The 72,089-nt window shown below is 40.3% G+C and overlaps 5 protein-coding genes and 1 long non-coding RNA gene across 28 annotated transcripts in view; 1 reads left to right on the top strand and 5 right to left on the bottom strand.

Annotated features, from left to right (window-relative positions):
- Positions 1-14,103, bottom strand: part of LOC105039697 (uncharacterized) — an 18,883-nt gene extending 4,780 nt beyond the window's left edge. For 2 of the 23 annotated variants that reach the window (XM_073249253.1, XM_073249244.1), the window contains exons 1-4: positions 13,666-14,103; positions 12,983-13,552; positions 5,557-5,588; positions 5,356-5,442 (exon numbers count right to left, since the gene is read on the bottom strand). In XM_073249253.1, coding sequence (XP_073105354.1) covers positions 13,042-13,552; positions 13,666-14,090 — 936 coding nt within the window. In that variant the 5' untranslated portion in view covers positions 14,091-14,103 and the 3' untranslated portion in view covers positions 5,356-5,442; positions 5,557-5,588; positions 12,983-13,041. Of the gene's footprint in view, positions 1-2,201; positions 2,462-5,355; positions 5,443-5,468; positions 5,661-12,982; positions 13,553-13,665 lie in introns of those variants that run through there. The other 21 variants (XM_073249229.1, XM_073249218.1, XM_073249238.1 and 18 more) reach the window with 18 other exon arrangements.
- Positions 14,104-30,364: 16,261 nt separating this feature from the next.
- On the bottom strand, positions 30,365-31,142 carry LOC140854856 (uncharacterized). Its single transcript, XR_012137968.1, has 3 exons — positions 31,058-31,142; positions 30,795-30,896; positions 30,365-30,701 (listed from the first exon to the last, which is right to left on the bottom strand). It is a non-coding gene; the product is annotated as an uncharacterized lncRNA (long non-coding RNA).
- An 11,401-nt stretch (positions 31,143-42,543) lies between these two features.
- Positions 42,544-43,663, bottom strand: LOC105039696 (RING-H2 finger protein ATL78). The gene has a single exon (XM_010915948.4). It carries the CDS (start codon positions 43,339-43,341, stop codon positions 42,796-42,798), a length of 546 nt encoding a protein of 181 aa, XP_010914250.1. The 5' UTR covers positions 43,342-43,663; the 3' UTR covers positions 42,544-42,795.
- A 1,897-nt stretch (positions 43,664-45,560) lies between these two features.
- Positions 45,561-56,536, bottom strand: LOC105039695 (choline-phosphate cytidylyltransferase 2). The gene is made up of 8 exons (XM_010915947.4): positions 56,262-56,536; positions 54,947-55,060; positions 48,105-48,200; positions 47,832-47,874; positions 47,543-47,698; positions 47,278-47,358; positions 46,024-46,134; positions 45,561-45,939 (listed from the first exon to the last, which is right to left on the bottom strand). The coding sequence occupies exons 1-8, from the start codon at positions 56,399-56,401 to the stop codon at positions 45,847-45,849; spliced, it is 834 nt and encodes a 277-aa protein (XP_010914249.1). The 5' UTR covers positions 56,402-56,536; the 3' UTR covers positions 45,561-45,846.
- A 2,252-nt stretch (positions 56,537-58,788) lies between these two features.
- LOC105039694 (small RNA-binding protein 11, chloroplastic) lies at positions 58,789-64,923 on the bottom strand. Its single transcript, XM_010915946.3, has 4 exons — positions 64,685-64,923; positions 60,071-60,139; positions 59,870-59,976; positions 58,789-59,352 (listed from the first exon to the last, which is right to left on the bottom strand). The coding sequence occupies exons 1-4, from the start codon at positions 64,920-64,922 to the stop codon at positions 59,203-59,205; spliced, it is 564 nt and encodes a 187-aa protein (XP_010914248.2). The 5' UTR covers position 64,923; the 3' UTR covers positions 58,789-59,202.
- A 654-nt stretch (positions 64,924-65,577) lies between these two features.
- On the top strand, positions 65,578-70,661 carry LOC105039692 (small ribosomal subunit protein uS17). The gene is made up of 6 exons (XM_010915944.4): positions 65,578-65,718; positions 67,174-67,214; positions 67,300-67,400; positions 69,754-69,898; positions 70,007-70,096; positions 70,326-70,661. Exons 1-6 carry the CDS (start codon positions 65,707-65,709, stop codon positions 70,414-70,416), a joined length of 480 nt encoding a protein of 159 aa, XP_010914246.1. The 5' UTR covers positions 65,578-65,706; the 3' UTR covers positions 70,417-70,661.
- Positions 70,662-72,089: the final 1,428 nt, after the last annotated feature.

Raw genomic sequence — 72,089 nt, 5'->3', positions numbered from 1 at the left:
TAATTCTTCTAACATAATTTCTCAGATCATATCAGGATCCCATGTCAACTCATTTCTGATAATGGTCCTGCCATCCAAAATTCTAAATTTGGAAGGTTTTCTAATCAACAAAAAATTGATAACCGATACCCATCCATTTATAATGCAAGGGAAAATAGCCTGGTTGATGCCTTCAACCTCAAAGCTCGATATGCAATGGTGACAAAAAACTGGTGGGATTGGCACCTAAGATTGTACAAAACATTTTAGGCTTATTGAACCACATATCAGACCTCAACTCAAACTATGCCTTATTCTTTGGTATTTGGGGTTAAGGAAGAGCTTTCACTGGAGACAGGAATTTCTTCTCTGCGCATCGCAGCACAATATGGGCAAACAACCGATAAAGATTCACAGTTATCTCTGATAAGCTTGATGCCCTTGATGAAGTCAACTTCGTAGTTCAGCAAATTCTAGAGCTATGTCAAGCCCAAATGGAAAAGCTTACAATAACTTGATCCGAACCTGAAACTTCGAATATGGTGGAATGGTTTTAGCCTTGGAGAGTCCTGTTATCACTAGTTGCTATGCAGATGGTACCAATTGTTTGAAGGCCACAAGCAACAGCCTGTTCTGCCTGCGCAGGGAGAATTCCTGAAGAAATATTTATGCACAGACAACCCTATGCCCCTAAAAGAGGAGGATATGAAACTTATTTAGTTGATGTAAGTAATACATGAACCACTAATGAACTTGATGAAAGTCATAGAAGATAAAAAAGGTTCAAATCCTTATGGTGATTTAACCTCACAAGCAAAAATATGAATGATGCTGTAATAAAATCTGAAAGGCACCAACAGGTAAAATTAAAAGGTTCAGATTTGGTGAAAACCAATTTTGGAGCCCAAACCTAGTAAATTGTTTTGCTTATGAAGCAACTATTTGAACCATACATTGGAGTACTGGGTCATCTACAAGAAACCAGTATGCCTCTCAAGATTAAAGAAATAAAAAGAACAGTCCAGTCCCAATGATGAGGCTATTTGGTAATCTACTGTGAAGTGCTATTGAGGCATGAAGGATAACCATCTACAGCAATATCTCAACAGTGCCATCATGAAGCTGGAGGATGTTAGGTTTTGAGCACCATGACTCACTAAGATCCTGTTTGGATGCTTTGCATCCAATATTCATGTAATAAGTTAAACATTGACAGAAAATTGGAGGGACAGCAGAAAGGCGAGGATGTGTTAGAGGTGGGAAGGAGAAGCTCACCTGATTTGGAAATGGACTTAACAGATACCTAAATTTTAGGGATAAGTTAAATCACTTCCATGAAGGAGCTTGTTATTCCTGAAATTTGAGGATCGCAGGATATCAGCATACCATTCAATCAACAATTTTCTCTCCCCACCTTCCTTCATCCCTTATTACTTTCTGGCAGACATTAAGACGTCCATGAACAGTGCAAGCAAAGCATCCAGACAGCCTGTAAAAGTTAATAATTTTGGGTTGCAAATGTACCTCCCATGGACAATAATAATTCTAGCCAAAACTCCAACAATTAGTAAAATGCATACATACTGAATTATACATCATCAGTCCAATTTTGAAGTCTATCCACATTCATGTCCTGATGGATCCTAAACTTCCTATTCCATCCTGGCTGACTTCAGAATTTTGATAACCAAGGTTTCTAATCCTTTCTTTGCTGTATTAACACATGGCAGATTGTTTACTGAACATTTTTAAAATATGTTATATTAAAATTTCATCTTCCTGAGCTTTTTATATTATATTACTAAAGCCATTTCTCTTGATTGCTAAATCATCAAATATCTGAATCAGATTTCTGCAGTAATCAAAGCTTAATCTGATGCAGACACCTTCTTTTCACTTCTAATCTCCTTGAACCTGTCTTGATCTCACGTTTACCTAGTTAGACATTCCTGAGCCCAAGAAACTCTTGCCAATGTTTTGAAGCCTCCCAGAACTCCTTTTTCCTTCTTAAATTGGGATCTAATTCAGATCTGCCCTGTTTCTCTTTCCAGATAGCACACACCTAAATGTCCCAAGAAACTCCTATTGCTTTATTTCCCATTGCTTGTGGAGACCCTTAACCCCATCATCCTGCATCAAATTTAGTGTTAGAGCATCAAAAGATCCGGTTATTTCTTCTTGGTATTGCTTCTTACTTTCACCATGGTCTCAAACACAGACAATTGTCAATTGAAAGCCTTTATTCATGAATATGAGAATGGCAAACAATCTTTCAGGCAACTAAATGATAGGGTTGCGTCATTGAAAACAGCAGTAACTTATGTCCTTGGATGCAACTGCAGGAGCAGGCCTTGGTGGAAAAGGCAATGGAGCAGAAACGACATGGATGTGGCATAATCTTCATCAGCTTTCGATCGTCAACAGGTATAAGAAAATATCCCTCCTGAACAAACTCAGATTTGGCAGCCTGATGAGCAGTGATCTGTTGATGCGGAAGAAGCAAAGATCAAAGTTGCTTTTTCACCAGAATTGAATAATTGCAGTCTATCACCATAGCTCTTCCTTCAACTAAATTTGTTGAGTTATATAAATATAGAACTTGGCCTTTTTCTTGTGGTTCTAGTTGCCTTTTAGTTAAGTGCTAACAGTTCATCTTGTGGTGCTGGCCTACATTTAAGTCTTAATATCTACTCATGCCCTTCAATTTTTTTTCCTTTACTTTTTGCAAGATGAAAATAGAAATAGACTTTGAGTGAGAAACAAAAAAATATGTAGCTCATCTTAATTGGAACATTAAAGAGATTGAAGAAAAAATTTCTACTCGGTCTTAGGAAACTTCGGTAGATAAACAAAAATAATTTAACCTTCATTTGACTTAGCAACAATCTATGATTACATTAGAAGTGTCCAATTTATCAAAAAACAGTTCTTTAAATAAACCATGATTGTCTATACGTAACCAACAACACAGGATTTTCCTAAGGCGAGTTTTGCAAACTTCTTTATCCCATTATTCACTTCCACATTCATAGAATCAAATTTCTGGGTGATTATCAAATCTGATATATCTAATATGATATATGTCACCTGTTAGATTTTATGAAGATAAATTCTTAAAATAATCTAGACCGTTTGTATAATTGAAACATATATGAGCCATCTAAACTATACAAACAGAATAAAGCTTATGTTTCTCCTCTAGGCATGGAATTTTTCAGGCCTAATAAGTAAAAACTAGACGACATTGAACATGTTGTGTTACCAAGCACTTCAACATTCATGTCATATGCTACAACCTACCAAAACTATCCCCACCTTCCACCTACTTCTCTATTCTCTCTAAATTACAAACACATGAACAAGGAAACAAACTGCATAAATATGGTTATACGGCTAATACTTATCACCAATAAATTTAGACGCTAGTAAGGTAAAAAATGATGCTTCTAAATAAGTCTAATCTTACACTTTAAGGCTCCTAATATAATAAATATTAATTATTAAATAGAAAGAACAAAGAATAAAGAAAAATGATAAAGCTTAAGATAGAAAGAGCCTGATATCTATGTCCAATGAGTACCAATTGGAATAGAAAATTTTAAATTTCTTTCAATGAAGCTGGTTGAAATGAATAAAATTGGTATGTTTATTTTCAGGCAAAATTTGATCCAAACAAAAGGGCATCATTTCATGCAAAACATAAGTTACTTCAGCTCTTAAAACCAGTTTTAACTGAGACAATTCAATACCAGTATTTGGAGTCATGATGGAGTTAAGGGCCTAAATCACGAGACAGATGACTCAGGCCCACATCAGCGCTAGGACTGATGCATCAAAAAAAATCAGACAGTCCAAATTTTTTCATGTATTAAGCCTGTATCTCTTTCCTGTTTGGTTAAAGTCTTTTTGTGCCATCACTTGGCTTTTAAGGAACTTCAGATTTAGTTACCTAACATTCTCTGGAGCCTTGCAAATTTATTTGCAGGTTTAGAAACTCCCCAGATTCACACTCATCAGAACACCTTTTTCTACCCTATTTGTGTGATAGGACAGTGAGGCAACATATTTGCTAGTACTTAATTCCGCTCGCCACCTTGGCCAATCCATGCTCTAGTAGGCAACCCCAAGTGGTCTTGCATCAGATCAATTTCTTTTCGGCTACTAAAAACCAAAAAAAGCTTTAGACACCTAAGAAAGCACTCTAATCTCCTAATAATGAACCTATTCTGTTCCAAGTTTAGCACTTCACAAATCTTCACAATTAACTAAGAGAACACTTCACTGAACAAAGAAACGTTATTCCTCCCCACACTCCTACCCTGAATCACTTCAGTTGCTCTTCAGTTTATCAGAAAAAGAGTTGGAAACTTCCAAAATCAGTATATACTAAAAAGTTAGATAAACCATGTTCCAATAGTATACTATCCTTGCTATGACAAGAGTGAACAAGTTTTACAAGTTAAATGTTAATTGAAAAAAGGGTCCAAATCATACTGTCAGTCTCCAAGATCACCATAGGTAAAGCATTTAAAAAAGAGATCCACTAAATTGAATGTAAGCTCCAGCAGATTTCTCGAAAAATATCATGAGACCCTAATGCAACAGCAACATAGAAAATCAGTCCACACCTTTCCAACTTTAAATAATTGTGGAATCCTTCCTATGTGGCCTTAAAACGCTTCCAAATATCCTAGCAAAAATCAGTTAACTAATGCCAAAACCCACAAGGGAATACTAAATACTCATCCAATTATGCCATCAAATTCAACACCCCTTGTCTCCATTATCAATCAGAAGGTAAACCTTCGGTTTGCATTAATTTACCATTAAACACATTCGCAACCTCTTAGACAAGATTTTCATAATTATCTCGTAGGACCTTATATCATGGGCCTAGTTCTTAACAATGAGGGTTAACCTACATGTATAAGTTTCATTATGATAGAATATCTCAAGGATATATTTAGCATCATCCTTAAAGATATGTGAAAACTAAAATGCTCTAAGAAAAAAGAAAAACTTTGTGGCTGAAAGCTCCTCTTCTGTAAATACTTAAATTTCTACACACACTTCTTCAGAGTCGTCTCCCTTCCTAATCAGTTTCTTTAACTGCTAAATCTGCATTTACATATCACCTTCATTTTTCAAAATTATAGTGCAACAGGAGATTAGAAGCCCTTAACCTTCCTACTACTGTTTTCCTGCTGAATATTCTAAGCCAAATTACAGATTCAACATTAGTGGGAAAAAAAAAGAAAAATGAGATCTCAATCAAAGATGATAGTAGAAAATTCCCAACAATGACTATTTCATATATTTATTTAATTGGAAAAATAAGATCAGCAAATTTACTTAATAAAGTTAAAATGCACACACATTGTCACCTCTTGCCAGAAATACTTTCACCGCTCACAAGATATGGGAGAAGACTAGTCCTTCCACCCCATGGGATATCATGACTATCTGCAACAACATGAAAGAGTACTCACTTTGCTATAGAAGAGTATATCAAATGGAGTGGTGCTGTCAAGAAATATCACCCTCTACAAATGTATTTCCTCAGGCAAGTTCACTGACCTTCTTAATTCTATCCTAAGCCATTAGAACATCTGTTTCCACATCCAGAGTCAAAGTTTTGAGCTCTTATAGAACATTTCACTATAATGTTTTACAAGATAATTCTGACAGAAAAAGCGAATACTGACTTGAATGAGACAACCATTAAGCATCTAACACAACTAAGCAAAGATAAGTAGGAGGACAATATATTTTCCTATTCGAATCACAGATTTTGTCAGGACCGATATTGATTGCAAAAATTTTGGCCAATATATGTATGTGCATGGTAGTAAAGAACTACAAAACATCATCCCATATGCAAAGGCTCTAATACAAATATTCTTTTTATTAAAAAATGAGAAAACAAAAGCAGTTATTCAAATTCAGTGAGGCAAGAATCCATTATTTGATGCATCAAGGGTACACATTGTATTAAATGCCCTAATCAAGCACAATCTAAACCCTCATTCACTTGATTGGTTACTCAATATCTCTAACTTATCAAATATCAAGAAAAAGTTCCTGTTTCAATTTTGGCTGCAATGTTGGCCATAATATCGATAGCTCTTCTCTTACAAACATTTTTTGTTTCAAAGTCACTTAATGCTTACACTGGCTGTACACTAAAATCTTTAATTTGTTTTGAGTGGTGTCAAATCTAGCCAAATTACTGAGACTGGTCGAATGCTATATGTTCATGTAGGTTGCAATTTGCTGAAATGTAATGAGCTTCATCATTCTGTATAGATTTGAAACCATTCAAACCACCAAATCTAAAAAAAATTGAAATTTATTAGGTCCAGACAAAACCAAATTAAATTTCTGAATCTTCCTTCCACATTTAGTGACTTACAATTCTACCCAGTTCAATTCTATATGTGATCAATTAGGTTGAAAGATAACAACATAAACCAATCCTACATCTATGACCTCTAATGGTCTACTATAGGATTATTTGTGACTTAGCAAAACAAAAAAAAAAAAGAAAAAGGACCAATAATCTAGTCTTAGAATATTCGCATAAGTCTTATGCAATATGGAGACAATTTAGCCTCCTTTAACAGCTACTGTGCTTGCACATTATGAAGATTTCTCCATAATCAACTTTTCATATGTAAAGATCCTTCCTTGAGGTAAATTATAGTAGTCACTGCTTTTCTCACACTTCAGCATAGTCTTCCTAACAAGTTGCAATAAAGAGATAAATCAAAAACCTTTTTTTTTATTTTGTAACTTCCACCTTCCAATGTCATTTAGATTATGAAAGCATGATAACAATTTTCAAATGGAAATATGAGAAGTCTGCTGATTCTGAAAAATTTACTAGCTCTAGTCAAATGGATTCATGTTGTTGATTTACAATTTTTAATAAAGAGGCATACTCATCCAACACCATTGGACGAGAGATAGTAAAATATTCATAGATTACTTTTTGAGATTGTTATATATATTGCTCCAAAATTACTCTTTCCTTGTTTATCTTCCGTGACAGTTTGGAATTCTTATTCAGGTGAATCTCTATTTTGAGGAGATTGGTTTTTTTTTTCTTTAAAAGGAGGCCGCGGCATCCTTCTTTGAGGTGCGGGTTCGAGTGTGCGGTGGAGGTTCCAGGGTTTCTTGTGCTCTTGTGCGGGTTTGCTTCCTGGTTTTCTCCCACTTGTGCTCTTGTGCGGGTTTGCTCCCTGGCTTTCTCCCACTTATGCTCTTGTGCGGGTTTGCTCCTTGGTTTTCTCCCGCTGGTGCTCTTGTGCGGGTTGCTTCCTGGCTTTCTCCCGTTAGTGTTCTGTTGGTGTTCTACCTGTCTTCTTCCTTCTCGGTTTCACGGATGCCCTGTGCTGATTCGGTTGGTAAGGAGGTATTCATCTTGATTTTTTGCCGAGGATTGAGAAAGGTATCTTCACCTCAAGTATTATCTTACCTTGACCTATTGCCGAGGCTGAGATTGGTAGATCCGATTGAATCTTGGTTGCCTTCTATTCGATACTCTGTTGCCTTCTTGTTGGTTTCGGTTAAAGGTATCTTATACCTCATATTGTACTTATTTTTCGGGATGGATTTATAGTGGATTGCTCCTCCCCGTGGATGTAGGCCTCTTGTGCCGAACCACGTAAATCTTGGTTTCTTTGTCATTGTTTATTTATGCCTGCAATGTGTTTGGTGAATTGTCTCAAAGAGATTAGATTTTAGATCAAAAGCCTAGGTCGATCCAATCCGGTGCGCGTGACCTCAACAATTGGTATCAGAGCTCTTGGATGGCTGGTGACAAGAAACAAAGTTTTTCAATGGCTAATGATCCGGCGTCTGTCTCTCACTCCACCACCATCAGGCATGAAGTGGCCGTCTTTGATGGCACAGGAGATTTTTCACTATAAAAGGTAAGGATGAAATATTTGTTGGTTAAAGAAAGTGTTGCAAAAGTCCTTAAGGGTATGGATTCAATCCCGAGAGATAATAAAGTTGCTAAAGAAGAAATTAACGAGAGAGCCCTAGGAACCTTGTTTTCAGGTTTAAGTGATAAAGTCCTACGCAATGTTGTGGAACTAGATACAGCCAAAAGTGTATGGGAAAAACTAGACAGTTTATATATGGCAAAATTCCTGACTAATAGATTATATTTGAGGAAAAAATTACACACATTTCGTATGACAGAAGGAACTTCACTTAAGGATCACTTGGATGAGTATAATAAGCTCCTGCTTAATCTAGTAAATGTTGGTGTCGATGTAGATGAAGAAAATAAGGCTTTGATTCTAATTTACTCTTTGCCTAAGTCCTTTAAGCATATTACCACTACCATGCTTTATGGAAGAGAAACAATAAATCTTGAAGAAGTAGAAGCTACTTTGTTATCCAATGAACTTAGATTAAAAGTACAGCTTCAGCATCAGGCTCAGACTCCAGCTCAAGGTCTTACTGTTAGAGGTAGAGATGAACAGAAAAAGGGGGGACATGGTAGAAGTAAGTCCAAAAATAGATCAAAGTCTAGGCCCAAAAGACCAGGTATTTGTCACTATTGCAAAAAGCCAGGCCACTGGAAATCTGAATGTAGACTTCTACAATCTAAAAGGAAAAAGGAACAAAAGGATAAAGGAACAATCTCTGATACAGCATCAATTGCAGTTTCTTCAGGAAGTCATAGCAGTATACCAGATGATGCAGTATTTACAGTTGCCTGCAGTGTTAGTCATGCTGATACTTAGATCGTGAATTCTGGAGCATCCTTCCACATGACACCTCACAAGAAATGGTTCTCTTCCTTTAGATCTTGTGAAGGTGGTACTGTTCTTCTTGAAGATAATGGTATCTGTAATATAGAAGGTATTGGAACGATACAAATTAAATCTAATTCAAATACCATGGTGATATTGGATGATGTCAGATATGTTCCTAAATTAAAAAAGAACCTTCTCTCAATACATGCCTTTGACAGAGCAGGATATGAGGGCAGATGGGGTAGAGGATCTATAACTATCAATAAAGGGGTATTACCTTTATTGAGAGGTAAATTAAGTTGCACCCTTTACTACCTGGATGGCAGTACAGTTGTTGGTCAGGCATCAGCAGTACAATCTTCTCTTGAGCAGTTGACACATTTATGGCACCAGAGACTAGGACACATTTCAGACAGAGGTCTACAGGAGCTGAGCAGACGTGGTCTGCTGAGTGGTCAGAAGATTGGTGCACTTGGATTCTATGAGCACTGCATATTTGGAAAACAACACAGAGTCAGCTTCACTACAGGCGTGCTGGTATATTAGACTATATTCATTCTGACCTATGGGGACCTGCCCCAATTACATCCAAGGGTGGATCAAGATATATACTTACTTTCATTGATGATTACTCCCGAAAAGTCTGGATATACACCATTAAAAATAAGAGCGATGTATTTGAAACATTCAAATGGTAGAAGTCTATGGTCGAGAAGCAAACTGAAATGAAGGTGAAAACTTTTCGGACTGATAATGGTTTAGAATTTTGTTCTACAGAATTTGATAACTTTTGCAAGTCAGAAGGCATTATTAGACATAGAACAACAGTAGGTACACCTCAACAGAATGGTGTGACAGAACGCATGAACCGCACACTATTAGAGAGAGTCAGATCTATGCTATCTAGTTCTGGATTAAGTAGAGATTTTTTGACAGAGACCGCTCACACAGCCTGCTATATTATAAACCAATCTCCAGCATTAGCATTAAGCATGAAGACTCCGGAAGAGATATGGATAGAAAGACCTGCAGACTATTCAATACTTAGAATCTTTGGGTGTCCAGCTTATGCACATGTAAGAGATAGGAAGTTGGACCCCCGGGCTAAAAAGTGCATATTTATTGGATATGCATATGGGGTAAAGGGCTATAGATTATGGTGCATAGAGCCTGGATCTCCAGGATTTCTAGTCAGCAGGGATGTGACATTTCATGAGACAACCACTGCTTCAAGGCAGCTACAGCCTAATTCTTCTCAAAATGATCAGGATCGGGGTCAGCAGGATAGGACTGTTGTAGATGTTGATCAGACTGTTAAATCACAACAGCAGCAGTCAAGTGAAGATACTTACAATGAACAACAACAACAGACAGATGCACAGATTCAGACTCAGGAGGAGGTGACATTACAAGATCAGGATCAGATTGATAGTATTGCCACTCGAAGACCTAGACGTCAGATCAGAGCACCTCAAAGATATGGTTTTGAGGATTCTGCTTGTGCTGAGTTAGTCTATGATGTTCTGAGTGTTGCAGACACCATTGGTGATGAGCCGACCACATATCAGGAGGCTATTAGTAGTTCACGGGCTGATAAATGGACCATGACTATGGTTGAAGAACTTCAGTCTCTAGAAAAGAATCAGACTTGAGAGTTAGTCAAATTACCAAAAGGTGAGAAGGCAATTGGCTGCAAATGGATCTTCAAAAAGAAAGGAGCCACTCCTCAAGATTTTAGATATAAGGCCAAGTTGGTAGCAAAGGGATACAGTCAACGGGAGGGTATTGATTACAAGGAGGTATTTTCTCCTGTAGTCAAACACTCTTCTATCCGTGTGTTACTTGCTTTTGTTGTTTCTCAAAATTTGGAGCTGGAATAACTAGATGTTAAGACAGCTTTTCTTCACGGTGATTTAGAGGAACAGATCTATATGCAACAACCACCTGGATTTGAGGATCCAAATAAAGAAGATCATGTATGCTTACTCAAGAGATCATTATATGGTCTCAAACAGTCTTCAAGACAGTGATACCGCAAATTTGACAGATTTATGGTCGACCATGGATACAGTAGATCTCCATATGACAGTTGTGTGTATCACCAACAGCTTTCAGATGGGTCCTTTTGTTATTTGTTATTATACGTGGATGATATGTTAATTGCAGTCAAAGACATGTCAATCATCCAGAAACTGAAAGCCGAGCTCAGTACTGCATTTGATATGGACCTTGGACCGGCAAAGAAGATACTTGGGATGGAGATTATTCGTGACAGGCAGTCAGGTAGATTTTTCCTTACTCAGCATAGTTATATTGAAAAAGTCTTGGACAGATTTGGTATGTCTACAGTTAAGCCTGTCACTATCCCCTTTGCCAGTCATTTTAGACTTTCTGCCAGAGACTCTCCTCAGACTGAGGATGAGGAGAGATATATGTCTAGAGTGCCATATGCGAGCGCAGTTGACAGCATCATGTACGCGATGGTCTGCACTCGACCTGATATTTCACAGGCAGTAAGCATAGTAAGCAGATACATGGATAAGCCTGGAAAGGCTCACTGGTCAGCTGTGAAATGGATACTTAGATATCTAAAAGGCACTTCTAAATTGGGATTGATATTCACTGCACAGAGTAATTGCATAGTTACAGGATTTTGTGATTCAGATTATGCTTGTGACTTGGACAGGAGAAGATCTTTGATCGGATATGTGTTTACTCTTTCTGGATGTGCAGTCAGTTGGAAGGCTACTTTGCAGTCTACAGTTGCTTTATCTACCACTGAAGCAGAATATATGGCATTGACAGAGGCAGCAAAGGAAGCTATTTGGCTAAAAGGGTTGGTACAGGATTTGGATCTCGAACAGGATTGTTTAGACATTCATTGTGACAGTCAGAGTGCTTTGCATCTTGCCAGAAACCAGATGTATCACGAACGAACAAAACATGTACATATCAGGTATCACTTCATCAGAGATCTGGTAGAGAAAGGTGATGTCAGACTTCAGAAAATATACACTGCCCATAATCCAGCTGACATGTTCACTAAACCAATCCTTGCAATTAAGTTCAGGAATTTTCTGAACTTGATTGGTATAAGCATTTGATAATGCCCTGCGGGGCTTGTGGTGAGGAGGAGGTTATAAAAGTTTTTTTTTTTTATCCACATTTGATATAAAAGGTACAATATTTGTCGCAAGGAGGAGGATTGTTATATATATTGCTCCAAAATTACTCTTTCCTTGTTTATCTCCCGTGACAGTTTGGAATTCTTATTCGGGTGAATCTCTATTTTGAGGAGATTGATTTTTTTTTCTTTAAAAGGAGGCCGCGGCATCCTTCTTTGAGGTGCGGGTTCGAGTGTGCGGTGGAGGTTCCAGGGTTTCTTGTGCTCTTGTGCGGGTTTGCTTCCTGATTTTCTCCCGCTTGTGCTCTTGTGCGGGTTTGCTCCCTGGCTTTCTCCCACTTGTGCTCTTGTGCGAGTTTGCTCCTTGGTTTTCTCCCGCTGGTGCTCTTGTGCGGGTTGCTTCCTGGCTTTCTCCCGTTGGTGTTCTATTGGTGTTCTACCTGTCTTCTTCCTTCTCGATTTCACGGATGCCCTGTGCTGATTCGGTTGGTAAGGAGGTATTCATCTTGATTTTTTACCGAGGATTGAGAAAGGTATCTTCACCTCAGGTATTATCTTATCTTGATCTATTGTCGAGGCTGAGATTGGTAGATCCGATTAGATCTTGGTTGCCTTCTATTCGATACTCTGTTGCCTTCTTGTTGGTTTCGGTTAAAGATATCTTATACCTCATATTGTACCTATTTTTCGGGACGGATTTATAGTGGATTGCTCCTCCTCCCCGTGGATGTAGGCCTCTTGTGCCGAACTATGTAAATCTTGATTTCTTTGTCATTGTTTATTATGCCTGCAATGTGTTTGGTGAATTGTCTCAAAGAGATTAGATTTTAGATCAAAAACCTAGGTCGATCCAATCCGATGGGCGTGACCTCAACAGAGATTTTCATATTAGTCATAAAATTGAGCTAATAACAATATGATCACTACATAAAGTCTGAAACATGATAAAATGGGAAAGCACATCACACAGGAAACAATACTTTCCATGTAAATATGTAAGATTGCATTACTATGCTATTAAATCAGAAGAGTAAGTACACAACTCAGAGCTCTTATATCACATACAGTTGCCAATATCCAGATACGGTTTGCTATAATAAGAACTCACCTTAACATTGCCCTCCCACCCTTCTTATATACACTACCAGCTTCCTTCCAATGCCCAAGCTATGAACAAGTGACAAAATTCTCCATACCAATCCCCACCAGAACCTGTTCCTCTTGCTCCACAGTCCTCCTAACTGCCCGATAAAGCTCTACCCACGAACACGACCCTAGAACCCCAGAACCCTCAACAGCCACCCCCCGAAACGTCAAATTGGGGCTCGGCGGGCACGTGGCAGCCACCAAATCCATCACGGTCACTGGCCCGACCACCGTCCGGGGGAAGTTGAACGCCAAGTTATCAACTTTGTGCTCATATATCTTCCCATTCCGATCCAATCTATACCTCGACGTCCCCTGAAACCGTCCCCTCGCCTCCCACGGCACCCGCGGGACCCCCTGCAGCTCCCACCGGATCAAGATCATGTTCTCCGACGGCTGCCAGACCCGAAAAATCTCCAACCCAATCTCCCTAAACAATATCCGGCCATGGAATCGGAGCGCCCAGAAGATCAATTTATAGTTCTCGATTCCATGAAAGGTACTAAGCGGATCGACGAAGGTGATATCATCCCTAAAAAATCGCAAGAAGCCCAAAAAAATCAAGAAAATCCCGAAAACTAAGGTAAAAAGGATAAAGATCCCAACTTTAGGCTTAGTAGTGGGATCGGAGGCTAGGGTTTATACCGGTAGATGTCGTAATTGAGGTCTTTCGAGAAAAGGAAGGGGAGCTCGTCGCGGAGGGTGCGGACGGCGAGGCCGAGGTTGAGGTAGAAGTCGTCCTTGTTGCTGTTGTTCTTCTCGTTCTTCTTCTTGGTTTCTTGCAACGCGGCGGGGAACTTTCCGTGCAACGCGGGGTGCTTCTCGCGCGTGGCATCGCGCACGGGCTGGGGCTCGAGCTTGGTGAGAGCGGAAGAAGAGAGGAGGAGCCGAGAAGGGTTATTTTGGGAAGGGTTCGGATGGGGGAGGACTAGGAGGGGAGAAGAAGAGATTTTGGGAAAAAGGAAGGCCATTCTCTTCTCTCTCTCTCTCTGTAATATTTTTCCCTTCTTTCTCAGACTTCCATGGCTGAGAAAGGGAGAGAGAAGTGTTCGTGGCTTCGAACGTTGCATCGAGTGCCTTGGTTTTTTTGGATGGGATTTTGCAGAATAGTCCTGAACATACTTATTATTAAATTTTAATGCACGCATGTTTGGACTTTTCAGTCTTTTCTTACTCTTTAGACCTTGCATTTGGTTTAAATTTCCTAAAGGTTCTTCGTATCTTTTCGGAGCAAAACTGGACCGGGTCCAAGGCAATGTTGTCTTTGGACCCATTTTGTTGGTCTAGTTTACGGGCTGTGTCAAGGGTGGACCATGGTAGGTCATTTGGAGGCTAATTTAGGATCTTGGTTCACCAATTGTCTTGGTAGGTATAGTTAAGCTTGCATGGATTAGGCAAACATGGACTCAATCTAAACAAAGAATGGTTCGAGATTTGTCTTTTTATTTGCAAATCCTGACGTAGAATGAACCTATTTTGCCAAAATTGAATTCAATTCAGTTTAGGCCTGGATATTGGTGTAGATCAGTCTCCGGTTCAATCCTAGTAGGTTTTCGGCGTGTGGTCTCGTGGCTCGATTAGATTTAGGCTGGAACGAAAGCCGAAATTGGATCGAACCGGGTTTGGGAGCTTATCCGGTTTGCAAAAGAAAATGACTTGATCAAATGAAGTTTGTCATCTAGCTCAAAGGGGATCATGTTTTTGGGTGGGGTATTATTGATGCTGCTGTGGGTGTGGCTAATTTGCAAGTCCGGGGACGGGTTAGAAAAGGATGTGTTTGCAAATGAAATATCTAGAGGAGTGTGTTTGGACTGACATGTAATTGGAAAGTTGAATATAGAGGAAGATGCCTCTATGGAGGCAATAACAAGATGGATATTCTTCCCGAGCTCAGGATGGGGAGAATCATAGGAGGGCCAAAGGACTTTGTGTTTCCTTTGGTGTTTTTCATATGGCTCATTATTGCGTCTGGATTGTCATTTTATATTACCGTATTTCATCTTTTCGTAGAAAAATGTAAGAAATGATGGCCATGCGTATGACCCTTTTTCTGTTATTAACATAAAAATAAATTCATCTAGATTTTAGTTCATAATTAAATCATAGACCATAGATTATTTGATTTAGAATTTGGAATGTTCTTTGACATTAATAGACCATCTATTAGAAAATTTTAAGTCATAAAAAAGAAATGATTAACATATAGATACAGAGAATCATAATTATATAATTAAAACCTTTAATATATATAAAGTTTTTTTTTTTCTAGAGCTTGTGAAAAATACAACATACTGTAGATGTCAAGGCATTTTGCAAGCATGGCTTGCAACCATTTTCTAGGCCAAAGCTAAATTGAGATGCCTGTGGCAGCCGGCTGACCATTTTTATGGACTGGGATTGGCTGAAAACAGCAAACCCAACATATATCCCATGTCCAAGCCTAGCTAATCTGGAACAAGCCAGCTTAAGACTTGGCCAACTAAACTCAAACATAATCCAAATAAGTCCATTGTTTCTAACTCGAAATATAAATCTAGCTAGCTTGAAAGATTATTTTCTAATTTAACATGTCACATATGGTGTTGAACATCGAATTGACCTACACTTAAATATGGTTGGTTTTATCCAACTATACGATATATAGGCCCAATGTCCCCAAAGTACAGGTTGGGTCAGGTCGGTTTACCTGGCGTAAGTTAATGTACGGTTATTAATTATTATGATTGAGAGGTTAGATTAAGATAGGCTATTTAGGGCCTGTTTGGATATATTCCTTCATCCATGTCCTATCTCCTGTCTTAATTGTAAGTAATCCGGCCATAATTTTTCAATTGAAATGTTGATGACATCAACGAGGAGAAAGAACTCTTCATGTTATTTTAGGTTGAAAACTCAGCTGGCTTGTTAATTTGGAGGTGGAGAAAGGATGATGTAGTTGTAACAAACTAGTAAATCCGGCTGACTAAAATAATCCTTTCTTGTTTGTTCCAAATAACCACAATTTGAAGATCTTAGCGCCTCTTTGCAAATTTTTAACTACCATATATATATATATATATATATATATATATATATATATATATATATATATATATATATATATATATATATATATATATATATATATATATATATATATACCCCCTCATGTCACCAATTCATCAATCCACATTCAAAGGAAACAAGCCCTTCCTCTGTTTTCTTGTTCTCTCCCAATAGAAGCAATCAAGTTCTCGTGCCTTCTACCAACCTTGTTACCTGTCTACAAAAAACAAACGACTTTTAACTGCCAAAGCGCCCAATGGTAGAGTACCACAAGAGGTTCCGAGAGAGGGCCTTGAATTGTGGGAGCGATCGACAGGGCGGAGCCTATGTTAGTATCATGTTTAAAGCTTTGAGGCAATGTCTACAGATTAATTTTTTTGATTTTTTTTTTCTTTTTTGGTGCAATGTTGATTCTTGTTGTTGACGTTGTATTTTTGTTCCATGCAGCAAGGGAGAGTGTTGTCGGTCACTTAGTATGGTGCAGACCCCACTGGGGCTGCAGACAGCAGTGCTGCCTTTCAAAAGGCAGTGGAGAATGCTTCCCGAGCTCAAAATGGAAAGGAGTTATGCCGGGAGTCAATGACTTGGGTGGTGACCGCAAGCTTAGCCAGCCCATCCGTTTCTCTCCGAACGGTGGTGGAAATCTTATGGTCAGTCTCTTTTATATATATATATATATATATATATATATATATATATATATATATATATATATATATATATATATATATATATATATATATATATACATGCGCAATCAATATAATTTGATCATAAATTTTCTATAGTGCACTGCACGAGTATGATATATTACGTGCATCATCTGTTATATGATGGATGACCATGCACGGATGATGGATGTGCATCAATAGATGGCCATATGCAGATGCAAGTCATGCAACTCACGTCCCACATATGGTCATATGCAGCCATCCAGCGTATGATGAGTGCATCGTAGAGTACCACAGAGGTTCCGTGCCCATTTGTTCCTTTGGGTCATGGATAAGCTATAGCGTACGGTTGACTTCTGATTCCCTTATGTGTGCCTACCATCCATGTGGCTTGGACGTGATCATAGCTCCCACAGCATGCACGAGACGATTTGTGTCGTGATAACCTGCGGACTAAATCGCAACCCAAGTCCACATATGTTGTTGGAGTAACCTGGACACTACAGTATCGTTTGGTACCATCTGAATAAATGTCAATCCATCCGATTCATATATATATATATATATATATATATATATATATATATATTTACAAAAAAAATACCGTATATCCTATTTAGTAATATTGATGTGTAATTAGAGATGATAATCGAATCGGATCAAATCATAAATGGATCGAATCAATAAAGATCGGATCAGAAAATCATCAATCCAAACTCGATCTGTTTATTAAACAGGTCAAAAATTCAAATCTGAATCCGATCTGTTTATTAAACAGGTAATCTGACACAACCCATTTAATCCGTTTATTAAATAGATCAAATTAGGTTAAACGGATAAAATAGATTAAACAGATCGGATTAAACGGATCAGAAACAGATTAAACAGATCTTAAATGGATTAAACAAGTTAAACAGATCAGATTAAATGGATCAAAAATAAGTTAAATAAGTTAAACATGTTAAATGGGTTATCTGACTCAACCTAATCTGAATATTAAACGGATTAAATGGGTTAAACAGATCCAATATCTTAAACATAAATCTGACCCAATTATTAAACAGGTTAAACAGGTCGATCCGTTTATGACTCAAACCCATTTAGTCTAAACCCAAATCTGTTTACGGTGGCTCGAACACGGATCAGATTGACGGATCGGATCATATTTTGTCAGCTCTGTGTGTAACCTCAGAACAACTTTAAAATGAGTATAGGTCCTCTACGATATTCAAAAAGTATCATAAAATACTGTGTATGGTTGGGCATTGTTTATGTATACACAAAAATATATATCATAAAACATAAAATTCATCTCCCCGGTGAAATGAATTAAGCTCATGGCATGCGCACTTGTTCGGTATATCTTGAATCCGATTTACCAAAACAAAAAGAAAAGCGTAAACTTTCGGGACATCTGCATGCATTGAATGATCGATGTAGATAGTGTTTTCACTGGACTGTGCGTTTAAATGAATTTCCAAGTAGCTTTGTTTAAATAAGAGTTTAGATCCTCTCATACACATGCAACTAAACAAGTCTATTTATATCGATAACATGGTCACTTTGCTCAAATATTCCACCATATATGCTAAATCTTCTTCCTAATATTTCTGAAAGGAAGCACTCGTGAGTGCATATATGCACGTACAAAGTAATTCATGGTTCAACATTTCAATTTTTGTTGCAGACCCAGGGAGGAATATTTCGAGCAGCAGAAAATTTCCCTGGTGACGGATCTTGTGGAGCTCCGGTCTACCAAGTCCAGCTATAACCGGCCAGCCCAACATCTTCTACGAGGACATCACCTTCCGTGACATTCTCTTCGACTCGACCTTGCAGGGCAGCGGCATCCTCGCCGTCAACTCGTGGCCCGTGTCCAAATCGACAACTTGTTCTTCATCCACTTCACGACAAGCGGCATCCATGTCGAGGCAGGCCACGAGACCTTCATCTCTAGCTGCTTAATTCCTCGGTCTGACCATTGGCGGCAACTCCTGTTGCCGAGAGAACGAGACTTTAGTTTCATATTGATTGTTCAATCATATCATCTTATTTTATAAAGATTCTGCACCTTACAACCCATTACGAGGTGCTTTTTGACTCGCTCAATACGATTTCAAGAGATAAAATTATAGAGACTATTGGGGGATACCCACCGACCGATCGACCGACCGACTATTGGAGGGTCCGACCGGCTGGCGGCCCGACCGACTAAGTCCGACCGACTAACCAACGGCCCGACGGACGACTCTGACTGGCCGATCGTCGGTCGGGCGACAGGCCGACGGACGCCATCAGCGGCTAACTACGGCCATTCCACGGTCCATTCCCGACCGACTAAACCCAGAGGTCTGGTAGCCGACCCACATGAAGCTCGCCGACCGACGGAGGAGTCCGACGCCACTCTGCTGGCCACCGACCTGGGGTCGACCGACTCCACCAACCACTGTACGGTCGCCAGACGTTGTCAGCCCTGACACGGACATGCGGCACAATTACCTAGGGGCATTGTCCCGCCCGGGGCCGGGTCAACCCTGGCGATTAGACGGCTACACGGCGACATGACGTTTTCACGGCGGCTCTGACAGTCTACAGTGAGTTGACAGTTCCTCACTTGTCCGCGCCATTAATGACGGCGCCATACCATGCTCCACTATATATACCGGGGAGGGCAACAGTGCAAGGGGTCGATCCGCCCGTCTCTCCCACATACGCAGGCTCGCTCCTCTCTCTCTCTCCCTCTCTCTTTCTCAGAGCTCTCTGTCTGCATTTCACTGTTGCCCAGTCACCTCTCTAACTTGACCGTCGGAGGGTCCCCGCCGGAGCTGCCTCCGGTCAGTGCGGACTTCCTTTTGCAGGTGCACGCTTCCCGGCGATCGGGCGACGAGGCGATTGGCCGCAACAGATTGGCGCGTCAGGTAGGGGAGCAGCATGACAAAGACAAGAGCTCAACGATCGAGAGTCACTGGGTCGGCCAGGCGCTCTTCCCGCCGGGAAGAAGCCTCCCCGCCCCCACCGGCGGCGGAGCCTAGCTCTCCGCGCCCTGCAGTGACCACGGAGGCCCAGATTGCGGCCATCGTACGGCAGATGACCGTACTGACCGACGCAGTCAAAAGCCTCCAGCAACAACCGGCGGCCCGACCTATGCCTTCCAGGAGCAGCCGCCGACGGCCGCGCCGACCCCTGTCGCCTCCATGCGAGCGCTCCCTACAGCGCTCCCACGGAGGGGAGGAGGGGCGACCACGGCGCGACGACCGACGGTCCCAGCGGCCCTCTCCTTCCCCGTTGGAACGGGCGAGGAAGGAAAAGCGGCCGCGCACACCGTCGGCCTCTCTTTCAGAATCCTCCGGAGGCTCCACCCCTGGGGTCTCCCAGCATCGACGAGCGGACGACTACGAGCGACGGTTCGAGGAGATCGACCGCCGACTCGCCCAACTGCAGATGGACGGCCAGAAGTCTTCGAACGACGTCGACTTCCAGACCGCCCAGCCTCTCTCTCGACTGGTCCTCGATGAGCCGATTCCCAGTCGGTTCAAAATGCCGAACGTGGAGCCATACGACGGCTCCACCGACCCAGTCGACCACCTCGAGAGCTATAAAGCTCTCATGACGATTCAAGGGGCAACCGACGCTCTTTTTTGCATCGGCTTCCCCGCCACACTTCGCAAGGCTGCCAGGGCTTGGTACTCCGATCTTCGATCGGGCAGTATCCATTCCTTTGCGCAGCTCGAGCACTCGTTCGTGGCCCATTTCAGCACCAGCCGAAAGCCGCCGCGAACGTCGGATAGCCTTTTCTCCCTCAAGCAGGGGGAAAACGAGATGCTCCGATACTTCGTGGCGCGATTCAACGCGGCCACGCTCGAGGTCTGGGACCTCAACGAAGACATGGCGGTTTCAGCCATGAAGCGGGGCCTGAGGTCGTCCCGATTTACTTATTCTCTGGACAAGACTCTCCCCCGAACATACGCCGAGCTACTGGAGCGCGCATACAAGTATATGCGCGCGGATGAAGGAGCGTCCGACCGATGCTTGGTCGAGCCCAGAGGTCCGAAGGAGAAGCGAAGAAAAGGTCGGGAGCCCGCCGAACCAAGCAGGCCCCCGGCCAATAGTCGGCTTTCTCCACCCCGACAGATCCAAAAATCACCCCGCCGACAGACTCCGAGGCCGGTGCGTCCCAGGTATGACTCCTACCCTCCTCTCTCCGCTCCCCGTGCGCAGATCTTGATGGAGATCGAAGGGGAAGAATACCTGCGACGGCCTCCGCCTCTGAAGGCAAAGGGCCTCGACCATCGGAAGTACTGCCGGTTCCATCGGAGCCACGGCCACGACACCGAGCGATGCATCCAGTTGAAGGATGAGATCGAAAATCTCATCCGCCGGGGGTATCTCGGCAAATTTCGAAAGGGTCCGCCGACCCGACTGACTGCCGATCGACGCCCCCAGCCGACTGAAGAGGCGCCGACTAACCAGTCTACGGCTGGAGTCATCAACATGATCTCCAAGCGGCTGGGATCGGGGACGTCTACAGGGGGGAGCCGACGAAAAAGCCGCGCCCGGACGACGTGATTACCTTCTCAGAAGGCGACGTTCGGGGCATCCAGACTCCCCACGACGACGCTGTTGTTGTGTCGGCGACAATAGCCAATTATGATGTAAAACGAATTTTTGTTGATAATGGAAGTTCGACAAATGTTTTGTTTTACTCGACCTTCTCCCGAATGCGACTACCGACTGATCGACTTAGTAGGGTCTCCACGCCCTTGATCGGCTTTGCCGGAGACACCGTCACGACAGAAGGAGAAATCACCCTGCCCGTGACGGTCGGTACCGAACCACGGCAAAGCACAGTCTCCCTCATTTTCGCGGTCGTCCAAGTTCCTTCGGCCTACAACGCCATACTCGGGCGACCCGGATTGAACGCCCTCAGGGCGATCGTCTCGACGTACCATCTCCTTGTTCGATTCCCGACCAAAAACGGAGTCGGGGAGATGCGCGGAGATCAACAGCTCGCCCGACGATGCTTCCAAATCTCCGTCCAAAGCGACGAGATAAAGGATCCCCTGACAATCGACAAACTGGATCAACGGGAGGAGGAAGAGCGGGGTTCGCCGGCCGAGCAGCTCGAGGCGATCCCGATAGGAGAAAATCCCGACAGAAAAGTTTGGGTCGGGTCTCAATTGCCCGACACCGAATGCCACCGACTGGCGGAGCTGCTGACGGCCAACGCCGACATATTCGCATGGTCGGCAGCAGATATGTCGGGCATCCCTCCAGAAACAATTACTCACCGACTCAACATCGACCCGACAATGAAGCCGGTGAGGCAGAAGAAAAGGTCCTTTGCCCCAGAAAGGCAGAAGGCCATTGACGAAGAAGTGGACAAGCTGCTCGAAGCGGGCTTCATTCGGGAATCCACGTATCCCGATTGGCTCGCCAATGTCGTCATGGTCAAGAAAGCCAACGGAAAATGGAGGATCTGCATCGACTATACCGACCTCAACCGAGCATGCCCGAGGGATAGCTTTTCGCTCCCGAAGATCGACCAGCTGGTGGATGCGACGTCCGGATTTCGACTGCTCAGCTTCATGGACGCCTTCGCCGGGTACAATCAGATCCGGATGGCGCCTGAAGACGAGGAGCACACCGCGTTCGTGACCCCCAAGGGCCTCTACTGTTATCGGGTGATGCCCTTTAGATTGAAGAATGCCGGCGTCACCTACCAGCGACTCGTCAATAAGGTCTTCAAAGACCAGATCGGGCGTAACATGGAGGTATACGTGGACGACATGCTGGTAAAGAGCACGCAGATCCCGGACCATGTTCAAGATCTCGAGGAGACCTTCCGCACCCTTCGACGACACCGAATGAAGCTCAACCCGACCAAATGCGCTTTCGGGGTGACCTTAGGGAAGTTCCTCGGATTCCTCGTTTCTCAGAGAGGGATCGAGGCCAACCCTGAGAAGATAAAGGCAATCCTCGACATGCATCATCCGAACGTCAAGAAGGAGGTCCAACAGCTGAACGGAAGAATCGTCGCTCTTAGCCGATTCATTTCCCGATCAGCTGAAAGGTGCCTCCCGTTCTTCAAGACCCTGCGCCAGGCGAACGGTTTCTCTTGGTCGGATGAGTGCGAACAGGCCTTTGAAGACCTGAAAAGGTACTTGGCTTCCCCGCCGCTGCTCGTGAAGCCGCAGGTCGGGGAGACCTTGTATCTCTATTTGGCCACATCTCTCGAGGCGATTAGTTCGGTGCTCGTTCGGAAAAATGAGTGCCGAACCCATCAGCCCATCTACTACACCAGCAAAGTGCTCCACGGCGCCGAAGCCAGATACTCGGAGACGGAAAAGATGGTTTTCGCCCTGACCGTCTCCGCGCAACGGCTCCGACCATACTTCCAGGCCCACGCCATCGTGGTACTCACCAACCAGCCCCTGAGGGCCGTACTGCACCGACCCGACACATCCGGACGACTCGCTAAGTGGGCGATGAAGCTTAGCGAGTTCGACATTCAGTACCGACCGAGGCCTGCCTTGAAGGCTCAGGTCTTGGCCGACTTCATCGCTGAATGCCCGACGACCGACCGAAGGTCGGGAGCTGAAGGCCCGGGACGAGATTCGGTCTCTGAGCCAGACCCGATCTCCACCTGGGTACTCCACATCGACGGAGCCTCCAACGCTCAGGGAAGCGGGGCCGGGCTCCTACTCACGAATTCGGATGGGGTAGTCACCGAATACGCCCTCCGGTTCGACTTCAAGGCCTCCAACAATCAAGCCGAATATGAGGCACTCCTCGCAGGCTTGAGGATGGCGAAGGAACTGGGCGTCGACAGCCTCCGGGCATTCTCCGACTCTCAGCTGATCGTGGGGCAGGTCAAGGGCGACTTCGAGGTGCGAGATCCGACCATGATCAAGTATCTTCAGAAGGTAAAGGATCTCGTGGCCCGCCTCGAGCATTTCGAGATCTCCCACATCCCCAGGACGGAGAACGCCCGTGCCGATGCTCTCTCCAGATTGGCAACGTCGGCCTATGATTCTTTGGGTCGGACGTTTGTCGAAAACCTCCAACAGCCGAGCATCGATCGGGTCGAAGAAGTACAGCAGCTAACGTCTGAACCAAGTTGGATGGACCCGATCGTCCGGTACCTGTCCGACGGGACCAGTCCCGAAGATCCCGCGGAGGCCAAGCGACTCCGATGGTCGGCGTCGCAATATGTGATCATGGACGGCCGACTCTACAAGAGGTCGTTCTCCCTCCCTCTGCTCAGGTGCTTGGGACCGACCGACGCTGACTACGCTCTCCGAGAGGTTCACGAAGGAATTTGTGGGAATCACTTGGGGGGCAAGTCCTTAGCCTTCAAGGTCTTGCGACAGGGCTACTACTGACCGACCATGAGGAAGGATGCGGCAGAGTTGGTCCGAAGGTGCGAGCCATGCCAGAAGTATGCCAATATTCAGCACCAACCGGCCAGCCAAATCACTCCCATTGTCGCTCCATGGCCCTTCGCTCAGTGGGGAGTCGATATTCTCGGCCCCTTTTCACCGGCGTCAGGCCAGAGGAAGTTCATCGTTGTCGCCATCGACTACTTCACGAAGTGGGTCGAGGCCGAGCCCTTGGCGCAGATCACCGAGCGGAAGATGGAGGACTTCATCCAAAAGTCCATCATCTTCAGGTTCGGATTGCCGCGCACCATCATCACCGACAACGGACGGCAATTCGACAACCAAGACTTCAAGGACTTCTGCGCCAGGTTCCACATCCGTCATCGACTAACTTCAGTCGGGCACCCACAATCCAACGGTGAGGTTGAGGTGACGAACCGAACCCTGCTCCATGGACTCAAGACCCGACTGAACGAAGCCAAAGGTCTCTGGGTCGACGAGCTGGGCTCCGTCCTATGGGCTTACCGAACGACCCCCCGTGTCCCGACCGGGGAGTCGCCGTTCAGTTTGGCCTACGGGACAGAGGCTATGATCCCGCTCGAGATTGGCCTGCCATCTTCAAGGGTCGAGCAGTACCACGAGCCGGACAACTCCGAAAGCCGGAGGGCCGACCTAGACCTTCTCCCCGAACTGCGAAATAAGGCTCAAATCCGAATGGCCTCATATCGACAGAGGGTCGCCCGGTACTACAACGCTAAGGTCAGACCAAAGCTCTTCAGGCCTGGCGACCTAGTCTTGAGGAAGGCGGAAGTGTCGAAGCCCTTGGACCAAGGGAAGTTGGCTCCCAACTGGGAAGGACCCTACAAGGTTGCTGACACCTTCGGGCCGAGGGCCTACCGGCTGGAGACCCTTGAGGGGAAGCCCATTCTCCGGACTTGGAACGCCGACAACTTGAAGCTGTATTACCAGTGAATTTTGTGGTTGGAATACAAGTTCAGTTTTAAATTTCGGAGTCCTGATCCTTCGACGTTCAACGATCCATCGGCCCCTTACCAGGACCGATGCACCTACGGGAGTCGATACTCCTTCGACGTTCAACGATCCATCGGCCCCTTACCAGGACCGATGCACCTACGGGAGTCGATACTCCTTCGACGTTCAACGATCCATCGGCCCCTTACCAGGACCGATGCACCTACGGGAGTCGACAGCCCACGCGATTGTTGTCGCGACTTCCGACCAGGCTGCGGCCGGTCGAGGGATATTCGGCTTACCACCGTTTTCACACAACGCGACCTTAGTCGCACCCACAGCTTTCCGACCGATTGACGGTCGGTCGAACGACATCCGGCTTGCTACCATATGTCGGACGACACAGAACCCGACGCAAGGGCTTGGGGATCCGACTTACTATCGCTCCCCCGATACTGCGCCGGTCGATGTTCGACTGAACGCATCTACGGAAGTCCGACTACCGAACCTTTACCAAGTTCGGTCGGCTCCCGACTTAACAGATGCGCCCGACCGGCGACTTCAACTATTGGAAGCCGACCTAAAGTCGGGACACAAGCTACTTCGGAGCTGTGCAAGTCGGTTAAGTCCTACCGACTTACCCGAGTTGGCGACTTCTCTAAGTTGGTAACTAGGGTTCGACATTACAGCAATAAGAGACATTTCAAACAAAAGACACAAGAAAAGATAATTTCATTCATTGATCGAAGGAAATTACAAAGTCGGGCTGAAGCCCGATTACACGAATTTTCAAAAAGAAACAAAAAGAAGATGGTCGGCTGGACCGATCATTCGTCCTGGTTGATCTCTTCGACCGACGGAGGATCGGGAAGGATCGGCGTCTCGACCGTGAGCGGCGCTGGGTCAACGGCAGAAGGATGTCCTTCAGTCGGCAAGGGACCTTCGGTCGGCTCCTGCTCCGGGACGGCTTCCTCCGCTGGGATGACGCCTCCCGACAGCTGGTCGGCCTCCTCTTCGGCTCCCTCCTCTTCGGCGAGTAGCGGGACGACTCGGCTGATGTCCACCTCTGGGTACAAGGCATGGACGGCATCCCGACCGTCCTCGAACCCGACCCGGTAGGAGGCGAAGCCCGACTCGAGCATCTCCTCCTTGTACCGGTCGGAGGCCCGGAAGTCCTCAACCGCACGATCGGCCGACTCCCTCGCCGACCGTGCCTCGTCCTCAGTGTGGGCCAGCTCCTCCCTCGCCAACTCCGCCTCGGCCCTAGCAATTTCGGCGTCGATCTGGGCGATGGACAACTCCTCTTCGGCTTCCGCGAGCTTCCCCAGGCTGACCCGAAGTTGCTCGCGTTCCCCTTGGAGTTCGGAGGTGGCACCGTCCCGTTCGCGTCGAAGACGACGCACGGCCCGACCTTTGTGCTTGGCCTCCTTCTTGGCCGACTTCAGTTCGGCCATAAGCCGGGAGACCTCGTCCGTCAACTTGGCCTCCCGGTCGGCCGACTCCTGCAGTTGGTCGACCAGCCTCACTCTTTCGGCCTCGGCCGCCGCCGACCTTTCTTTAAAGGCTGCCCGAACGTCGCCGAACCTTCGATATCCGGCCTCCAACTCGGACATGGTGAAGATCAGCTGCCGACGGAAAAAGCTTCGTCAGAATTATGTGGCAAGCAAAAATTCTTCTAAGGAAAAAGGTGACGCGAAGCTTACCTCCACCATTGTCGGGTAGAACCGCGACAGCATCTCGGTCACCTGCCGAGACCGCAACGACTGCACGTCGGTAGGGAGGAGGATCCCCTGGCACAACCTCCTCGCAAGGTTGTGGTCGGCCAAGGCCGATGCACCCTCAGGGTAGTATGCGCTGGGGGGCATTGATCTCTCCTCCTCCGAGGGCTCCATCGGGGCTTTCCCCCGATCAGCTGCCCCGACCGATGGGGCTGGCAGCGATGGGACGCTGGAGTTCGACCCGGCGCCCCCCGTTGCGCCAGCGGATGCCTCCGGACGATGTTCGGCTTCCCGAACGTCATCCGGCTCCACCCGCGGCGGTGAAGCCGCCGACACTCCTTCGGCCACTTCCTCGGTCGGCCTCTCTTCGACTTGGACAGTCGGAGCCGCGAGGGCTATGATCGGCTCCGACCCCTCGGTCGCCGACACTTCCACGGTCGGCGGGACTGGGGTTGGTCTCTTGGAAGGGCGCGAAGGGCCAGCCCCCGACGCTGGCCTCTTCCTCGCGGCGGCAAACTGACGAATCTCGGCATCGGTCGGCCTCATCCTCGGCGGTGTCCCTGCAAAACCGACCAGTGTCAAAGGCCGGACCAGAACTACCCTAAAGCCGAACAAAAAGAAAAGCTGGGGGATCGGGCGATACCTATTCGGGGGACCAGACTCAGGCCGGCATCATAGAGAGCTTGCTCGGTAACAAGCTCCCTCTGCTTCGGGACCGACATGTCTTTGAGTCGGTGGAAGTCCTCCCGGTCGTCTGCATCGACCCGACTGTTATCGTTGGCCTCAGTTCGGGGTACACCCCAGCGGGAAGGAAAGCCCCAAGAAGAAGAAGAAGAAACGAAAAAGAACTGGTTCTTCCATCCATGAATGGACGATGGAAGACCGGTTATGAAAGCAAGACCCTTCCGGGGGTTGAAGAGCCACCACCCTCGGGCCTTAGGGTGGGGTCGGAGCACAAAAAATGCCCGGAAGAGGGAAACGCGAGGGTTGGTCGGCAAAAGCTGACACAACAACGCGAAGGAGATTATCAGACGAACAGAGTTCGGCGCCAGCTGCGCCGGACAGAGTCCGTAGTAATCAAGCAGATTTTGGACGAACTCCGAAATCGGGAGCCGAAGACCCGCGCGAAGGTCTTCGACATATAGCGCCAGGTCGCCAGGCGGAGGGTTGTTGACCCGACCGCCGGCCCCTGGAGCGGAGAGCCGAAACTGCTCCGGGATGCGATAGTGCTCCCGAAGCTGATCGACATTCGGCCCCAAAAGCGAGGAAGCCTCATCTTCCGGAGCCGATCGAGAGTCGTCGGTCGGGTTCCCTGACCGAGCTCCCTGGGTCGGTTTCCTGGTCATTATGCAGGAACCAAAAGAGCAGAAAGGGAAGAAGAAGGAGAAGAGGAGACCACGAACCCGATGGACCCTCCAGAAGTGGAGAAGAGCTCTGCCCGCGACGACCGAGAAATCGCCCGGACAGAGTTTCCCCCAGCAAATGGAGAGTGTGGGTCCTGGGTCTGGGAGATCCTATATATATAGGGCCGACCGACGGTCGGGATGCTCTCGCGCCGACCAAAGACCTCCAGATGCGCGACGCGTGGCGCTCGCCGGTTGGCTGAGGATTCGGCGCGCTTCGTCCCGGGACGCCCGCACCGCCCTCATTAAATGCCGGAGCGGACGCCGGCCAACCACCATGACACACGGTGCGCGGGGGTTGGCTCCGCAGTCGGCCGCCCGCGCCGGTCCGCGTTCCCGATGGGATGCCTCACCCGCGATCGGCGCCGAATATCCGATCGACTGACGCCGTATCGTTCGGCGCCCGATCTTCTGACACCTGACGCCGGCACGACTTCTGGCATCGACTAGACGTTCGGATCACTTGGGATTCGTGAGGTGTCTGACAACGGATCAGCCGGCGGTATGGTCGGATCTGCACATGCGACAAATCCACTCCCAGTCGTCCGGTCTTGCTACCCGAATGAAGGCATCGGCCAGCTCTCCACCCGACTTAGGAGTGGAGGGGGGCAACTGTTGGGGGATACCCACCGACCGACCGACCGACTATCGGAGGGCCCGACCGGCTGACGGCCCGACCGACTAAGCCCGACCGACTAACCAACGGCCCGACGGACGACTCTGACTGGCCGATCGTCGGTCGGGCGACAGGCCGACGGACGCCATCAGCGGCTAACTACGGCCATTCCACGGTCCATTCCCGACCGACTAAACTCAGAGGTCTGGTAGCCGACCCACATGAAGCTCGCCGACCGACGGAGGAGTCCGACGCCACTCTGCTGGCCACCGACCTGGGGTCGGCCGACTCCACCAACCACCGTACGGTCGCCAGACGTTGTCAGCCCTGACACGGACATGCGGCACAATTACCTAGGGGCATTGTCCCGCCCGGGGCCGGGTCAACCCTGGCGATTAGACGGCTACACGGCGACATGACGTTTCACGACGGCTCTGACAGTCTACAGTGAGTTGACAGTTCCTCACTTGTCCGCGCCATTAATGACGGCGCCATACCATGCTCCACTATATATACCGGGGAGGGCAACAGTGCAAGGGGTCGATCCGCCCGTCTCTCCCACATACGCAGGCTCGCTCCTCTCTCTCTCTCCCTCTCTCTTTCTCAGAGCTCTCTGTCTGCATTTCACTGTTGCCCAGTCACCTCTCTGACTTGACCATCGGAGGGTCCCCGCCGGAGCCGCCTCCGGTCAGTGCGGACTTCCTTTTGCAGGTGCACGCTTCCCGACGATCGGGCGACGAGGCGATTGGCCGCAACAGAGACGTATTTTAAAAATCATTCCGATCTTATGACACTACAGTGAAAATGATAAAAGACGACGCTATAAAAGATATTTCAAAAAGTGTCGTTTATGTAAAAGTGAAGATGAAAAGCATCGACGCTTTTTAAAAACGTCGCAAACGCTCTAAAACATCGTAAAATTAAATTTTACTGGCACTTTTTAGCATCGTTAATAACAATGCATCCTCCCCTCTACCAAGACGCTTTTCGAAGCATTGGCAATTAAGTCACTAACAACGCCTATAAGCATCGTTAATCAGTCTATTAACAATGCTTATAAGCATCGTTAATTTTTTTAATAGAAAAAAAATATACAGATTTTATATACAAAAAAAAGAATACATACATTTCTGTATAAAATTATATCAATTATTCAAACATAAACCTACACAATCACCACCATTCACACCAAAAGCAAACTTCAATAGTAAATTTAACCAAACTAAAAGATATTGTTTTATATAAATAAAAATAAAGTACTAATCGTCCATTACAATCAAGAGTTCAACCTAACTAAAAGCATATAGAAAATATAAGACTACAATAAAAATAAAATGATATCAATCTGCAGGCATATGGTCGTCGCTGTCTCCACGTGACGTGCCGCCATCTCAATGGGTGCCTGATGTGCCAGGAGCCTACAAGAAATATATGAAAAGCTTGATTTGCATATCTATAAATAAAAATATATAGATCATTAAATTAATATAAAAATATATATTTAATAATATGTGTTTACCTGAGATGGGCCATACATCTCTAATAAAGATGTAAGCCGATCAATCTGTCCCCTCATGGCCTGTATCTCGGCACGGCTCTGTCGCATCTCCTCCATCTTAGCGGCACGACTCTGTCTAATCTCCTGTATCTCCACCTCGAGTCTACGGACGCGTGAATCCTGAGCATCTACTGCAGCATGCTGCGTATATCTACTAACCTCAGATAATTGAATAGGGGTGACTCCTACTCCATGACCCCTCACTCGGCCGTAGCGCTCTGGTCCCATCAACTCTGAACACTTCGGCCTCGATACGGCTCTGCTGCGTAGATGCTGCAGACTCGTCGTCACGCTCCGCAATGAGAGATGTAGCCCTCTCCTGTATTTATTTTGAAAACAAGAGTTATACATTAATAGCTAACAAAATTAAATTAAAATCATTATAAAAAATAGAATATTAATAATGCCGTACATATAAATCTCTCGACTCATCTCGAACAAAAGTACTATTCTGATGAGTATGAGTCATCCGGTAAAACTTCACTTTACTAGGTTCCGTCCCATGCTCATCCACCTACACAAATAATTTCAATTTTAAGCAAACAGTTATAACAATTTAAAAAAAATATATGAGTATTATGATACAGATATGATCCATGATACATAATGATATTAGTTATATAAATATTTCAACATAAAAATTAGAAGTTAATTATGAAAGTTTAAGGAACATACAAACTCCTGTCAGAGTCGTGCATAACTCTTCGACCCCGATGTATGAGGAACAGACTGAGCTGCTCGTGCAGCTTTACCAATAGCAGAATAAGTCTGTAAATAAAGTAAAGAACTTGTTATATGTATAATATATAATATACAATATAAATTAATATTTTTATAAAATATTTAAAAGAAAAGATAATGAGCAGATAATATATCTGTACCCTCTCGGAGAATCAATAATGAACGAACTACATCCACTGATGAGGGGGTACATCAGGAGGACAATTCTTAGCAATCTCTTCCTCTATCATACCCTGTCTCATATAGTCCCTCTTCAATTATGCTCTATATTCTTTTCATTTGCGGTTGAGAGACTTCATTACAAAATCATGAGTGAACGGAGGGAGAACAAACTTGCTCTATAAAAAAAAATTAAATGAAATAAATTATATAAGTGATTAACAATTAATATACAGCATGAATATCAATTCATTACCTCTATAACTCGGAGGAGCTCAATTTTATACGTTGGAAGCATGTCATTCCATTTTGCATAGCTCAACGGACATAGCTGAGGCCTCCGAGCAACAGTCTCCAAAAATGAAGTCAATAAGCAGACAGCTTTCTTAATTGGCTAACCTAGCTGATTGCACTCCACAATAATTCTCTCGCTCTCACGTATCTGCCACACATCTAATACTACTATGGGTCCGCGTCTGGGGCATACTCTCCCAGATCCGTCTGCAAAAAATATATAAAAGTAACGATATCATAAATATATATAAAATAAAATAAAAATAAAATTACATGAAAGATAATATATACCCTGTACGTGTATCTCATCATCTGGCTGATGAATAGGAGGATCGTGCTGTGCTGATGATGAAGAAGAACAGGGCTCGAAATGCTGTGCAGCTGAACTGGCCTCAGGCTGCTGTGCTGAAGAAAACGTACAGACTTCTGTCTGTGAAAACTGGAACTGCACATCTGCATATCGTCCCCTGCGACGCATGATGTCACTTAGCATTTATATAAATAAATGGTAGAATCAGTTAATATATGGAGTAAAATAACACAATAATTAATGCAAATTATATACATCATAAATAATTATTATCAGTAACAATCAAGCAGTAGTGTTTCCTTCAAATTCTGTCCTAACCAACATCGTCGTAGCATTTAAATCATTAGCTGGCACAAAATTGTAGGGTATACATTGTGTATAAGTATCATCGTCATCATCCTCCACTTGATTTTCCATATCATATAAGTCTCTAGATTTTGTTTTGATAACAGTAAACCAATATTTATCTTTTGCGTTTTGTACATAAAATACTTAACGAGCTTGAGATGAAAAAATGAATGGGTCATCCTTCAATAACACACCAGTGTGTCTCAATCTTGAAAAATTTACAAGTGTAAATCCATTTGCATCTTGTTTCAAACCCCTTGGTGAGTTTATGTCTACTCAATCATATCTAAACAATACTACTTTAAATTTTTCATAATAATCCAACTCATAGATATCTTTAAGTGCACCATAATAGAATTTTTCATCTGCTTCCACTATAACACCGCTATTCTGTGTTTTTCTAAATTTCTCCGATTCTCTAGTATAAAATTTAAAGCCATTAATTATGAAACCGTTATATCTATTCATAATCTTGTTAGGTCCTCGAGCAAGAGCTATTAGTTCATCTGAATTATTTCTCTCCATCATCTTTGATATCTAAAAAAATGATATGAAGTGCTGTTGAGTTATCTGATATTAAATATGTATCAAAAATTAATGTATCTCACAATTAAATATAAATCACACCTGATTCAAAAGTCACATAGAGAATAACTCGACCAACCATCGCTGTTCAATCTTTGCATTAGGATGAATATTATGATTGGCTCATCTCTAATAAATTAAAATTTTACTGCATAAAATATAAATATATCATTTAGAACATTATATCTAATATAAAATTTAAATCTTATTGTCATGCCTTAAATATACTAACCTGCGATGATCAGATATTATGTCACTATGAAGTAACACATAACGATGTGCTTGTGCTAAGGATTTTTGATCAAGTACAAAACTTTCAGCTCTTCCCAAGAATTTTCCAACAGTTGAGAACTTATACAGTTCTGCATTCTCCACAAAGTCATTATGCCGTTGAGGTCGACTAAAAATAGTCTCTACACCTTGAAGATATCTTGAACAAAATATCAAACATTTATCAGTAATATATCCTTCAGCAATCGAGCCCTAGGGATAGGCTCTATTTCGCACATAATCTTTAAGACGCACAAGATACCTTCAACAATTAAATATTTATTAAAATATCAGTATGTTGTTGTTTCTAATAAAATTATCAAAAGATTTAAGGTTTGCAATAATACCTCTCAATAGAATACATCCATCTATAATGTACCGGTCCACCAACTTCAACTTCTGAAGCTAGGTGAATGAGCAGATGTACCATAATAGTGAAAAATCTAGGAGAAAAAATCTTTTCCATCTGGCAAAGTGTAATTGCAATATCGGACTCTAACTGATCAAGTTCTCGAGGATCAATAACTTTGAAACATAATGCCTTAAAGAATGACGATAATCGAAGTACAATTGCAACAACTTGTTTCGGCAATGATGATCTTAAAGCTATTGAAAAGATATCTTGCATCAATATGTGACCATTATGACTTTTAAGATTTGAAAATTTTCGATCCTTTAGATGCACACATCGTGAAATATTTGATGCATATCCATCAGGTACCTTTATACTTTTCAAAACTCCCAAAAAATTATCTTTTTCTCGAGCAGACAATGTGTAACATGCAGGAGGCACATAAATTCTATCATTAGCAAGTATTTTAGGATGAAGCTCCTGTCGGATACCCATTTCTTTTAAATCAAGATGCGCCTTCATGTTATCTTTGCTTTTTCCATCAATGTTTAAAAATATTTCAAGTAAATTATCACAAACATTCTTCTCTATATGCATGACATCAAGATTGTGCCGAATAAGATTATGTTTTTAATAAGATAAGTCAAAAAAGATACTTTATTTTTTTCATAAATATTTACTGGATTGTTGTGTAGATGCTATCTGTGTGTCTTCCTCATTTTTATCCTCGAAATAATTGTCTGAATCTTGAAACACCTCTGCATCTATAGTACTGATACTGACTTCCTCTGGTAATCCTTCGTGCATTGAGCTTTCAACATCATCCCTTCCTCTTTTTTTAGAGGACTTTGAGTGCTTACCATAGCTATAATTGATGCCATCCATTTGTCTATGAACATCAGTTTCAGAAGGTGGAATAGGGGCACATCCCAATTCTATAGTACCATCAAATAAATCTTTCTGAAATTGAAACGGATGATTTGCTTCCAACCATCGGCGATTTCCCATGTAACAAAATTTACCTCCATGTTTTAACCAAATTGAATGTGTTGAATCTCCACAACAAGGACATGCGACCCGTCCCTTTGTACTCCAGCCAGATAAATTGACATATGTTGGAAAATCATTAATAGTCCATAACAAAACTATCCGTAGTTTAAATGTTTGGCCGTTGGAAGCATCAAATGCATCAATACCCTCTCACAACTGTTTCAATTCCTCTATTAAAGGCTGTAGGAAAATATCAATATCATTGCCTGGACCCTTATCTCTTGGAATAACCATTGACAAGATAAGTGATGATTGTTTCATGCACATCCACGGTAGCAAATTGTAAGGTATCAAAACGATTGGCCAAGTGCTGTAGGTAGAACTCAGAGTCTAAAATAGATTGAAGCCATCAGAAGCTAAGCTAAACCTAACACTGTGAACATCAGAGGCAAAATTATGATGCCTATCATCAAATACTTTTCATTGAAGACTATCTGCTGGATATCTCAACATTCCATCCTTTGTACGTCCTTCATCATGCCATCTCATTGATGAAGCTGTTTTTGATGATGCATAAATCTTTTTCAATCTAGGTATAAGAGGAAAGTAACGCAATACCTTCGCCGGTTTCTTTTTACTCCGCGTTGCATTCAATTCATTCAGTACATCGTCTCGATCTTCTTTTTGTGTTATCCATCTTGAAAATTCACATACATTGCATGACTCTTGATTAGCATTTTTACCCCGATATAACATACAATCTTTCGGACAACTATGAATCTTTTCGTATCCAAGATCCAATTCCTTTACTACTTTCTTGGCTTCATAATACGATGGTGGTAAACGAGTGCTTTCTGAAAATGCATCATTTAATAACTTGAGTAGCATGGTAAAACTCTTTCCAGACCATCCATTCAAATATTTTAAATAGAATAAATGTACAAGAAAAGAAATCTTAGAAAATTTTGTACAACTCGAATATAATTCTTCATCTGCATCTTTCATTAAGGTGTGATAATGAGCTGTCTCATCATTAGATGTCTGTATAGGCTCCTCAATATGCATACATTTCGTATGCGTGCATTCATCAAACATCCCTACTGTTTCTTGTATACTATTGGATTCTCCTAAATTTTGAACACCAAGTCCAAAAGCATCTGTGATCAAACCCCTTATATCATCATCTCTTGCAGAATTGTCTTGTAGGATAGTGGATCCAAAATGAGTCAGGGGTTGGTTACATGATGATGGCAATATAGATTCTCCATAAAAAGTTCAGTCGGTATAACCTCTTAAAAAATCATTCCATACCAAATGTTCTTCAACAATTTGTGGATCTAAAGAAGAACTATTTACACATTTCTCACATGGACATAAAATCTTTCCATTCAAACTACTTTTCTCCATACCTAATTTAATGAAGTCATGAACTCCATCTAGATATTCTTTATTATTCCTTGATTTATTTATCCAACTTTTGTCCATTGTAGGATAAAAATGATCGAACTTGCAACTTATCTAAAAATAAGAAAAATTATACAATCTATATTAATGCAATGAGTAAAAAATATCAGTCATTTCATAAAATCCAAAAAAATAACAGCTATTGTAGTTCATTATATAACTTGAAGACTCAAAAATACATCTAGATATGATATGATTTACATAGTAAATGCTTGCTATCATCAACTAATAGGTAAAGAAGGTCCTATCCAGACAAAACTATTTAAATCTAAGGAGAAGGTTGTGGTTTACATTACAACAAGCACAAAAGGATAGATTAATAGTCTCTTAGCACGAAAGGATCATACAAATAGCAGTTAAGTAATCAAATCTTGTAACACAGAAGAAACAGAAAAATTTCAAACCTTGCAGCTATAATTGACACCCAAAACACTATTTCCCTTTCTTGATGTACAAATTTCCAAATATTCAAGTCCCACTTGAATATTTTACTTTGCAAATTACCGTTTTGATAGGTAAGACCTGAGATAATCCATATTATGGTACCTCAATGCATCAAATACAGGACACTATATGTCTCACCAACAGAGTACACCACAAGGCCATCAGGGCTCAAGAGCAACCCTACATGTCTAGCGAGGGAAAGATATCAATAAGCACAATAATTTACATCCTATGATGGAAGTATCTACTACCGACCTGTTCCTGTTAAATTGCACTTGTTGAGAATCCGTATCTCACATTTGTACATCTGAGTATTGCAAACTTGCAACAAGACTCGGTGAGTCTAAAATATCACGTATTAGTATCAGAAACTTCCCTGATGCATTATTATACCTGCATTTGCCAGATATTAAAATTCAGTGCAATGCAGCAACTTATCATAATGGAACACTTCCTAGACTATCTCTTTCCTATCTGCCACAAACAGGCAGATTTTGCAATTTGTTGGAGAACATGTTGGATTTTTTTTTTTTTTTTTTTGAAAAAAAATAAAAATCTGAACTTCCAAAATCACAATTCCTCCGTAGGCTATATTTCAGGTTAGGTTCCTCTAACTCTCTACTCAAAGAAAGGCCTCCACAGGCCTATGGCTGCATTTTCTTCTCATAATTCCAAAACAGTACGCATTGCATAAGGAAGACAATATCCAATATATGAATAAAGGAGGCAGAGAGAGAGAGAGAGAGATCAAGAACCCACCCTTGGAAACCAAACCAGAAGAAGTGATCACAAACTGCTCGGAATTCACTTGAAAAGAAGAAAGACAGAGGGAAATTTACAATTTGGTGGCTCCGGGACAACAACCGACTGATGTTTTCTTCCAACTTTTGGCTCTTGGGAGCTGGATGGGACCAAAACAGTAAAAGTTCCTTTTTTTTTTTTTTGATGAATACCAAGACAGTAAAGCTAAGAGAAGGAAAAGAAGCGGAACATGGGACTGTAAAAAGGATGAGGACAGGGACTACATGTGAGGCAAAGATCGTGCGGTGGCCACAAGTAGTTATAGAGGCAGAGGGGAAGAAGAGATGGCTTTGGTGATCCAACTCCATGCAGCTGTTCCTCGAGGCCCCACAGCCCCCAAAGCTCCACCTCTGCTTAGTGACAAAATGCCTACCCACCCTCCTCTCCTTATCTTCTTTCTAATTTTTACATAGATTTGGTTTGTAGAGCAACTCACCCACGAAATAAGTTTCAAAGCCCTTTCACAGGAGATTCTTGAAAAGAATCTACAGTAACTTTTGGGCCTGCGAAGACGACCGCCGAGAGGAGAGAGGGCCGATGGAGTGGCTTCGAAGAGGACGGACGGCGTACGGTGTGGATGGATGCGGCAGCAGAGGGGAGCGGCGGACAGCGGTGCGGTGTGAACAGTGGGTGCGGTGCCGACAGCGGGTGCGGTGCCGGCGGTGGAGAATCGATGGAGATGGAGGTCGGGAGGAGAAACGGGAGAAATGGATGGCAGATAGATTAGGACACGGGAGAATGGGGGTCGGATTAAGCGAACCTAACTAATGACGTAAAAAAGTGTCGGTATTTTCTTTATTTAGCGACGTTTTTGCTAAAAACGTCGGCATTGACAACGCTGAAATTTTACGACGTTTTTAAGCGTCGTTGAAAATACGATACTTTTTAAAAGTGTCGGCAGGTCAGCACAACCCGCCGACGCTTTCAAAAAGCATCGGTAAAAGATGATGGTTAATTTTTTTTTTATTATAGTGTATGCTTGACTGATCGGACTATAACAATCTCCATCAACAAGGATGAATGGGATAGGCTAAAACAAAATTTTATAAAGATGATAGATTTAAATAAAAAATTTTGATAAACTTTAAAGTTATATATATGATAAGAAATAAAGTACGTGAAATTGAAAAATTACATCCCTTCAGGGCTCGGGAAAAAAAAATATTTAAAATAAATTATTTTTTTAATATAAAATTAAAATAAATCAAAATTAATAAAAAAATTTAAAAAAAAATAATTTAAGTTTTTCCTCCAAAATTCCTAACACAGATCAGGATAGATAATTGTTACGTTGACTACACTGGCGTCACTATTGAAGACCCGGTCCTTCTCCTAAGGGGATGCGAGCATCCTCTCGAAGTCCATTAAAGGGAAGATATCAGGCTCGACGATCGTCTACAGCATGTTTCAGGCTCCAATTGGTATAATCCAATCATTAAGTTTGAGGGGAAGTTCTCAAGCATCAATCGATCAAGAGGTGATCGATAACAACAATGTGAATTCGATGCAATAATTGAAGTTGATGGTCGCCGGAAATGGCACGAAGTGGGTGGCAGACTTTGCAGCATCGTTGGTATTTCCGCGGAAGATAGAGCATGTGCAGTACTTGTTCTACATGAAGAAGGATAAGAATCAGATACCGGGGCATGCCATCACCGGGGTGGTGAACAAAGCGGTGGTGGTGGAGTCGAAGGAGGCGGTCGATGCTGTGGTCTCGGTGATGGTGGATCAGAATTCCATGCTTGGGCCGAAGAACCTCTTGGCATAGAGGAAGGATCGAGGGGTCTTGCATGCATGCTAATGGTTTAGTGTAAAGAGTTGAGCTCAATATGTAGGAGAATATCTCATCCCCGTCGTTCTCACTCTTGTTTCTTCTTTATTTTTGGATAATAATTGAAATCAGGGTTACAAAATTTGATGTTAATTTTGGTGATTAACGAATATGTTGGAAGATGTTAATCCGGTTGGTGAAAATCTATGATTATTTGATTTTTATTTTGTTTTGTTTTGTTTTGTGGTTAATGAATGTAGAGATCTCACACGAGCACTCTCACTACATGAGTCAACATACGCACCGCCAATATTTTTGGAAATAATCTTCGTTTTTGTGAGAATTGTTAGGCATTTGGCTTCTGTTAAAAAGCCTTAATACTTTACTAATATTTCACCCCTCTTAAATAATAAAAGTGCATATATTAGATAATATTATGCATACTCCACAAGAATTGGAATCATCCTAGTTGAAAGGATCTTTCTGTAGTTTAGTAATGCCTATCTAACTAAGATATAAGTCATTGAATTACATATCATTTTTCCACCTTTCATGTTTCTACATTTTATTTCCTTTAATAGTATGCCTGTTATGGGGTCATATATATATATTTATAGGGTAGACTAAAAGTGCCTCTCTGCTTGGGCCTTCAGCATGTCCTAGGACCTTTGGTATTGCACCTTTCTATTTTAGGGTGCCTGTGAGATTGAAATTTTTTGTGTTGCGGTTTTCTTCTGTTTCTTTTCTCTCCTCTTAGTAAAGTTTTTGCTGATTGTCTCCACCCATGGACATAGGTCATAAGCCGAACCACATAAATCTCTCTCTCTCTCTCTCTCTGCCTGGGCGTGCACTTTGCTTTCTCTAGATGTATCCTTTTTACATAACTAAATAATTTTCTATAATACAACGCATAGTTTAACAATCATTTTCTAATTGTTCTTTCAGAATCGTGCTAAACCTCTTTAAATTATATGGTGATCTCGAACATGTTTTAGACTAACTTGTTTAATTTGCTACAGTGTAACTACCTTTATTACTATTTCTTATATAGTATGCTGACATTTCACAATTACTAATTATATACTATTTCAATTTTCCTATTATGAATGTCGTGCATTTTATTGATCTGGCTTGCACATATCAGGGGTGCTCCAATTTTTGATTAAAACCATTCATGTATTACTATGACTTGAATGTAGCACTGAAAAGAACAATAACATTTTCAATGGCCTTTCTATAGTTTCTAGGGAACGAATGGCAGGATTGTTAGTCTCAACTGCACTTTAAAAGGCTTTTGTGCCCTCTTGAAAGTGATAAATCTCCACTATCATAATCATAATGGAATACAAAGCTTTGTTATCAGAGGATGGAACAAGGGGAAGGATTGTGCATGGCTCATCCAGAGGGTGCCCACATTCCACCTTTGTTTGTTTAATGAGTGCATATCTGTTAGATCCTTTTGGCTTCATCTAGATTTATATATTTTGGAACAAATTATGCAATATAAGGGATTAATTTGCAAGCAAAATTAAAGTATAATTTTGCATAATTTGTTAAGGGATTAATTTGCAAGCAAAATTAAAATATAAAGGAATCTAATGAAACTAAAGGCTAGTGTGAGACATAATTATTGCTGTGTTGTATTGGTTGGTTTGAAAAGAATAGAATCATTCAACTTTCAAGGCATGCCAATCCTTACTAAGATTTTCTTCTTTCTTTTCCAATCAGCAAGAACTGCAACTAGCAAAGTAAAGCCATAGATGATAACGACGAAGCACTAGTCCTAAAGAATGATAACCTAAATATCAACTTGGTGTAGGGGCCCAAAGGCGGATCTAGTGCTGACAACCACTTGCATTCGTTTAGAAGCTCTTCTTAATATAGATAGCAATTCGTGGACTTTATTTAGTGGACGGTTTCATTGCTTTGTTACTGGTTAATTTTTCCCCCGACAAAGCCATGTAAAAGATAACCCACTTATCTATCCTATATCAGGAGGAGGAAGAAAAGGAGAGATAACATACAAGGAATTCAAATTAGATAACCACTTAGCGACTAAATCTTAAAACGGCCAACGTGATATACGTGTATACTTAATTAGCACATCAGATCACCTTTCGTTTGTTCTCTCTTTATAAACGCACGCACGTACGCACACATATAGATAATGGAGGGAGGGAGGGGGAGAGAGAGAGTAGTCTTAGTGCTTGTGAATGTTCAGGATCATTATTTTGTTGCCGTGGAGTACATCTTAAAAGAAATTATATCCTACGCTGCTACACTACATGCACCATGTGATTATGCATGCAGATAATCACAGCTGCTCGTTTGTACAATGATACATCGAATTGAATACTTGATAAATAAGACCTATAGAAATACTTAGCTGTGATTGGATACATATACTATCACGTGATATGCGTCATATAGGATATATCTAGTATATTAATCCATGAGATGTGCAGGCCTCCTCCATCTTCCTCCTCCCCCGCAGCTTCTCCTCTATGCACCCCACCACCACCCCTATGGGCACAGCCCGCGGCTTCTCTTCTACGGGCTCCCCCTCCCCGCCCTTCTCGCCGACAGCCTGCGGCTTCTCTGCGGTTTTCTCTCATGCCTCCTCCATCTTCGCTGGCCCACGGAGGTGGGCCTTCTCCATCCTCCTCTAGCTTTTGCTGGGGTCTCGCTCACACACGGCGTGCTCCGACTTTCATCGAGATACTGCGGGTGAATAGGAAATCCTCTATGAAGCGGACGAACAGGGAAGCGCAAGAGGACAGGGAAGTTTTGGCACCTGGGCGCTACTTTTTCTTGTCCACATGTCTCCCTCTTCCTCTCCCTAATAAACCACGTGTCAAACGGGAGGCTTCTCCATTGAGAGGCCTATATATATATATATATATATATATATATATATATGTATATATATCCCTAATAAACCACGTGTCAAACGGGAGGCTTCTCCATTGGGAGGCCTCTATATATATATATTAAATTTCTTCAATTTCTAGTCCAATGTTGTTGAAGGGCAGAGGAGGTAAAATGAGCTGCTATGTTTTATCCTTGTGCATATGTACTCGTCACCAACCCTTTCTACCCTTGTGACACCTTTTGGAGATGATCTCTCCAAACAAACGATAGTGTATGCTTGCTAGCGCAGCAATTGCTAGTCCTACACTTCCACCCGTAAGAGATCATACCTGACATGGCCAAGCCGCCAACTCGCAATGGTGTCACAATGATGCATATGCCAAGGTAATTATTTTACTTTGTTCTGTTGGTCAAATGCTAGATTAATAACGAGAGAATATAGATCAGAAAACCTGGTCCCAAGTTCAAGACTCAGAATCTATCTTGCCCAAAATATTCTCATCCTAGCTCGTGGAATTAATCCAGAAAGCAACACAGAAACCAGGATGACTCGGAGGTCAACTTCATATCTTTATGGTGATATATATCATCAAGTGGCTCCTTAGTGGAGGTGCATCACTCTCCATGGATAACAATGAACCCTTCCTTTGTTGCACCACCAAACAAAACTGCCTCACCAGTGAGTGACTGATGAGCGAGCGTGTGTGTGTGTATGATAGAGAGAGAGAGAGAGAGAGCTTCATGCCGTCTTATTGCTTAGCTTCATCCATAAACACTGCTCATAATTATCTTAATTAACACCCTAAAGGATATGGTTATAGATCGAAAACTTTTGTAGGACTACTCCTCTCAAAAGAGTGCTTGCTTAATTGCAGACACTACCAGTTAAAAAGTTATACAGGAAGGTTAACGCAGAGTTATTTAGAGAACTAAATATATATATATATATATATATATATATATATACAGAGCTACAAGACTTCTCTCACACCCCTATAACGTTGGCATGGTCATCATGGATCAATTGCAATCTCTAGAGGAGGATCATCAGTACTGTGGGATGAGAGGCGGTGCCGGCACGTCGGGCAGGAGCAGTGCGACAGCAGCCACGTGTCGATGCACCCGACGTGGAACCGGTGGCTGCAGGCAGGCAGCACCCGGATCTTCTCCCCGTCGGCGAAGTCCGATAGGCAGATGGCACAGCCAGGTGGTGGTGGAGCAGGCGAGCCCGATGACGGCGGTGGTGGGGCGATGTAGGTGGCGACGGGGAGTGCAATGACGTCCTCGCGCTTCAGGCCTGCGTTCATGCGGCGGTGCGCGACCCATCCGACGGGCTCGGTGAGGGCACGGCGAGTGCATCGAAGAACGCATTGGAGCATGGAGTTCACGCCGAGTGCGCAGACGAGTGCGCAAATCATGGCAGCAAGGATGACGACAACGTCATAGTCGAGGGAAGAAGCCTCGCCACGGGTTTTGCGAGGGGGAGTCGTGGGGCTGTGGGTGGGGGACAGGGTGAGGAGGGAGAGGTTGAGGCAATTTGAGATGTAAGGCTCTTCCATAGGGTTAATTGGAGATAGAATAGAGAACGGGGAAAGAGGGAAGGGGAGGGGAGAGGGAGGACCACAGCATGGGAAGAGTTTAGGAGGTCGGTGGTTGTGTGGACCTCAAAAGATGGTGGTGGTGGTGGTGGTGAAGAGTAGTGTTGGGGAAGAAGGTCGTGGCATGGGATATGCTAGTGTGATAAGCCACTAACACATTTTTGGAGGTAATGCGCTTGAAAGGGGATGGCATCTTGGGCCTTTGGATTTGTGCCTATTTTGGACCCTAGCTCTTTTCAGATTTATACCTCTGTTTACTCTTTTTTATGAGGATAAAAATAAATCAGATAATATCCCTCTAAATTTATTTTAGTATCAAAATTATTAAAAATAGATAAAAATTTAAACATCCAACTAATATTCAGATTCATATCTATATTCATAAAAAAAAAAAATAGATATAAATATGGATAGATAACTCATATATGTATCCGATTATATTTGTAATTTTATTTAATTTTATATAATATTTATAAATTTTTAAAAAATATATATAATCAGATTAATATCCTATTAACTTGATTCATTATTCATTCAGTAATATCTTCAAGTCTGTGGTTATAAAGTTCAATCATCCAACTTATATCTATATTTATATCAATACTTCATACATCTAATTTATATCAATATGTATTTAAAATAATATAGATACATGATTAATACCTATACCCATAACTGTATTCATCAAATAAAATGAATATGGATATGTATGCCAGCATGTGATCCAGTTTTTGTCCTACTTTTCTAAGCTAAAATCAACCATTTGAACCTTTTCTTCATCTGATCAAGACTTAGTTTATATTTATATTAAACTAGTTTTGATCCCGTGGAAAGGTTCTACTGATGGCTTTTGTGAGCTTTTTTCTAGTTGAAGGCTTGACCATCCCAACTAATTAACAGGGAAATTACATTGAACTTAGATTATAGGTCTTCTATAGGGATAACCCATGTTAATCCCAAGGCTAATCCGGGAACAGCATTAATGCATTACTCATTCTGGAAGCTTGGAAAGGCTTCTATTTCACTTGCTATTGGAGATGGGAATCCAATCACCCCAACCTGCCAGAATAGAACTAAATCTTTCTTTTTCCCTGGAAAGTGAATGGTGATATTTTATTATTAGAATAATGCAACTTATCTCTTTTCAATACTTGGTGCACGTGTTGATTTGTGCACCTAAATGACACATCATTAGAAGGATAGGACAGCATACGATAACAATATTCTCTCAATTGATGAAAGATTATCATTTTTTTTCTTGTTCTTTTCCTCTTAGCACAATGATTCTCCAATTTATTATCCATAAGTAAACTAATTGAAGATTATCAATTATTCTCGAATTATACATGTATTTTATTTTTTATTAACAAGTTATTTGCAACTAACTTTAAGAAATCTCTGTAAGCTTCTTTTAATTCAATAAAAGAAAAAAGAAAGGTATCTCAATGGGAAAGCTACAAACCAGGACACCGGTCATGCAAAATTGAAATGGAAAGCTGAAGAACTTGTGAAACTAATAGTATCGGAATACCTTCAGCAAAGTACATTGATGAATATATCAAAAGTTCCATGACACCAGACGATGTGCTAAAAATAAGATTAAATTTCAATCTAATTTTAATATAAAGTAATTAAAACCCATAGCAATATAAAATAAGAAAGGTCCAACTTTTCAAACAATGTATTGATATTCATATCAGCCAATGCCTCCGGGATGCCAGTTTACAATCAATCAAGAGAATAAAAAGCCATGCTAATTTGCACCTAAACCATGCTTTCACCTGAATCATGCTCGATAAGCCATGCCTGACATGACCTTTAACCAGCTTCAGAACCCAAATTCCATCCTCTTTAATCGGTCAAATACATTATATAGTGCAATATAGTATGACGTCTAAGCTATCAGTGAAATTTTTTATGACAACAATGTGAGCAAGTCCCTTACGTATAGCAGTCATGCATGGTAAATATAATCTAGAAGAAAGAATGAATGGGTAATGCTCCAGTTTCATGTCCCTCCCCACCATGGGGAAATTTCTAGGTTCATCTTGGGTGGCAAATCCTAAAATATTTGGATCCAGGTAATTTACCTTGGGAGATCTTTCTTGCCTTACGTCCAAAATTTAAGGGAGAGAAAAAAAGGAAACATCATTAGCCATACTGTGTTGCAGCAAACAGAATTTGAAAGTAAAAACTTTCAATATTTTGGATAACTTCAGCAACAGAAATAAGAGCAAGCTTCCATTCTTTTGTAATACAACATGACTAAAGCGAACACCAATCAAATCACCCACTGATGGTAAACTGGTGGCAGCAGACATGAGACAGAGAGGATACAGTTTGGGTGGTATGGTCATGCGGGATAAAGCTATGACAGTCTGTCTCTTGGTACGCCATTTTCCTAAAGTAACATCACAAAAAGCATTCCAATTTACGTCTAAATATATAGCAAATTAGACTGCTACTCTACTCTTCTTCATCCTCATACTGCAACAAGCTGAAATCACTTGTTTGCCCCCTCTTCAAGCTTTCCTGAATTCTTTCTTTGATGGCCGTACCCTAGGAACTCAACAGAGCAATCAATACAGAGACAGAATCAGAAAAAAAATCTGAAATTGTAACAATTTAAGCATAAAACCTCACCATTGAATGGCATCCTTCCTCAAACTTCTCGAGGAAACCAGCAACCCAGCGATCTGCATTTTCTACCCACTCATCATGCAGCATACTTGCAGTTTTTGCTACCGTTTGCAACTGAAAAGGAGCTCCAGAAGTCAATTGCAAAAAAGGATGAAATGTAAATGAACAGATCAAAAGATAAATCACCTGTAAAACTTTCACAAATGATGAACAATGAATGGAAATCATGGAAGTTCCCTGATAGAAGAGAAAGGCTAGGTATGCTCTTGAAAGTTTGGTGCACAAGTTAAAATGTTCCATGCTGAATCTACAAAACAATGGAGTTGGCCCTAGGGCTCTTACGAAAGTTGCTTGCAACCATGTAAGGCAGAAAGAGACGCGAACATCATGAAGAAAAAGCAAATATTGGAATCACTCTTTGAACTGTGAGGGATCCAAGCATCCAATATGCAGTCACAAGTTTATATAATTGAACAATTCAATGCTTAATTCCTTCCAAGGAAACATTAAGTAAAAACAGGGCCTCCCAAGAAACTGGGAGAGCCACTTGCCACATGGGAAAACTAGCCTTGCTGGCTATGCAGTTTAAGCTCATTCAACAAGAAAAAAGCTGCAGGACCCTACCAGGTCACTGATAACATCAGGAAGAAAAAAAAGAAATATAAAATTCAATAGTATCATAAGGACCACATGTCTTGAAAAATGCATCAACTTATTTATTGTTTTAGTTAAACATTGCAGAACATGTTGGATTTTAATTTACCAAGGTCATCACAATTAAAAAGTTCTGGATCAAACACTTGCCGCTAACTATTACAACTGGATTATTAAAAAGTTCTGGAAAATGAAAGAATTAAATGTGATGAGTCAAATAGCCCTCTCTGTCATGGTGGATACCAAAGATTGTTAATTTGTATTGGACCAGGCTCATGTCAGCAAAAGACTGACACAACTTAAATTACGAATTACAAACAATTTAACCATTATATATGCAGACAGCCAAGCACAAAGAGGCTCAACGTAACTAAAGAAGATGACAAAGCCTGTTCCTACCGAACTTCTGTCTATCTGAGCCAAGGACAGATGAAGCTAGCCCTGGTTGGATCCAAATTCAAGTCATAATTAGACTGGTGCTGGGCTTTTGCCTTATGTGGACTCAGCACATTCAAAGTTGTTTTTTTTTTCCTTTTCTTCCTGGAAATCTAAACCTTCTAACTTAATATGTAATGTATTCTAGTCTAATATGGAGGATAATACCTTTTCCTCTACTTTTTCTCGCTGCTTCTTCATATTATCTTGCAAGTTTTTCAACCTCATGTTCACTCTTAACCGCTTTTCCTGAAAGAAAATCAAAATTATGGAAGCTCAGCCACCTCACCCACATAAAAGTTGCCACAACAAGTAATCATCAGAAAAGTGGCTTGTACCATAAGAACATAAACCATCAGTAATTAGGTTCTCACAGAAAAATAATCATCTATCCTGCTAGCACATGATGATAGACAGTTCAAATATAACATACCTTCACATAGCTGACCCCAAGGTCCTTCCTGGTGTATCCTCTGGCCAAGTTGCGCATTACATACTGGTTATAGTCTTTAACTATTCTCATTATAATATCAGATGTTGATATTCCTTCTGTGCGCTTTGTCTCCTTAAATTTACCAATGGACTTGACCTGCCAATCATAGACTAATCTACTGATGTCTGATGGAAAACAGAACTAAGTGATGTTCAATGCATAGACTTAACAATATAGATGAAATAGCATGCAGATGCACATACACAAAAAGGTCATTCAGAATACTCACAAATTCATAGACATCCTTCCCAGCTCCACTTGCATCTGCATATCTATATAGATTTGATAAAACAAAGAAAGTGCATCTTCTCATTAAAATATTCAAGGACTGGATAGAGATAATTAGTTAGTAAGATTACATCATATACGGGAAACTAAACAAATAGAATGCAAGTGAGAATATGTTTAAAATTCATACTACATAAGCATCAATATTTTACTAGCTAAAATCCATTGACAAATCATATGGACCATGCACTGCATTTGGGTTGAATGACCTTACGGGAGGGAGTCATGCGCTACAAAATCAATCTTGTGCTTGTCAAGGAACTCCTTTGTGAGCACCCAAGGAGCATCAGGAATAACTTCATCAACCCATCTGATTAAAAAAAAAGAAAACAAGAGATAACAAGATGGATAATTATAAGTTCTTCTAGATTTCCAAAAATGCAGAGTAAATAAATTTTTTCTTCTCATTATTCAATTGCTGAATAAGAAAAACTCAGAACATGTCTTTCATCCAATCCCTAAAGAAGCCATCTAACAGACACAAGCACAGCATGCTGCATCTTCGAATTTCGCAAGTTCAATAAGAGCCCTTAAGATGTAAATGCAACAAGAAGAACAAAGGGAAACTCCAAGCAAAGAATAACTTTGGAACGTATGGCATACAATTCATCTAGTCATTCTGCTCCCTTGATTTTTATTTCTTGTTTCTTGATTCAATTTTTAGGTTTTATCTACACAGTTATTGCACATTCAATGATGTTGCCCTTTTATACGGAGGTTGCTCTGTAATATCTTCTTTTTCTTTTAAGAAGAGAATGTATTAACTGCTGCAAAAATGCACATATCAATGTCTCAAGTTAACAATAATAATATTAATATCCATAGTAAAATAAAAGGCAGCATCCCCATTGAATATCAACAATTATTCTGGAAATATTATAATAAGTTGGCATCTTATCATACTGTTTTCTGTGGAAAAAACTTCCCCTACAACACACTTCATAAGCATGCCTTCTATATAAAGCAATAATTAATGGCATATCAGTGTTACACAAACTATCAACATTCAACTACACAAACATTGGGAATTTGATTAAATATTCTTGAATCCATTTGACTGATATGACTGCAGTGCACCTAAGCCATGTTAATATACACATTTTGATTACAAGTTGAGATTGCAATACAACCAAGTCTCAGTTGAAGATGTAAAATCACTATTTTAAAGAACACCAGGAACAACAACACAGAGAGAGAGAGAGAGGGAGAGAGATCCATTCTTCAGAAGCATTAATAAGAAGATCGAAATAAAAGGTTGTACGTTTTGGGCAAAAGAAGAATCAGAACATTGTTAACCTTGATCCATGGGACAAACTCATAAGGTAAGTGAAAACCAGAAGTTTACAATAAAGTTGTTAGCAGTCAAAGAAATGCATCATAGAGGCCATATGCCTAAATAAGCACCAGAAGAAAATCATTGAAGGGTCCTAATACTAAACAAAATAAGATTACTATTCGAAATCTTCCGATCAACTAGAAGGACAACCATGGAATTCCAATAAAATGTTAAGGGAAGTTATATAAACAAAGTAATCATGTTTTACATATCTAAAAACTCAGTAGAATCAAGCTCTTTTAGTTTTGGTGATTCTTAGCTGTTAAAAGATTTTCCTTCTATTATTAGAAAACTATTCATTTTATGCTGTGTTTGACACCATTGTTAATTTTCTGTTTCATTTCTTGGCTTTGTTTCTGATTGTTTTGGTTTTGTTTTCAACACTATGAAAGTAGAAATATGTTCGGTAGTTAGCAATGTTTTTAGTTTCAAAATAAAAACAATAATGTTTAATGGTAGTGGCACAAGAAATGGCGAAAAACCTAGGGGCAGTGATGGTGCATAGTGGATGGCAGTGGGAGCAATGGTGTTAAGAGAGGGATGTGGTGGTGATAGCAGCAGAGGGGCAATGATTGTAATGATAATGAAAATCGTTGCAGCGGCGAAGGTGGTGCCCCTGTTGATGATGGAGAGGTGGTGGAGATTGTGGCTGGGGGGTTATGACCATAGCAACAGCAATGGTGATGACCTGGTGGCTGGTGGCAAAGGTAAAGGTGGTGGTAGCGGCACTAATGATGGAGTGGCAGTAGCAGTATAGGAGGTGGATGTGAAGGTTAAGGAAAACATTATTGTGTTACTTTTATTTTCAAAAATTTTGATAGTCCAAAATTTTCATTTTTAACAATTTTAGTAACTTTACAAGTAGCTTTTAGAAACAAGTAGCAAAAACATCATTCTGCCAGATCTTGTTTCATCTGTTTATAAAAATAGAAAGAAGGAAATGATAGAAATCAAATAGCATACTAGTGATCACTTAAAGGCATCAATAATAGGACTAGAAATGGGACAGGCTTGCATTGGGCCACCCCCATGCCAGGTTTTATTCCAATACCTCAAGCAAAGTATGTGAAGTCAAAATGCATTGCAAAAACTAGGCCCATCTGGTCAAAAGAAGTGCTGTGGAGAAGCAGGGGCGGCACTGATGAAGGAAGTCCGACTTCCGGGATACACATACAAAAATCAAATTGCAATGGAAACTAAACTGATCTAGATTTAAAATCTTTTTAAATCAAGCATGCATACATACTATAAATCTAATCCACATATGGCCAGGAGCATTCAAATGCTGAAATTAAGATTATGAAATTTAAGAATTAGATTAGAGATTTCACTTTGTGCGGATCGTTGATCTCTGCAGCTGATGATCGTGGTATACTCCGAGGTTCCTCGATTAGCCGCACACGCATCCGGTCTCTATGGATATCCACTCAGGATCGATTTAGGACTATCCACTTCGATTAGGATTCTTTATCTCCACGATGGATCTGCATGCACTTTGATCAATGATCAACTCTTGATCCTGGATCAGTGGATCAACTCTTAATCCTAGATCTTCGGATCAACTCTTGATCTTAGATCTGATTTCTCTCCTCTTGCGTAGATCTGGATCTCCTCTTGCTTGGCGTAGATTTACATCAACATCTTTTGATGTGTAGAAGCGATATGATGCCCAGCACCTTGGGTGTCTAGATCTCCAAGGATGCCTAACTTCTTTAGGCATGAGATGAGAAGAGAGAAAAGAGATGGGACGTGTGAGGAGGAAGGCGTGAGATAGGGGCGTGGGATCACAAGGAGGGGCGCACAAAAACACTATTGGCGTGAGAGAATTAATTCACGTTGGAGATTTCATCTCTTAAGGGATTTAAATAAATAAGGAGTCCTAGGGCTTTAAGGATTTGACCAATCAAATGCTTAAAGCAGAAGGACTCTACTTCTCATAATTGGTGCCTTCCCATCAGATGATTTTCTGCCAAAATAAGATGGGGTGTGGCCCCTCTTATGATCTCATGCCTAGAAACCTAGTGCATGCCCCTTGGATCTCCTCCAAAAGAGGAATGCGCCTCCTCAATATCCTCATGCCGAGAGAAACCCTAGTGCCTCTCTTATGTTGATCCAGATGGGTGTGCACCCCTGGATCTCATCCAAAAGGGGGCACACGCCCCTTCTCATTCTTTTCACGTTAATTAATCATGCCCCTTCTCCACAAAAGTTCATGCCCTAGATAGATGAGATGAGGGCCAACTCTTCGTCCTCATCCTTATCCAAATTGTATGCATTGACTTGGTCAAAATCTCTATCCAATAGGAAGTCCAAGTTCAAAAAGGAATTGGATTTAACCATGAACTAGCATAATTTTCTAAACCCAATAGGATTTCACTAAATCCAAACCCAATTGGGACTTCACAAGCCCAATTGATCAATCCTAGATCAAATCCCTTATTTGTATGACCCCATAGGTTCAATTCTGTCTGCTAGTAAGATATATTATGATCTCCATCGTCAATATCATTGAAACACCATTCAATGGATTGAGACAATTTCAATTCAACCAATTAAAAATTATTCAATCATCAAAATAATTCTTATTGATCTCACAATCCACCAGTGATACTTAACAGTATGTAGTGGCAACCCAATAGAATTGAAAATGAACTTCTAAGTACAGTTACCATATAGTTCGATTTTTTTATCGTGAGTTTCGACAAAACGCAGATCAAGGATAACTCGTCAAATCCGTTCATCTATCATATGTCATATTTAATTGACTCGAGTCCATATGAAACTTTATGAAAACTCATTTCCATCATTCACCTACCATAGTCATGAATTTTAAGACTCAATTTTATGAACTGCATAAGACCTTTCCTTATCTACCAAGATCGATAGATCCCATCTTGGTACACATCCTATTCCTACAATAAACCTACTGTAGCCAATATACACCGCAAGATTCTGAATGGCTAGATAATTAAGTAATTGTGCAGTCAAACTATAGCAACCCCAATGTGAACAGCTGAGGCACCACAGGTCAAAGAACTATCTACACAACTGCAACGTCGAGTAAGTCACTGACAAGTAGGCAGCCATACCTTGATTTCTCGTACTGATCACGTTCAGTACCCTTGATCTCTATCAAGCACTGCACTCTCGCTCCAGTGTCTCCACACTGTAGACTCGAGACTCGTCTATCCGAAAAGAAAAGCGATCCGTATACCAATCTATCCGGATCATTCGCCGTCCTCATGATGATCCATCGATCAGGAGCATTTAGAAATTGACCCCAAATGATATGTGCCTCAAATTCTCAACTCTTAAGAATACGTGTCATTGTCGGGCCAACTCTTCGGACGATTCATGGATACAAAAATATACATAACATGAATGAAAAAATAATCCAATTTTATTAATTTCAAAAATTTAATTACACAATTATTCTCCAAAAAGTGTACATGTGTCAACCAATCTGTCTTCTAGAACATACATCTAACAATTGATAATGGAGAAGCAAAACAAGAAGTGGGTTAGGGCATAGTTATCGAAGCCGAACTGCAGATTTATCCATCTGGTTCATTGGTTCAGCTACTAGGTTAACTAATCAAACAATGAGCATTTTAAATTCCAAATTAAATTAAACTAGAATAGTTATATATCCAGGGTTTGAATCATCTCTTACTCTGAAATATGTAACAGTGGTGAAGAGACTAAAGTTGCCTTTATTAGATCTAGGGTTTGAATCTGCTTTTAGATTAAAAAAATTAAAGAAAAAGGCCAATCTGGGCCACCGAAACCCAACTGAGTTGGATCAAGTGAAACCAGCTAAGTCTGGCAGGTTTCACCAGGTTGAATACAAATCTAATCTCTTAAAGACCTGAATCGAACTAAGGCTCAGTTCACGGGATTTCTGGTCTGACGGGTTGGTCCGATGGTCTGGGTCTAGCAACCATGCATTAGGGTTATTAATTTATTATTGTGTAATGCATATGCCATGTGTGTGTATCCATCTATATATACATACAAACATAACTACATACATATATCAAAATAATGTGTATCTCATGTTGTATCCAGACTTCACACTGGGCCAGCCCCAAGCTAGGGTCAACCTGAGCCCAGTCCAAAGTCAACATGAACCAGGCACATTGCCACCCCTTACTGGAATAAGTCTTCAAAATACTAAAACTTTGGCCGATAGGTGCTTAAGACATTGTAGATCACCATGGATGAAACAATACCGATCATTACATGGATGTTCAGCAATATATTTTAACTATAAGGCATAACTAGATCAGCTATGCCTTATGAACATTAAACGCACCCCTACACACAGTATTTGCCTATTTAACACCAAAGCCATTCCACATGCAAGCAAATAAATGAACAGGCGAGTGCCTTCTAAATGGCTTTTCTAGTACAAAACCCACCAAATTCCTCCAGTCCCCAATGCATATTCCCATGATCAATTTCCGCTCTCACTACAGCATGAAAACTAACAAGAAATATCTTTATAATTAAAAGCTCCTCTTATCATCCTACTTCTAAATTTTTCACCCCACAAAAATTCAAATGGCCAACTCAAGATCATCCACCCTGCCACAAAACAAGTCACTAAGAGACAAAAGTTACAACGACCTGACAAGCCTATTCAAACCATCACTTTGGGGCCACAAGCATTGAAAGACAATTTTACATAACATTTCTAGAGAAAATATTCATCATCATACAGCTTTTCAACTATGTATAGATTCCCAAATAGTCACTCTCAAAAACATTAGTTCAACAAAAAGACCATCCAATTGGATCAGCCATCTATGCTTTTCTCTAAGTCATGTGCTAAGTCAAATGAAATGCGATTACTCATGGGTACAAAGTCTAGATATCCAATGTTGTCACTTACTACAAGTGGCATAAAGTTTCCATAAATGTCAAGCATGGTCCCTCCACAATCAATAAAAAATAAAGGCTCATGAAGAAAAAGTAACATCCATTCAATAACAAATTCCTACCTGACAATGGATCTCCCATTATGAATTCTTCAATTAAACTGTGAAATGTTTTTTCTGGACAGATTAGGACAAAAGTTCCCATGTTAACTAATAGTTTCTGGGTGCTTACTTTTTACTTAAACATCCAGTGTCAAAGAATAAAAGTTAAATTCCTAATGTCAGGCAATTCTCTATACCTTTTATTATTGTCCCCATTGTTATTTGGTAGCCAAATCTGCCTAAACAGTTCCAAGAGAGAATTAACACCTAGATCTAGCTCATGCGGCTCATATATTCACACATGATGATGTGTTCATCATCACAACCAGCTTTATCGCAAACTGGTTCTGCCTCGTCATTGCAGCCAGATTTGTGGAAGCCTCAGTCTGCCTTATGGCAAAAAATACTATGCTATGATGCAAGGTTCACCAAAGAAAGCAAAAGATACATAGTAACATCAACATGTCAAATGGTGCATGCACACAGAGTGCAGAAAGGCATGGAAGGAAAGCCCCTAGTAATATCACATGATATGTGTGTATTCACTGTTGAAGGTAAGACCATAAGATGCTCTTGCTGAATCGAATTGACAAGCATGATAACAAGAAAAAAAAAATTAAACATATTACTCAAATTAAAACCAAGTTCATTAAAAAAATAATGAAAAAAAATGAAAAGAGGATCGAGTATTGATGTAGGGCTAGACAATATTTGTGTGTAATAGGGCTAGACAATTACTTGCAATGACGAAGAGATTCATAACGCTCAGCTTCAATCATGACAGTCTTCCCCTTATATTTGTGTGTAACCTCATCATTGCAACAACCGACAAGAAGATACGTGTTTGGAAACCTATATCATAAAAAGAATCAATTAAAACTCAAATGCATTTAAAAGTCAAGCAACAATAAATTTATAAATTATAGAGGATGAAGTTCATAGAATTTAAGGAGAAGCATTAGCAACAAATAAAAGATGACTAACTGGTCAATTTAACGTATTCCCTGCACAATTGAAAATTATTTCTACAACTCTTTTTTCTTGCCACATTATCATAATAATAGCACATAGACATTCGAAATACAGTATGCACTGTAGGTGTTCAAAGCAAAGGTGCCATGCAACCAATTTTTCCACAGGTCTTTGATTTCAGCTTGCAGGTGGTACAGAGTACAAGAAGGAAAGAAGTTTGCGAAGCAGCTTTCAAAAGACCTTGATGGGTTCACGGATATAAAGATATAAAACACCGAGAATGCTAGAGTTTGCACATTGGGGCAATCAATTTGCTAGAAAATTACTAAGATATCTTCCACCGTGCTGACCTCATTAAATTAAAATTGACAAATGCCCCTAATCTTTCTCCATACAATGGCAACTAACAAAGAGAAATTATAAGAAATGCAACCAATAAAGGCTTGGAATCCTTCACCACCCCATTAATGAAGTCTTTCAGAAGAAAACTGGGCCCAGAATTAATCTCACATGCAAGGGGAGAATCAACCCCTAGTAACGATCAATTTACCATAAGATTAGATGTTCGAACACTTTATGAGGTGAACAAAACCGTAAGAACACTTACTATTCAGAGGATCATGACAAAACCGTAAGAACAACTAAACACCTCACAGCCAAAACACAATAAACATCCATCTGCACCAACATAGATATACAAAGCAGTCTAGGAAGCAAGTAGCCAAATGCAAACATGGAATCACCAAAAATAGACGAAGCTCGCATCGGCAATCCCTTAGAATACTTAATAAAAACACAAAAAGGATCAACCTTTCCCATCAAAAACTGCATATGACCGAAAATTCACAAATCCTAAAATCATAAATTACACGTACAAATATAAACCGAATTGCACTAAACAGAACCAGAACTGTAATCACTTGAAACTAGTGACAAGGACAAAAAGAAACGAACTTTCTCATCAAAGACTTCATGAAACCAAGAACCTTCGAAACCTATGACCACACAATCAAATCGTATAAGGAAATCAAATAGATATAGGGAAATCGAGAGAAGAAGCGAAGAAAGTGATTAGGGTTACGATTTCTTGGCCTGCTCGAGGGATCGGGCGTGGCCGAAGTGGAACAGATCGTATATGCCATCGGCGTAGACTCTGACGGGTCTCTCCCCTTCGCCCTCAACCTCCGGCTTCTCCTTCTTCTCCGGCGTCGGATCTGCCATGGGGGTTCGAAGCCGAATTCGCCGAGGGAGGAGGAAAAACCAACGGAGAGTTGGGCGAGAGAAGGATCACGGAGCGGGATTCTTATTTTTATTGCGTTATTTCTTTCTTCTATTTTTGGTATGCTAACAGGGACGCGTGAAAGGTTCCCTTAATGGGTTCGGAATAACGGTTTCTTTTTCTTTTTTATTTCTTTTGCTTTTTTATTTTTTATTTTTTAATTTTTTTTTCTTGCTTTTGCCTTGAGGAAGTTTTGAGAAACCATTAGCCACAGCATCAAGAGAATAGAGCTCTGTGGATCCAACCGATAAAGTGGGTGGAGTTTGGTGAGTGATACTTTTAGGGTTTGGGGTTGGTACCCAAGTTTTTTGAGTAAATAAGGGATTGTTCGGAGAATCTAAGATCCGATCTTGAAAAGGACATTCATCGTATGGTTGTGGATAGCTGGGTCCATTCTAGGCCAACTTGATAGTCTAAATCTAAGATGAAATAAAACTCTCAAGAAAAGCCTTCATATCATTATCCATCGTGTTAAGAGAAAAAAAATATAGTCTTTATCAATGTCTACCATATAAAAATTGGATTTCAAAATAATAATAAATAATATTTTACATGTTTCCAACTATGCAATTTACACTATATCTTATGATATATGCCATAGATATTAAATACTAGTTGAAGCATAAAAAAAAGTAAGATAGTGTATGGTGCTTATGTGAGATTAATGAAATTAGTCATCAAATGAATGACAGCTACTACTTTGTTATACTCATTAAAAAAAAAAAAAGTTTAATAGTTGTCAACAAAAAGAAGACTTTTTGTTACCTTAAAAAAAAAAAAAAAATTCAAAAAAAGACTTTTTGAGTTATGTCAAAAAAGAAGGACAAATACATAAGAGTCCTCTTACAAAATGTAATTAAGTATTCAAAATTGCATCGCATGTCAATTTACATTGACCATGGACCTAAAAACCGGAAAAGATCAAGAAGATCCCCAACCACCAAAAAGGAGGAAAAAAAGAATACAACACCTAGCAATTTGGCCGGGCTGCAGAATCTAAAAATCATTTTCTTTTGAGGAAAGCTCAATTGCAAAATCATGAAGTATTAATAGATAAGATTATTTCATGATGACCTTCCTTCATTTTAAAATCTTGATGACTTTCTCAGTTTCACTTGGTAATGTGTTTCACAAATGATGTGTCCGGTAGGTGATTAAATTTTACATAGAATATGATATCAAATTCATATAATATTATTTGGATTTAAGAGTTATTCGTGGATAAGATTGTTTCTTGATGTCTTTCCCTTTGTTTTAGAATCTTAATGAGTCTGTCAATAGCAATTTGTGATGGGTTTTAAACTTTGGCAATTGACTTCTAGCAAGACTGCTGATATAATATTCATGTTGTAGTTTTTGGATTTCTGATGTTCATAGATAAGATTACATTTTACCCAAAACAGAAAAAAAAAAAAAATCATCTAGTTGCGAAATAGTACCCTCTTCCCCTGCTACTATTTTTTCATGGTTTAATAGCTAATTTCATCTAGCGCATCCTGATTGCTTGGTGCCTCTGTTTATTAACTCAGACAACAAAGACCAAATTACTCCATGTAATAACTTAGGAGAACATATCAACCCATTTTGATTTGAAGCTTCAACCGTCCTTGATAAGCATCATCTATGTTTTTTCCCCCCTTCTTGAACTAGTTAGAAATAAATTAGAAATATTTTTTCTTCTAGATTATCAATCGACACCATTTTATTCAATGAGAACGATGTATTGAGGTGAATGAACTAAAGACATGAATAAATGGATCAGTTGTGCTATAATTTACCAAAATTTGATGAAATGAACATGTAGTTGCCTGCTTAATGTATGGATTAAAAGTAAATTTTGCATTGCAAAAATGATAAGAATCATTTTACCAACTAGCATTGAACTTGTGATCACAATTTCTTAGTCTGGATGCTTTTTATGTAGCAGAAGCAACCATCGTTATTAAATCCGGAGTCCTCAAGTATATTCCTTCTCTTCATAGAAGTTCAAAGAACTACTTTCGGTTTATAAAATCCTTTAAGCCCTTCCAGGTCTTCTGTTATGTCAGCTGAATTAGGATAATTAGGATCAGAAATCTTTCTCAGGATGCATAATGACTTCCAGTAGAACTAATATTTTCATTTTTACTACTTTGTCAAGCTTGAGAAGTTATTTAACCACACCGGTCTTGATGCTATACAAGGATAGGATTGCAAACTACATCAGCCTGTGACTTTTGAACGTGATTTATGTGCAATCTGAAGCCAATTTACTACCTTAATCCTGGCTGCCGGTTTGAGCAAGTCCTTGTTCCAGATTATTAACATGCACCATTAGCGAGCTTCATAATAGCAGCAAAATTGGTATTTCTTTCCAGTCCACCCAAGCAGCTATGTCAATTTTGATTAACAATATACAATCTTTATCTCAAAAAGAATGTAGATATCGATTATAATACACAGACAATCATGTTCCATAGTTTTTGTCGAAAAATTTGGAAGAACCAATATCAGCAGGAAAGGCAAACTAATATGCCTGTCAGCATCTCAGGAAAAATCTGCTATCTGTTGAACTGAAATCCACATGGCAGGATAAAAAATCATAACTGGATCGCATCCTCTTGTTGGCCTACCTTGCCATACATACCTTGCTTTCAGCAATCACTGTTCCCTACCAATAATAGGGATCCTGAAGTTTGACAGTTGAGAGATATAAAATGCATTAGTATCACCAAGCACCAAGAACCAGCTTTAGTTAATTTGGCTAATAATATTCTTCCCCATCCCAATTATCCTTCCATGCACTTGTCTCTGAATTTGGCTGCAAGGGGGGACCAGAGGTTATTGGGTAATCAGCAAACCCAATATTCGAGGGCTTTGCCATCTCAGCATAGATGATTCTGCCATTTATCCTCTAAAAAAAAAAAAACGAGAGAGAAAGAACCTTCATGTCGTCAGATTTTAATGGACAAGATAAATCAAAAGAGATCAAGCATGCCCATCACTTCGTAAGAACTACAAAATGGAATGAAGCAAGCCAAATGGTGTGACAAGGAAACCACTGAGAAAAACTTCAGGTGTAGACAGCCTGCATAGAAATTCCATACAGGTGCCTGAGTTCCATGCTGGCGGCAGGGGAACCATCCCAGCCACCTGTTTATGGAGGGAGGGAAAAGGGATGTAATAAATAAGATGATGAAAATTAACTTCAGGGGCAATAGGATGGAAGATAATGCCCATAGGCCCCATGCAGAAATTTATACAGGCCATCTACACCTGAAATTTGTCAAAAGTTTCATGATGCATTCATGATTACAGAATTTAAAATTCATGATGGACTTGTTTATACATGGCACGATAGGTGCCTCTTTTGAAAGACATTGGCAAGAGGGGGGGAAAGATAAAAGAAGAGTAGGGTTTAGATATGGGACCCTTTGATCCATCTGCTCCATAGCCAGCAAAGCATCATCTTGACTAGAGTACTGAATGAAAGCATACCCTTTTGACTTCTTTGTCTCTTCATGTTTAGCGAGTTTAACTGTCAAAACATGTACACTCTCAGGCAGTATTTATGAAAATCACAAACAAAAGGCGCAGCTGAACAGACCTGGTACTAAAACTGAAAATCTTACCCTCTACTATGCGGCCAAACTTTGAGAATAGTTTAATGAGAGTAGCTTCACCAATAGAAAAGGGCAGGTCTGCAGAGCAAGAACACACAATGACACCAACACCATACAAGCGAGACAAAGGAAATAAAAAACGATGTGAAAACTCCAAAGATTGGAAGAACATTTGAGCAAACTTCTACTTCAATACATGCCATAAACTGCAACCTGAAAGCTTGCACATTGGCCAATGTAGATTATAAACATTGTAATCTCATGCCCTAGGAAGCACAGATACTTCAAATCACATGCGTGTCCATATCGTGTCTTGTATTGGATACAGATATTCGTTGGATACTACATGGATATCTCTCCAATACTTCTACTAAGCATCCTGTTTTTCAATTTTTTCCCAAAAAAGCACGCTAGATACTTCTACTGTGTAAAGTATGGACTATAACATATAGATTGGCATACTGTACTATGCTTTATGAATTCCTTTTTGTATATATATGTATGTACGCATGTGGTATAAAATATATGCATACATATAAAGTATGAACTATGTTAATGATGAGCTTGTAAAAGTTAATGCTACCATACAAAGTATAGTCAGTGTCGTTTAGTCTGGCATATCTTACTATGCTTTATGGATTTTTTATATACTTATATATAAATACATACATACATATACGCATACAACATATATATTCATTGATGTATTCTACCTGTATCCTATCTTACTTTTTCAAGATTTGCTGTATCATGTATCCATAATGGGTTGTATCCATGTCCATGCTTCATAGCTCATGCTGTATGTCTGGCTTTTGCGCGAGCCCGAGTCAGTTGAGGCAAATACTGGCAACATTAGCACAAGCTTTGCCTTAGAGGCTTGAGAACTCAGCAAATTTACCCAGTGTGATCTCCATGGAAAAAAAAAAAAACATAGGAACATTTTTTTTGAAATCTCAAGCCAACCAAATTCAAGTCAATCTTTTGGCATATGAATAATAATTTAAAATCTGGAGCACAATTCAGAGATAAAACTTACCAGATTCATATTAAATCAAACCAATTTAGTACAGAAACAAAAACTGACCAAGCATTTTATAGTTCAATTTCATTCCAGAAAGTTTCATAAATGTCTTCAGAAGCCTCTGGGTTTCTTTTGTTCTCCATGTTAGGTTCCTCGGGGCATCTTTGGATGCCTCCTCTACATTCAAGTTGTTATTAGTAAATAAGTGATTGTGTTCATTAGGATATTCATTAAGGCTCCACCAAGGAAAACTTATAGTTTGTGTAGAACAATTGGGCATTTCCCTCCCTCTTGTCTTACGTTCTTAGTTAGTTAAAATTTCTTTCTAACTAAACACTTTCTCCTGACTCATGAGAGTATTTGATTTCTGAATTTTCTAATCGAAGAAAGAACAGATTTCTTCTTCCTAAATATTTAAGTTCATTACTCAGTTTCATTTCTTGCTGCACCATGGGATTCTTTTAGAGTGAAAGCAATGGATGTGCAAGGGGAGGAACCAAGGAATGCTTTTGAGAAAGCTTGTGAGAACAATTGTGAAAGTATACCATATTGGCCTTGTCAAGTGCATACTTGAAGATACATAACTGTACAAGTTATAGTATAAGAAAAGCTAAACATAAATATTATGTTGCAAGAAGCATAATGGCAACTTACAAAATAAGTTCTTCCTACGGTTTCTTGTTCTAGCATACACATGTGGGGACCTTGCTTTCCACCTCCAACTCCCAAAAAAAAGAAAAAAAAAAAATCAAACATTGGCTAAATAATTTCTGAATAAGGAAATTACCACTCAATATGTTTGTTAAAAGAATGCCTTCCTACTCTCGGCAATATTACACTATGCTGAAAGTGATGCTCTCTTTTCACACCTGAGACTCATCTTCCAATTTCTAAAATAAAATGGGCTTCAACAATCTTTCACATTTGACTTTCTTTACTAAAAGTTGTATGTGTTCCAAATTTCTGCTTGATCATATGATGAGAATTACCCTGTACATCAGCACAGATTACCTGTGAATTCAATCCTTTAGAATTCTAGACCTATTGATATTTCCCATGAACCTCTGATATGCCCTAGTATGGACACGACAGAACTATGCAGCAAACCCTTAAAACCAGCTAATCTGATCCTAATGACTTCCCAATAAGTTCTCTTATGAATTTCTTCTTGTGCAAGTATTGAGTAGGCAAATCTTTTCTTATGCATATAGAAAACCATTTTAGCCATCTCATGTTCCTTAAATTTTGTGTTAACAATCCATTCTACTTGAATAATCTTGAGAATGGCTATCAAGAGAGTAGCCAACTATTATGTTTAATTAAATAAAAAAGAGCCCAGAAACCAATATTCAATAACAGACCAAGAGAAAATCACTTATAAAATCCAACATAATCTATAAGAAGCAACTAGAATTTCACAAGGATGGGGTAATGACTGCAAAGATGATCTATGGTCTTTCACTGGAAGAAAAAGGAAAGAATTGACAGGACACAGCGAACAAATACTTCAACTGTTGTCCGTTGTCCATCTAAAATTATATCTTAATTACATAATAAATCAAAAATTAATTTAGGTTTGAACCTACCATCCCATCTTAACTAGTGAATTCACTCTAATCCAATGCCCCCAGGTCAATACTATTAGATCTTCTTCCTGAAGTCTTCCACTGAATTTGAATTGCACTTTTTTTCGCAGTTCTGTCCTTTGCATTGACAACTATTCCTTAGCATTTCATCTTGAAAAAGATAACTAATTCTACGCATCACACCTTATCAATGTTGTGTTGTAGTGCTCACTTGGACATCTTTGCTAAGCATGTTAAATTTTGTTTGTGTGGATGAGAAGCAAGATTTAATTATCATATAGTTGTGATGTTTTACATCCAATTTGTGTACTCTCAACTGAGGTAGCATAGGGTTTCTTGATGCAGGTTCACTAAAGAGGTAAGGATTACCAATCTATTTAAATGAAATGGGATGTGTAAGATATTGACTGATAAACTGAAGAACTAAAAATCAAACCATTTATCATAGCTTAGTTTACAAAAGATGGTAGTTAACTTTTTCTTTTTCAGTTATACTTAAAATGACTATCTAGGTATTTAGTTGTTTCCTTTGATATTTTAAGCCTTAATATACATGCACGTTTTATGGTTTTTTGCACATATGTCCTTGTAAATATTGATTATTGCATTTTTACCCACCAAATATTACTATTTGCATATGTACCTCTCAAACTATCCAGATTTTGGATCAATACTTGTCCTTTTAGATTTTTAGCCATCAATGTCAATAAAATAAGTGTAAAAGAGTTTATTGAAATCCTTGAAAACTATATAAAAAATGCATATCTTTTCAATACAAATTAAATGTTAAACTTTTCAAGGACATTACTGTAAAAGGGTAATAGCATCAAACGATACTCAAAACAGTTCTTTTTTAACATTGTTAGCCGTTTACCAAAAAAAAAAAACATTGTTAGCCAAAGATCTAATGGAAGGGATATCCATGTGAAATCAGGATGTTAGAGGGTATATATGAAAATAGTGATTTTTGGAGGTAAATATGTAATAAACCATATTTTAATTTGTATATATGCAGAAACATCCAAAATACATTTGGATGCTAAATTTAACTTCAATTTTGTTACGCGATTTTTGATTTCCCCTAAGGGCTTATGGCATGCTCATTCAGTACTATTAGCAGATGGTCTACTTGTCTCTAATGTAAGGCTCATTCATTACTAAAATTTTTTTCCCTTCCATGTTGGATATTAAACTTATGCTTCTTCTACAGCCTATTCACATATTGCTTTAGTAAAGGTTATTCCTCTGAACAGAACCAGTATTTCTGGTGCAATACCATCATAACAATATTCTTTTAACTACTCAAAACTTCCTAAACCATTTATTAGTTTTCACCGGCCAAATAATTATCCGAAGTACTCTATGGTAACTGAATTTGTCAAAAACCATCCAACAGCTCATGAAATTTACAAAATATTCTCATGGGACAGTCATGCAACACAAATTAATCATTCTCCTGGTCGGCATTTGAAGTGAACTGGTGCTAGTGTTTCTATTACTTATTAATCTTATCTCTCCGCTTCTATGTTTATATAAATGAACTAATATTTATTATTAAAATTAGTTTATAATATTTTATTTTTTCTTTAATCATCTTTCTAAACTTTTCATGTTTTCCTAGGATTCTGAACATAAATATCTGCTCAGCGTCACTCAGTAGGTCATAATGGAATAGGGACTTTCTACAAACAAACGCTAAACAAAGCATTGCATGCCATATGTACTGCTTTTAGGAGAAATGGAGCTGTCCCATAAGCAGAAATTTAGGTACAACCTAATATAAAGCAAAAACTGCAAATGGGTGATCAAAATTTAACCCAAAAGATGGTAGCCTGAGGGGTTTAAAGAAGAAAAACCAGATAAGAAGGCGTGGATTCTACACAAGTCTTTGAAAAGATGCAAATTTTGAATGTATTTCAAAAGATGCAAACTTTGAATGGAGGAATTCATAGTAGAAATGAATCGAAATCACAGGGAAGGAAGAGATTTTTTGAAGTGGGGAAGGAGAAGGCTCACTACTGACGAAGAGTCGACTCCCGATCGGAAGATTGGGAAGCGATGCCTTCGGATTCATCCCATTGGATGGGAGAGAAGAAGGAGAGCAGCGAGGTCTGGAAAGGGGTGGATTCGACGAGATCGGGGAGAAGATCGCTGCAAACATCTCCAACTCACTGTTTTCTTCGAGGCGTTCAGGAGCACGCCGGTCCTCCGGGAATGAAGGGTAGTGGGGTTCAGATGTTCCGCAGGAGCACATAAGTTTGCCTACGGGGCTTTTGCACCATAAAGAGTTTTTTTTTTTTTGAATGAAACTAGCAATACGTTGACGAAAGAGCAATTCTTTGAACACTGTACAGGGTGCAGGCAAAAAAAAAAATCATCCCATATGATTTAGCCACATAATTATTATATTTTAATATATATTTAATATTTATAATTTTATTTTTTTATTTAAAATTTTGAATGATAAAAATATTTTTTTTCTTTTAAAAAAATTATGATATTTTGTGATCATATTATAATATTTTACGATGATGTTTTCATCATTTAAAAATTTTATAAAATTTTAATAATAAAAATATTTTTTTATAATTTTTTAAAAAATTATAATTTTTTATATTTAAAAAATTATAATTTGATAATAAAATATTATAATAATATATGATATCATAATTTTTTTCAGAACATAAAAAATATTTTTATTATTTAAAATTTTAAATAAAAAAATATAACTATACATATTAAATATATTTTAAAAAATAATAATTATATATTCTAATATAATTAGATGGCGCACTATGCCAATTTTTTACACATGCGGTATACAAAGGCTTTCTCGCCCCTTGAAACAAAGGTTTTATACAGCCCAGACAATTAATGGGCCGTGGACTTGACTCAGCCCATTGACAGCCGGAAACCCTAACCGGTATTTGGGTACAACTAGGGTTTTTCCGGCCCTTCCTTTTATCCCGCCGTTCGCCCCTCTCTCTCTCTCTCTCTCTCTCTCTCTCTCTCTGTGGGTCCTCCTCCTCCGTTCAACAATGGCGGAGCAGGTGTTTTCTTTCTCCCCTTCTCTTTTTTTCTCATATTTTCTTTTCTTTCTCCGTCATTCCATGGCCTCTATTTTCCTCCATACATTAGCGTTGTGTATTCTGGCCTTTTTTGTTGAAATACTAATGATCTGAATCCGTAGGACTTTATGGGGGCGAATTTCTGACAGAAAATGGTTAAATATAAGCAATTGATAGTCTGTTTTAGGAGATCTATGTATGAAAGTTAAGAGCCTAGAGGGAATGATGTGACTTTCTGAATCGGGTATTAGCTCCCCAAGAATCGGGTAAAGATGAGCTCCAATTTATTAGAAAGGAAGTAGGTATTCCGGAAGTCTATTTTTTAGTAAGAAAGTTTGTATCTTTAAGAGTTATCAAGTGTAGGGTGCGCCTGGTTTAGGTTTTAGCTATAGTTTTAATTAAATAGGCTCCCTGATTTTTTTTCCCAATTCTTGCTCGCATGCATGTTTATATCCTCTTTTTATGTTTTCATCAAGGTAGTTGATTGGGGGCTTTACATGCAAAAAAGAATTATCAACAAACTCGATTTTTGTGCAATTGGGAGTATATGATTGGTATTAGTGTAGATGCGAGGTAATATTTGTTTCCTGATGCAAAGGGCAAAATCAAATCTTCCTGTCCAATTCTTGTAAAATTCGAAAGTTCGACCACTATAGCTGTTGTGATCCAATGCTTTGGAAAAAAAAAATGCCACCTAATCAATTTATGGGCCATTCTCAAATGTCACCAAGTTGGTACTTGGTAGTTTCCATTGACTTCCCATGACTTGTTTGATATACTATGTTTCATGTTTTGGACTACAACTTTTCTAGATTTCTCCCTATACCTATCAGTTTTTTAAGTTTGTTATTTTTGTTTTGGGGTTGCATCAACATCTTGCCACCTGCAAAACACATTGTTGTGAGATGGTCCTGGCCTATCATCTACTGGCTGCAGTTTCAAATATTGGTTTTGTCACAATTAACATGCAATCTGTTTCTCCAAAAGAAAATCCTGTTGATGTGGTTAATAGCCACACTGACTGATGTTCTCCCAATATGATATGAAAGTTTATGAATCTAATGTCTAAATGTCCAATGAGTTGGTTGTTGTGGCTGTTTGGCATGTAACAAATTTCCCCCTCTTGAAAACCTATGTCTATCTGCCCCTAACCTTGTTTTTAGACCTCAAATCTGTTTACCCTAGGAATATTATTTATTTCATCTTGCTATAGGTAATGAAGATTTTAAATTCTCTTTCATCCCTCTTTCTCTTTAATGGTTTAACCGTAGCTACTTTTCAATGAAGAAGATCATACTGCTATTGTTTCATTGTTATTCTCTTCATCTGATGTGTGGGCAACTCAAGCATATAGATCCATGAAAGTGATTAGGTTTTACTCTTTTTTTTTTTTTGTTTGGAGTTTTAATTTTTTGCATTCATAAATTTTAAATGCAGACTGAGAGGGCATTCCTTAAGCAGCCAAAGGTTTTCCTTTGGTAAGAAACTTTTCTTCCCACTTGCCCTCTCTTTACAATTCTATGCATAAACTTTCTTCTTTAACAAGTGCTGGGGATGCTGCAGCTCAAAGAAATCTGGTAAGGGAAAGAGACCCGGTAAGGGTGGGAACCGCTTCTGGAAGAACATTGGTCTTGGATTCAAGACTCCTAGGGAAGCTATTGAAGGTCTGACATCCTAACCTTTCTTCCTTTTATGAATTTCTTTATTTATCCTGAACAAGCATCTTGGCATTTGTCATTTGCATTTCATAAGTAGTAAGTGCCAACTTCCTTATTTTATGTCTCAGTTCTGTGAATCTTTTTCATTCTTTTTTCTTTTGATTGGAGGTTCCCATGCACAGTAAACTTTGATGATAATGATACAAAACTTGAGTACGTATTATAATTAGATGAAAATAAGGTTTTATCCCACAAGCAAGCAACTGAAAATATGCATAGAGTGGTACTCTTTTTTTTTTTTTTGCCTTTAAGCCTGTTATATATCTCAACCATTTTTCATTTTCTTAAGTTGAACATCATGAGGTGTTACATCATGGAGAACCTTCTTGTGCTATTCTTGGTTGGAAGGTCAAACTAGCCTTTTCCTTTCCTCGACTATCTCATTGAACTGTTTATGCTCATATTTTTTCAGTGGTTTGATTATCTTCTGTAATTTGTTTCTTATGGTTTTGAAGAGATGGCAGGTTGACCCAGTGGACCTTAGTAACAACAGTATCATGTGATTATTGACTATTTGGCAGTTGTTGATGTTATCTCAAGCCATGCCAAGTGAGGATGTTTCGGGATTTGCTTGATGCCACTAATCTTTGCATAGAAGCTTACAACTCCATAAACACAACTGAAATTGGATCAATGTAGATAGGCTTCACATGGCTCTTGCAGGTCTATGAATCTTAGGTCACACGTGTTACCTACTGTTGATTTGCAAGATCCTCACCTCTCTATAAACTATAACCATGACCATCCATTTGTCCCAAATATTTTAGGTTTGCTTTGTGAACCTTCATTTGCTAACTCTTTTTATTTTCATGGCCTTTTTTCAACATCTGTCCATGTTATTTTAGGTCTGTGTTGAGTAAATTCTTAGACTGATTAGACCACCTCTTCTTATTGGTTCCCTCTTGAATCTTTGTTGTGCATGGCCATACCATCTCAACTGGTTCTCCATCACTTTGTCTTTAATTGGTGCAATTCCTTCATCTTCTCTAATTCATTTCTGGTACATTTAGCTTGTTTTATTGGGCTCTCTTTATTGCCGAGCATTTTGAACCATATGTCAATATTGTACCTCATCTTTACTTTAGGAGGTATTATCATTAAATTGTTGGCATGTCTCATGTTATGCTGGGAACTATGACAACTAACATCAACTAATGATCATGCATATCCTGGTTGGCTTATTGCCATTGCTTCTCCATTTTCAATCGTATCAAAGGTTGTGTGTATCAGTTTGTGTCAATTCCTTCTGCATGACTTCCATTCAGCTGTTTTTGCTTTCTGCTTTACATGATTGTTGATCCTGTCCTCTAGTCGTTCATATATTAGGTTTTTAACAATGTAACTGTATCCTATTGCATGCACCTTAGGAAGTTTCCTTTCTCCACAAGACAAAAAAAAAAAGAATGGAAAAAAAAAAAAGAAAAAAAGGTCTGTGCTACTGCCACACAGGAGATGCGATGCTGGGAAACATGTGGGTAGGAAACACATGTGTATGAAAGGGTGTTTGGGAAATGAAAATTGAAGACAGATGAAGTGATGCCTCACGTACAGAGGCGTTGTGGGAGTTTCCTTTTAATACTAGGATAGATAAGAGTAGAACATGCATCTTTTTCATTTTATTTTGTTTTTTTAATTTGTTGCCTCACACATAACATCTACTTGTTTGTCTATAGTATTTTTGTATGAATATATGAATTTTAAATATTTTTGTCATCCTGAGAATAAGAGGTACATTTCTTTTCTTTTCTCAATTACACAGATTGTCATAGGAGGATCCAGCATTACTCATGTGTTTGGCTTCTAACAAGGAGGCATTATCTTAGACCTGGAGTCACAGTTATGCCTATATGAATAGTTCGCTTCATTGTTTGGGTTTCCACATCTTTTATTAATTTTCTCTTCATTATAATATTTAATAGGAAGCAAGAGAAGTTGGGTAGAGCTACTTGTCTTACTATGGTTCTTTAAAAGATGTGTTGATAAAAAATGAGATAGAGACTTCATTTCTGATCTATATTCTATAGGATACTTAGTAACTTCACAAATTAGATGCAGATGCTATATAAAATCTAGGGATGTCATACATGCTGGTTAAGCCTTTTTTTCAGATAAGTTATTTTTAGTTGGATCTTTGGGCTAGATATGCCCCCAAGTGGACCATCTACAGTCTTCTAGTTTGTTGTCCTACTCGCATTATCATGCAATAAGCTATCTGCCATATGGCACACCAATTATCCTTGACTATGGTACATCATGCAAGATACAGATCCCCAATTTAACATTTACATTTTTTGCGTAGGAACATACATTGATAAGAAGTGCCCATTCACTGGCAATGTATCCATTAGGGGTCGCATATTAGCTGGCACATGCCATAGTGCCAAGATGAACAGAACTATCATTGTCCGTAGAAATTACCTCCACTATGTGAGGAAGTATCAGAGGTAATCCAATTGGCAGTTGTTTTTTCTTTTTTTTTGTGTGTGTTTGTGTGTTTTCTCTAAACAAGTTAGTTGACAATATGTTAATGAAATGACTATTTTGTCTGGCAGGTATGAGAAGAGGCATTCCAATATTGCAGCACACATATCCCCATGCTTCCGTGTGAAGGAAGGAGACCATGTTATCATTGGCCAGTGCAGGTATGCCCGATGATCTATCAACCATAATTGTCTTCAGGTTTTAAAAGAGCTTACTGCATTTACTTCAGTTCAGCTACAGTACTACAGGAATGGAGTTTGTTTTATTTATATGATATAGGGTTAATTTGCTTAAATTATCTATAATATGGCTCCTATAAAGTTTACTTCCTTTTGCACATTGGTCCCCAAGCATTGTATCCTGTATCATATGAATCACATTTTTTTTCAGGCCATTGTCCAAGACTGTGAGGTTCAATGTTCTGAAAGTCATTCCAGCTGGATCAAAAGGGGGTGGGAAGAAGGCCTTTGCTGCAGTCTGAAGTTTTTAACATCATTTTCTTACAGATTGCGTTTCGTTAACGTAGATTCAATTTTGAGTTGAGCTCTTTGAATGAACTAATGCCATTTGAACATCTCTTTTCTTTCTTTAAAAACTCACTCTAAAGCTAGTTGTGTGTTTCCCATTCCGGATGATGAAACTAATACTGTTTGAACAGTAAACTTTTTGGATTTCCACCCAGTATAAATTCTACTTATGAAGTGATATAAGCAAGCTTTTTCCTGACTGCTGCATGGTTCAGAAAATGAGGTTTTTGTCATTGTGAGCCTTGTGGCTGCTTGCAGAGTGGTAGTATGATGCAGTCCTTTGCAATTTTGCATGCTGACAGCTATTGATAAGCTGTTTCGGTCGTGTGTCAATGTGTTATAGTTTCAGCTTGGAGACCGTAGTGATTGTATTAAGTAAAAAATGCCGGCCATTATTGGGGTGCCTTCTAACGTTATTTGAAGCACAGGTAAAACCCCATTGTATTACTGCTGCTAATTAGGCGCATGTTGATCTTCTTTAATGGTTAGTGGTGTTCAACTTGTTTAGGTTTCTTTGTGCTTGTTTTCACCGAAGAAAGCAATATTGTTAGCCTTCAGATTACACTCTCTCTCTCTCTCTCTTTATTGAAGAGAAGAATATTGTCGACCAGCTTGGCTTAATTCATGAAAAGTCTCCAATGGAAAGTTAATGTCTAGTTCAGCAAGTGGCGATAATTTGCTTTGAGTATGACGAAGCCTGAGAGGTGAAGCAAAAGGTTCTAGCGGCGTGCCTTGCAATTTTTGCGAGCATTTCTCTATCCTGATATTTATCTATGCAGCATTCCACAGTGGAAGGTCCTCCTGGATGATCCCTTGCATATAGAAGGCTTTCCTCTTAATGCTCCCTTGTGCATAGAAGGCAGCTACTCCAAGCACAATGATATAATATCAATTTCAGATTAGGCTGCCAATAAGATGGACGTTGATTGGGTTGTGACATCTGAATAAACTCCTTTATGCCTTTTAGTGGATACAGGTACGGATAGGGACATCAGATCGAGGGAAATGTGACCCAATGGAGGGAAACTATGGAGTCTTAGTAGTTGTATCTGGTCCTTGGTCAATACTCATGTCCCCCTCTCTCAGGGTCTTCTAAACTACGGATGGAGGGTTCCAAAGTCCAAACATTGTTGACTACCAGCGTTGACAGACCACCGTTTGACTTTTCTTTCTTAGGGCTCGTTGGCAACGCACTCATAAAATTCTGGCACTTTTTGATGCATATAAGATTAAACCATGGATCATACCAATCAAATTGCTTCCTTTTAATTTTTGTTTCTATGAAAATATTGGCGACATGGTTGGATTAAAGATGGACGGTGAAGAACTAGCGAGCTTTATAATGGTAGAAATATGTCCATGCTCCGTATTCAGTTATATGCAAATCAAACAACAATATCTCTTTGGATGCTTGCATTTCCTGTCTGGGGAATGCCCTCTTTGGAAAAAGTTTACACAAGCACCCAAGAAAAAAAAAATCTGGAAAATAAAAGAACTCTGGCATCCCTGCTTCCATGAGATTATGGGATTCTTGCATCTCTCAACTTCGCTTCTCTCTCTCTCTCTCTCTCTCTCTCTCTCTCTCTCTGTAACTTTAGGATTACATGAGTCCATAACCTATGTTGAA

This window comes from Elaeis guineensis, chromosome 1 (genome assembly GCF_000442705.2).
Source record: "Elaeis guineensis isolate ETL-2024a chromosome 1, EG11, whole genome shotgun sequence".
Lineage (NCBI taxonomy): Eukaryota > Viridiplantae > Streptophyta > Magnoliopsida > Arecales > Arecaceae > Elaeis > Elaeis guineensis.
The sequence above is the reverse complement of the archived record's forward strand: the minus strand, read 5'-3'. Positions and strand labels throughout refer to the sequence as shown.

Coding starts and splice junctions, on each gene's coding strand:
- LOC105039696 (XM_010915948.4), bottom strand. CDS start 43,341: ATGGAAGAGCCTTACATCTCAAATTGCCTCAACCTCTCCCTCCTCACC.
- LOC105039692 (XM_010915944.4), top strand. Junction 67,401..69,753: donor TCCTAGGGAAGCTATTGAAG/GTCTGACATCCT, acceptor TTTTTTGCGTAG/GAACATACATTGATAAGAAG. Junction 69,899..70,006: donor TATGTGAGGAAGTATCAGAG/GTAATCCAATTG, acceptor TTTGTCTGGCAG/GTATGAGAAGAGGCATTCCA.
- LOC105039695 (XM_010915947.4), bottom strand. CDS start 56,401: ATGGCAGATCCGACGCCGGAGAAGAAGGAGAAGCCGGAGGTTGAGGGC. Junction 48,201..54,946: donor GAATCTCTTCGTCATTGCAA/GTAATTGTCTAG, acceptor TTTTTTAATCAG/ATGGGTTGATGAAGTTATTC. Junction 45,940..46,023: donor AGGAAGGATGCCATTCAATG/GTGAGGTTTTAT, acceptor TTGAGTTCCTAG/GGTACGGCCATCAAAGAAAG.
- LOC105039694 (XM_010915946.3), bottom strand. CDS start 64,922: ATGTGCTCCTGCGGAACATCTGAACCCCACTACCCTTCATTCCCGGAG. Junction 59,977..60,070: donor GTTTGGCCGCATAGTAGAGG/GTAAGATTTTCA, acceptor ATGTTTTGACAG/TTAAACTCGCTAAACATGAA. Junction 59,353..59,869: donor TGGAGCAGATGGATCAAAGG/GTCCCATATCTA, acceptor TTTTTTTTTTAG/AGGATAAATGGCAGAATCAT.